This window comes from Aquarana catesbeiana, linkage group LG05, assembly GCF_042186555.1.
Source record: "Aquarana catesbeiana isolate 2022-GZ linkage group LG05, ASM4218655v1, whole genome shotgun sequence".
Taxonomy (NCBI): domain Eukaryota; kingdom Metazoa; phylum Chordata; class Amphibia; order Anura; family Ranidae; genus Aquarana; species Aquarana catesbeiana.
In genome coordinates, this window is record NC_133328.1 from 66,707,213 (window position 1) to 66,779,301 (window position 72,089).

Sequence of the window (72,089 nt, forward strand, 5' to 3'; positions counted from 1 at the left end):
GGATTCTACTGCCATGAGCATAGAATCAATGGAGCCTAATGCCACCCAGGGCGAAGTGGTGAAGTGTTGGTGGCAAGGATAGAGCCTCTACCAGGCCGGGACGTCCCCTCTCTACCCACCGAAGCAGAGCCGAAACCCATTTTCTGGAACCCATTTTCGGCTCTGCTTCGGTGGGTAGAGAGGGGACGTCCCGGCCTGGTAGAGGCTCTACCCTTGCCTCCAACACTTCACCACTTCGCCCTGGGTGGCATTAAGCTCCATTGATTCTATGCTCATGGCAGTAGAATCCAACTTCTCTGGTAAGCGTATTCCATCTATTCGCTTAAATTGATGATATACAAGCTGAAGGTTGAGAAGCAGACAGGATTGATATACGGATCATTTATTTTCACTGTGGACTCTTTGTTCCTTTGGATCACACACTTGCTTTTCCTGGGACATTACGTTTATATGCACTTTGAACTTCATATTTATTATTATTTTTTTGTGTGTTTTTAGCGCTACAATGCATAGCCGCTCCATTCCTCCGGCTATCAGATTTGCGGCTGGAAAAGTCCGCTGAAAGTCCGGGGAAGCCCACACGCGATCGGATTGTCCGCCGGTTTTGGTCCGTCGGACTTTTGTAGACGAAAAGTCCGACCGTGTGTACGCGGCATTAGAGTTCTCTAACCATCCGACCGTGTGGTAGCAGAGACATCACTAATGACCGTGTAAAAGCAATGTTCTTAGTTCTCTTTCACCTCCTGTACACTTAGTTCCTCCTGCACAAACTTGTAGTTACTGTATTAAAATATGACATATCCTCTTCTATTGAATAGTAGGGGCCTACTCTGAATAAGCCTCCCTCCTATGCCTCTGGTTGCTCGCTGCCACTAGGCCAGAGGCCTGCAGAACCTCTCCCCGGAGGCCCAGAGGGTTAAAAGCATATCTTCTAGGAAATATGGACTACTGTTCCTAGCCAGCCCAACTTACAAATCATGTGCCCGCAGGCAGCATCGACTTGACACAGATCCCCACAGTCTCTTTCCTGATTCAGGACTCTCCATCATCCACTGTGTGTTTGATGCAGACTCCACTAGTGACCGTGTACTAGCAGAGTTCCCTTCACAGACTCCTTGGCACTTCCAGCCCCATTGTGGTAACACTCAATGAACTTCCAACAGCCCTGAGTCATTGATGAGGAACTTTGACTGGACCATGCGTACCGCCAGTTTCACCTGCCCCTCTGCTCCAGGAGTTCCCTGCCATCCGACCGTGTGGTGTCAGAGACATTGCCAATGACCATGTAGAGGCAATGTACCCTCACAGCTCTCCCTGCGATTGGCACCCCCCCCCCCCCATGGGGAATGGCCTCCTGCGACTGACTAACATGCCAACCTCACTTCACCCAGCCGACTCTGTCCCCTGTGGAGAATCACCTCAGCTTATATATGAGACTCGCCCCCTGCCAATCTCGATGGGGATTGGTCAGGGCTCACACGCAAGCTGCCTGCCACTCCAGTTCTAGGCCCATCCCCCTCTCCAGAACATTCTCCCTGGAACAGGGGGCGGCGCCCCAGAGCACAGGTGGTAACGCCCACAGCTACTCTGACCACTCCCAGCCCCCCAGATCAAAACAGACAGGCCTAGCGCGCAGCATAAGCCTGCCTAAATTTACTTGTGCTGGATAACCTAGTAAAAAAACCTTACTAGCACCTACCTATTGGTAGAGGGTGCTACACTTCTATTTCTGAAGTCATTCTTCATCTACAGCATTTTTTTACATCTGCCTAAAACTTTTGCACAGTACTGTATATCAAGGATATTATTCAACTTTAGTCAGAGCTTTTTAACCACCTCAAGACCGCTTTGAAGTGGATTACCGAGGTTATGGCCGAAGCTATCAGCCATAACCCTGGTATTTTTTTTTTTTTTTCAGCCGGCAATTTTTTCTCATAAACGTGATCCGAGCGGCTGATTGGTCTCTGAATCACTTTTAGAAGCAGCGGCAGGGGGGGGGGGGGTGTCGCCGCCATCACCACCCCGTCCCCCCGCCGCTCGCCAGTTTTTCTCGGGCTTGCCATTCTCACCAACGAGCCCAGGAAATGATCCGGCGGTTTGCGTGGCTGGAAACAGAGGTGAGGGGAGAGCAGAGCAATGTCCTCCGATCTAGGAGCAATGTCGTGATGTCACTTCCGGTCTAGGGCGGATGTAAACAATTTTTTAATATTTTTGTTTTTAAAGCATGAAATAAAGGATTTTTTAAATTTATGCTTTCGAGGGTAGAGATGGAGAGATGTCTCCATAAAGTGTACCGGTCATGCCTTATTTCTATCACAAGGGATTTTTACTTTTCTTGTGAATAAAAGTGATCAAAATAAAAATCAAAAATCAAAAATAAGAAAATAAAAGTGATCAAAAAAAAAAATATGGGACAGTGTAAAAATAAAACTAATAAAAGAAATAATAATATATATTTTTTTAAAGCGCCCCCTGTCCCCCCAGTACTCGCGAGCAGAAGGTCACGCACGCATATGTAAACGGTGTTCGCACCACGTGAGGTATTGCCACAAACGTTAAAGCGAGAGCAATGATTCTAGCACTAGACCTCCTCTGGAACTATCAACTGGTAACCTGTAAAAAATGTTAAAGCGTCGCCTATGGAGATTTTTCAGTATCGTTTAACGCCATTCCACGAGCGTGCGCAATTTTAAAGTGTTTCATGTTAAAGTATCTATTTACTCGTTGTAACATCATCTTTTATAATTCAACAAAACATTGGGTTATATATTGTGTTTTTTGTGCAATAAAATTCATTTTTTCCCCAAAAATTTCATTTGAAAAAACGCTGTGCAAATACTGTGTGACATAAAAAATTGCAACAACCACTATTTTATTCTCTAGGGTTTCAGCTAAAAAAAAAAAATACAATGTTTGGGGGTTCTAAGTAATTCTCTAGCATAAAATACTGATTTTAACCTGTAAACAAAAAGTGTCTGAAGAAAGCCTGGTATTAAAGCAGTTAACGGCACCGTAAGCGCGACGTGTTTTCCGCGTGTTTCCTGAACAGAGCCTACAGGAGGTCTTTGGGTGAAAGTACACAAAAGATTTCCCTGCACACTGTCAGCCTCTCACAGTGTGCAGTAAAATGTGGGCTCTATATACACTGAAAAGAAAATATACTGAGTTGAAATGCATGCTTTGAGAAGCTGTGCCCCCCTGTATTGAACACCTCCAACCCACCAGCAGACAGGAGTGTCACAGTCCAGCTGCAGGAGGAGCGCGGATCTCACGCTGTGGTGTTTTGGTCCGCCGGGTGTGCCGTAGCCGGGGTTCTCACGCATGCGCAGTGCAATGTGCCCGGCCAGTGTCATGGTGCGCTGTATGAGGCTGGGCCTGGTGGTGAGGGCCTCTGGCCGGGCCCTGAGTACGGCGGCAGGAACACAACAGAAGAGGGCGCTGGCGGCAGACACGGCGGGTGAGCAGGGCTCCGGGGCTGTGAGCTCTGGCCTGATGGAGGTCACTGGGGCCAGAGGCTGGACACTGCAGGCAGACATGCTGGCTGGACTCCTTCCACCGGCCCTGTGCTGCTGAGCCGGGAGAGGGACGGTCCCTGGAGTTCCTTACAGAACTTTATGTCCTGTTATGTGGCGTTTATAGCAGAGTCCTATCATTTCTAGGATGGGGGGGATGATGAATGACAGTCAGGGACCTCCAGGTGGCGCTGTGTATAGAGTGGGAGGTTCTGTGTCCTGTTACAGGACTCTAGGGGCCCATCACACCCAGCTATAGAAGTAACATGTGTTGGTGCACTGTGTTGTCATTCATTGTGAATGACCCCCAATGCACCTTCAAAATGCTGCACCGTGCAGTACCCCGTTGTACTGTGAAAAGATGTGGACAGCGCCCATTGTTACACGTATTGCAGTGCATATCCATACCGAGCAACGTACCTCTTTCCTCCTCGTTTGTCCCTCATTTTGGTCTGATCTATATAGTTGTATATAAAATGCACTTTTTATCTATCTTAAAGTGTTTCCCAGTGCTAAACCTTTCATCTGATTTCTAAATTGTAAGGATGAGCTCCAGCGTGTTCGCACACTCCACACCTGCCAGGAAGCTGCACTAAACACATTCAGTGAGACATTTTCCGATCTCAGCAGCCGTACATCGGGAAAATGTCTCACTGCCTGTGATTAGCGCAGCGCCGTGCCGACTTCCTGGCAGGCTCGGCACATGGAGTGTGCGAACACGCCGGAGCTCACCCTTACTAAATTGCTGCATTTGTAAATTCCAAAAGCCAATATGACGGAATAGTAGTGGTAAAAAAAAGCACTGTGGGTTTAACTAATCTTGTTTTTTTAAATTCTTCTTTAAGGGGGCGTGGCAAGGGGTGTGTCCTATGCCTGCATACTTTTGCTGAAAGGTCTCCCTCATTTCCATCTCAAAAAGTTGGGAGGTATGCATATCCGTGCACAAAAACACAACCACTGCAGCATGAATGGGCCATTCACCCCCTGTTATACAACTTTGTTAAAATTTTTCAGCTCTTCTTAAAGCACTTTTCAGGGGAGGGGGAAACGGGTACTCCTGGGCGACGGCGCCGTCCCTCAGAAGTTCGGCCTTCCATTGCTGGTGGGCCAGTTAGCGCAGCGCAGTAGGGAACTGTTTCCCTTACCACAAAAAAGGGCGGCAGCACCCGAGAGCTGATCTGAAAATAGGCTGGGGGTACCACCATCATGGGCTCTAAGGACAGGTAAGGTTGAGCTCAGGCGTGTTCGCAACCCACACGTGCAGAGCCCGCCAGGAAGTCGGCACTGCACATCGCTAATCGCAGGCAGTGCAACATTTTCCCAATCTGTGGCTGCAGAGATTGAGAAATGTCTCACTGCCTGTGATTAGCGCTGTGCAGTGCAGACTTCCTGGCGGGTTGTGAACACGCCTGAGCTCATCCTTAGTTCTTATATTAAATGTCAGCAGCTACAGTATTTGTAGCTGCTGACTTTTAATTATTTTTCCTCATGCTGGTACACCGCTTTAAGACGGATTGAACTTTCTTTTGGTGGTATTTAATAACCTCTGGGGATTTTTTATTTTCTTACTATCCGCAGGTGGATCAGCGGGAGACCTATGAGGGGAATTCTCCTTAAATTGGGAGATTTCTTCCAGCTTTCTGTTGTGTCTATGGAGCCAGGAAGTGCAAGAAAATGTCCCCAATGGTACACAGACAGCAAAACAAATACACTGCGGGGGGTGTTGACCCTTCACTTTAAAGGCTAACTTCACCTTTTACAAAAAAAAAAAAAAAAAAGTACATATATTTGTAGCAAAAAAAAAGTGCATTTTCTCACCTCGTCTTTCAGGACAGCACCTGGAGAGAGAGCGCAGCTCCACCCACTTTCCCAGGAAACACTGCAGTCAGTTTCTTTATAGACCGGACACTTCCACCATGGCCTCAGTTGTAGTGTTTCCTCCGACCATGGTGGAAGCGCTGCAGGGAACAAAGGGTGTGCTACGCTCTCTCCAGGTGGAGACAGTATGGGGCATACCTGTGCACTTTGTTTTGTTATTCAGGCCAGCCCAGCGTCTCCCCTTACGTGTGGGGGATTCGTCGGTGTCTGCTCCCTTTCATACTCGGCGATAGTCAGGCTGCAGGGGGTCCCGCTCTCATCAGACCGGAGCTGTGGGCTGTAAAAGAGGAGAATGTGCTCTACAGTGGTGAGCAGCATCTCCTCTGTATTTTGTCAGCCTCCATGCTCTTCCGGGTCGTGGGTGACGATCGCGGCACTCCGGCCGGGGGGGCGGGACCTCCGACGGCGCGACGCGGCTTCCGGTTCTGGCCACTGGAATGCAGGGGGAGGAGGCGGCCTCGTCTGGTGATGATTTCCGGTCCTCGCAGCGGCGAAGGGACTGGGAAAATTCAAATAAAAGCATCCGGACGCCGCTACAACAGGCATGGAAAGGAACAGACGGCGGTGGCAGGAGCGGGAGCCACTATCACCAATCAGACTCAGGTAAGCAGAGACAGCGGTCTCTGTACTTTATCTTGAAGGTCTTGTTGTCCCTCCCTTGCTCCCCTGGGCTTTTTTAAACAGTACCAAGGAAAGTGTGTTTATTTGTTTATGGTGACTCAGTGGGGGAGAGTTGCTGAGAAAGCTGCGGTAACAAACAGAGGAGCTAAGGTGTTAGCTCTTCTCTTTGGCAGCTCGTTAATGTCTCTGAGGGGGTTAAGACTGTTAAATCATTGTCATGTTATGTATTTATATGATTTAATAGAGGATTGGTATTGGTGTATTTCAGGCTAAAGCCAAAGAGAGAATCAAACATTCCTCCCCTCCTCCTAAGAGGAAATGTCCGTCTTGCAGAATTACACTTAGGAAAACATGGGCAAAAGCGTTATGCAAGACCTGTATAGCAGAGTTAGTCAGGGAGGAAACTTCCCCAGCTACACCTGCTGCCCAGCCAGGAGAACTATTAAGCTCCTTCAGGAAAGACCTGGCAGAGACGTTTGAGTCATTCTGTTCTTTTTTAGATAAACACCCGGCAACGCAGACAAACGGTGGCAATTCGCCATCCTGTTCTTGTCCACGTATTTCTGCTCCCAGAGGGGACAGTGATTCAGAGGACGAAGAGAGAAGTGTTTCCCCAGGTTCTGAGGAGGATGAAGAAAAAGAGGTTTCTTCTTCTCAGTATAGATTGTCTTTAGACGAAGTGGATGATCTCTTAAAAACGATTCATACAACGCTAAACATCAAAGAGGACAAGGCTCAGCTGTCCTTGCACAATAAAATGTTCCAAGGCATGGGGGAAGTTAAACATCGGATTTTCCCAGTGCATACATTTATTTCCGAAACGGTGAAAAGAGAATGGAAGGACCCAGAGAGGGCACCTTTTTTCTCTAAATCTCTCACACGAAGAGTCCCTTTCGAGGACGATAGTGATCAGGTCTGGAATAAGAAGCCAAAGCTTGATGCGGCCTTTTCACAGGTGTCAAAGAACACTGACTTGGCCCTCGAGTACACGGGGGTCATGAAAGACCTCATGGACAAGAGAGCAGACTCCCTATTAAAGAAGGCATGGGATTCGACTCTTGCCAATTTAAAGCCAGCTATGGCATCAGCTGTGGTGGCCTGGAACATTGGCTCGAGCAATTAAGAACGCACAGGAACTTCTCGCAAGGACCTGTTAGACACTCTGCCTGTACTACAGAAAGCTGTAGGGTACATAGCAGATGCCTCTGCCGAATCTATTAAGATGTCGGCAAGATCTGCGGCCTTAGTGAACTCAGCTCGCAGAGCCTTATGGGTGAAGACATGGTCAGGGGATACTGCCTCAAAGGCAAAATTATGTGGGTTACCTTTTGAGGGGAATTTAGTTTTTGGTCCTGAGTTGGAAGCCGTACTTGATAGAACGGCTGACAAAAAGAAGGTAGTCCCACAGGCCAAAAAGAATTTTCGTTCTTTTCGACCAACCGAAGAAAAGAAGGAAACGGGGTATAAAAGACCCGGAGGTCCCAGGGAGGAAGGGGGAAGTCAGGGGTACTTTTCCGACCTCCTGGCCAAACCACAAAGAACCAATGACAGTCCTCCGACGGTGGGAGGAAGGTTGCAAGCCTTTTTTCCAAAGTGGAAGACAGCGACCTCCAGTCCATTTGTCCTCAAAATAATAGCAGAGGGCTACAGACTGGCGTTCTCTCAATCCCCTCCAAATCGCTTTTATGTAACTCAGGCTCCCCGGGACTTAGAAAAATCTCTAGGGGTGTCGGCTCTACTTCAGGAACTCGTCCAACAGAGGGTGATTATAACTGTTCCCCCCCGAAGAGGAAGGGAAACGATGCTATTCGCACATATTCCTGGTAAGGAAACCATCAGGGAAATTCCGTTTAATCTTAAACCTGAAGGTATTATAAACAAGTCAATCAGATACAAGAGGTTCAGAATGGACACGATTTTTTCAGTAAAAAATCTTCTGATGCCAGGATGCTTTTTGGCATCAATAGATCTGAGAGATGCATACCTACACGTGCCTATAGCTCCAACATCGCAGAAGTACCTAAGATTAGCAGTCAAGATGGGAGAATCAATATCACATTTACAGTTCAGAGCCCTCCTTTTTGGCCTGTCGTCCTCGCCAAGGATATTTACAAAAATTATAGCAGAGGCCCTAGCACCCCTTAGACTAAAGGGGATATCAATAGTGCCATACCTGGACGATCTCTTGCTATTTTCCAGAACTAGGGATCTATTGGAGAAAGATCTAGAAGAGACAAGAACACACTTGGAGAGTCTCGGATGGATCATCAACAAAGAAAAATCAAATATGATCCCATCCCAGACAAAATTTCTGGGTTATACTATCAGTTCCATTCAGGAAAGGATTTTTCTCCCACAGGACAAGATAGAGAAAGTCCAGAAGGCAGTAAAAGGGACTCAGACAAATCTGCCATTTTCAATTAGGGCAGCCATGTCGGTTCTAGGCCTCCTAACGTCCTCAATACCAGCAGTACAATGGGCACGTCTCCATGCAAGAGATCTCCAGCAGACAATTTTCAGGAATTGGTCCTATGGAGAACCGTTGGAAAAATTAATCAAGATTCCCCCTCGGGTTCAGAGAAAACTATGGTGGTGGAGGAATCCGTTAAATTTGGACAGGGGTCTACTTTGGACTTTTCCCATAGAGTAAAGACTGACAACAGACGCAAGCTTCTGAGGTTGGGGTGCCCATCTGCAAGGTCAGATGGCCCAGGGGGCATGGACAACCAGAGAGGCCAGGAGATCCTCCAATTGGAGGGAGTTGAGGGCCATTCTCCTGGGACTATGGGCTTTCAGGGACCAAGTTCTGAGTCACCATATTCAAGTGTTGTCGGACAATGCCACAGCTGTAGCCTATATAACAAGGCAAGGAGGCACGAGGAGCAGAGTGTTGCTTTCCTCAGCCCTCCAAATTATGTCCTGGGCGGAAGCCAATCTAGCATCTTTGACGGCGGTACACCTAAAGGGGGATCTGAATCAGATCGCAGATTTCCTAAGCAGGGAAAGGGTACTGGAATCGGAGTGGAGTCTGAATACAGATGTATTCCAGAGGATAACAGGAACTGTGGGGGATTCCCCAAATAGACCTATTTGTAGCCCACTCCAATGCAAAGGTAGAGACTTACTTCTCCCTGAACAGACGAGATCAAACGGAAGGACTAGACGCGCTAGCGCGACCATGGACCTTCCACTTGTGCTACGCCTTTCCCCCTTCCAAATGATTCCATTAGTACTAAAAAAAGCTACAGAGGGAATCTACAGCCATGATCTTAGTAGCCCCATTCTGGCCCAAAAGGACATGGTTTTCAACCATACAGAAAATGGCGGCGGAACCCCATTGGGTTCTTCCTTTACAGAGAGATCCCCTTTCAGCACCCCAATATCAAACACCTAAGACTAGCTGCTTGGTTACTGCGTAGCAGATCTTAAAAAGTAAGGGCTTGTCTAATAAATTAGTTTCAACAGTACTAGACAGCTGAAAGAAGGTCACTAGAAAGATTTACTTTAAGACATGGAAATGTTTTAATTCCTGGTGCGCAAGCAAACAGTTTTCACCAAGGGAAGTAGTTTCCGTGTTAGAATTCCTACAGGAAGGTATGGAAAAAGAGTTGGCGACTAGCACCCTGAAGGTGCAAGTGGCCGCTCTTTCGGTGTTCCTGGAGAGACAATTATCACAGGACCCACTTATTAGATTTTTTTTAAGGCACTGGCCAGAGCTAGGCCAGTAACTTTTAAGTTTTTCCCAAGATGGGACTTATCTCTGGTGTTACAGGGTCTGACTAAAAGACCCTTCGAACCTATGGAAGAGGCGAATTTTGGTCGCTTAAATTAGCACTTTTAGTTGCAATCACTTCAGCCAGGAGGGTGAGCGAATTGCAAGCCCTGTCCATTATTGAACCTTTCTGTTCTATATTTCCGGACCGGGTAGTGTTGAGAACTGACCCGGGTTTTTTATCTAAGGTTTCAACGGTATTCCACAGGTCGCAGGAGATAGTTCTCCCGACTTTCTGTCCTTCACCATCCGGCACGAGGGAAAGACTTTCACAGCCTAGATGTAAGGAGATGTATACTACATTATCTGAAGATCACAAGTGAATTCAGAAAATCAAATTCACTGTTTATACTATTCTCTGGCCCACGTAAGGTATACGGTGCTTCCAAAAGCACCATAGGTAGGTGACTACGAATGGCCATCAATGAAGCCTATAAAGCTTCAGGAGTAGATCCTCCCACAGGAGTGGCGGCCCATTCAACCAGGGCAGTAGCAGCATCCTGGGCGGAACGGGCAGGGGCTTCTCCAGGACGGATCTGCAAGGCGGCTACGTGGACAAGCTTCTCCACTTTTACCCGCCATTACAGGTTGGATTTGCTCTCTGCATCAGAGCAGTCCTTTGGCAGAAAGGTCCTACAGGCAGTGGTCCCACCCTAGAGTAAGTACTCTTTTATCATCTCCAGGTGCTGTCCTGAAAGACGAGGTGAGAAAACCTTAGACTTACCGGTAACGGTATTTCTACGAGTCTTTCAGGACAGCACCGATGACCCGCCCTAAAGCATTATAAAATGTTACAAAATGTGGTGTTATTGCTAAGTACTGCTTATCTAATTTCAGCATGGCTGGAGGTACTCTTAAATAACTGAGGCCATGGTGGAAGTGTCCGATCTATAAAGAAACTGACTACAGTGTTTCCTGGGAAAGTGGGTGGAGCTGTGCTCTCTCTCCATGTGCTGCCCTGAAAAACTCGTAGAAATACCGTTACCGGTAAGTCTACCTAAGGTTTTTATTTTTTTTACATATAATCCTGCAAAGCATGGCAGTTGCGATCAGTAGACCATGGGTGCAATGCCAGGCTCCTGCAGACTCTTCCTCCAGGTCAGGTCTGTACGAAGTGCAGTTCTTTGAGAATTACAAGTCCGTCTGCAGGCTTGACCTGTAGTTCATTCACTCGCAGGTCTCAGTGAATGACACGTTTCTGTGGTCATTTTTTTGTGGGCACTGTTGCGCTGATTTTAAAGAGGGACGGGGAGGGATTTGTGCAATAGTACACCATAAATACAAGTATAACATGGTCCAAAAAGGTGAAGTCAGCCTTTAACCACTTGCCCTCCTGCCCACATTAATTCTACTGCAGGTGGGCGGCACAGCTAGGCACAATCACATACATGTACGTTGCTGGCTAGGACACAGCAGGTTGTGGCGGCTGGGGTATCATGTAATTGCTATGCAATCACATGATCGCAATGTGAACACAACTGTTACCAATGGGTTTGCTTTTCAAATCATTAGTAAGGTCAAAACATGCCTGTTTTTTGACCCCAGTGCCGAGAAATTTCGAAGGAATAGGATGAAAAATGTTTCTCGAATGTATGAATTTCTAACCATATATGTGGTCAGTAAAGTCCTTTCATTACAAGATTGAATGTTAAAAGCAAAGTCTTTAACTACTTTTAATCAACATTTAAATGTTCTGGGAATTTTTTTCTGGAATTTTCGTAAGAATTTTTATACAAATTTTTGTTGAAATTTCTACAAGTGTATACCCAGCTTATCTCTCCAGACTTATGAACCTCCTCTCCCTTCCTCTGCAGACAAGAGATTTCCTGAGATAGACTGACTTACCGCAGGGTTCTTAGCAAACATTGGTTTTTCAAAAGCATTATGGTTTAAAAAGTGAGTGACGCCAGTCAGGGATGCCCCATATAGGTAACTTCTAAGAAAACAGAATTCTAGTAAGGCAAACCATGGTTTAACAAACATGAGAACATCAGAAATGCAACATTTTTGGGGACTTAAAGAAGAGCTTCAGTCATTTGTGTTTGTTAAAACTAGTATGCATTGCGTACTAGCTCATTATGAAATATTCACCTTAGGGTGATGCCCTGGATTGGCACCGGCACACCGCTGACAGGGCCGACATGTTTCCCGGAGTTACTTCCTGGGTTCGCCGGCTCTGGCGATATGATTGGCCGGAGCCGCGATTACATCACTCACATGCCTCACAGGAGCCGCCAGTCATGGCACTGAAGAAAGGGCACAAGCAGGACGTTCCTTCAGTGCGCATGTGCTGATGACGTCGGCAGAGTATACAGTAAATATCTCCTAAATGGTGCAAGTTTAGGAGATATTTACAGTACCTACAGGTAAGCCTTATGGGCTTACCTGTAGGTACAATTAAAGAGGAAGACCTTACTTCCTCTTTAATCCCTTCAGATCTGCGCTATAGCCAAATGACGGCTACAGCGCAGTTCTGCTTTGGTGGGAAGCCGTCAATAGATGTCCTCCCCTTTGCACGCTCCCCACGTGGCACACGATTTGATCACCGAGTCAATGAGACTCAGGTAATCACAAATCGGAGTAAGGGGTCGATCCCGGCCCCTTACCACGTGATCGGCTGTCAGCCAATGACCTCTGATCACGCGATGTAAACAGAAGATCGGTAATTGTTTTGGTTTTTTTTCTTCTCACGCTGACAGCGTGAGGAGAAAAAAAATCCGATCACCGCCTTCTGTTAAAAAGACTTTGGTCCCGAAGGGCCGACGTCACCCCATATGTGCCCAGCAGTACCGCCTGCCAGTGCCACCTGCCAGTGCTACGAATCAGTGCCCACCTGTACATAAGTGCCAGCAATCAGTGCCTCATCAGTGCTGCCAATCAGTGTCACCTACCAGTGCCGATCAGTGCCAGCTAGTGCCACCTCATCAGTGCTGCCTTATCAGTGCCCATCAATGATAACCTGTTCCTGAAAGTAAACTTATCCTTTAACCCTTTCGCTGACAGAGTCGTTTTTGCACAGGTTTAAGAAATAATTTTAGGCCTGAAGATTACATAAAACCCCTAAAACATATATTTTCTGAAAGCAGACATTCTAGAGAATGAAATAGTGGTAGTTCCAGTTTTTTATGTCACACAATATTACCGCAAAGGTCTAGTAAAAACAAAGTTTCAGTAAAAAACACAATTTTATGGGGCACAAAAACGCAATAAATTACCCAATTGTTTGGTAAAATATAAAAGCCGAGGTTGCACCAAGAAAATAGATACCCAACATGTCAAACCTTACCTTTTGCGTGCACTTGTAAAAATATTTTTTACTTAACTTTTTTTTTGGTGACAGGTTTTCTTTAATGAGACATGCAGGGACCCTGCATGTGCCCCACTGAATGTAATGCAGTACAGATCCCACTGCATTACATTCTTTCCCTGCCTTGATGGCCGGGAAAACTGTCAGCGGGGACCCAGAAGTGAGGTCATACACGTCACTTCTGGGTCAGCAACAAGAAGTGGAGGAGAGCGGTTGTGTGTAGATGCACATTCTTGTCTCCATAACGACTTGGCGCCTGGGATTTGTCGAGCCCTGCTTTAGGGTAACATTAAAGTGTAAGAAAAGCCTAAATTGAATTATTCTTAAAAATGTTCTCTCCCCTCCTCCTACTTATGTTGCCTAACCTGTAAATAAATCTGTGTACTTACCTATTTTTAATCTGCTTCAGTCAGGTGATCTTTTGCGTTAAGGCGCACTTGACAATGGCACCCATTGCCCAGCTGTTGTCAGTGCTCCCTCCTCTCCCCTGCAGCTGCTGCTCACTGACACAAGGGAGCCAGAGCTGTGGGATCACGTGATCAGACCGGAGTGGACTAAAAATAGGTAACTACACAGATTAGGCGGAATAGGTAGGAGGAGGGGACATTTTTAAGAATAGTGATAGGATTTTCTTACACTTCACATAATTGGGGTGCTGGCTTCTTCTTGAAATGGTCACCTTTGACATTTGTCTTGATTATTATTATTATTACGATTATATTTCTATTTATAAACCCAAATGGATGGATCTGGGGTGGCTTCTGCAGAAAGGCAAAAACAGGACTCATTGGACATAGGAAGCTGGTCCAGGCAGTCCGCATAAAGAAAAGACTTCTACTGCCCTAAATGGCGTGGAGGGAAATTGGCACAGTAACAGTAATTAAGAGACTTCTGTTCTTAAAGTGATTGTAAAGGCATATTTTTTTTTATTTGAATGCATTCTATGCATTACGATAAAAAGCCTTCTGTGTGCAGCAGCCCCCTAATACTTACCTGAGGTCCATCTAGATCCAGCGATGTTGTAGAAGTTTCTCGGCTCCCAGGACTCCCCTCCTCATTGGCTGAGACAGTGGTTCGGCGCAAGCTGCTGTCAATCAGGAGAGAAAGGGGGCTGTGGCTTGCCTCGGGTACCCCCATAGCAAGCTGCTTACTGTGGGGGCACTCAACAGAAGGGGGGGGAGGGGCAGGAGTGCTGAAAAGGGACCCAGGAAGAGGAGGATCCGGGATGCTCAGTGCAAATCCACTGCACAGAGGAGGTAAGTATAACATGTTTGTTTTTAAATTAAAAATGTGACTTTACAATCACTTTACACTCTAAATCTAATCTTTTGTGTCACATGGTGCTAATTATTTATTAACTCTATAATATTCACAGATCAAGATCACGTCACAAGAAAGAACTTTGCAGATGTCCAAAGGGAAAGAGAAGAACAAGCCAAACAATCAATATTAATAAGCTGTCCCCCTAAAATTAATGAGAAGAAATTTTTGAAGCATTTATCACGACATGGAGAAGTTGCCAATCACTTCTTTTTTGACAGCTATGTAAGTATTTTCACAGTAATCTTTTTCATGTTTAAAATGTAAACTTCTATGCTAGGAAGAGGTTGGATCTTCAGTGAAAATGTTTTTTCTGTTTTGGATAGAGAAGGGCAAAGTTACAGTCTCTATTGGTTTCTTATTACAGTCTGGGTCCTCATTTTATGTCCCAGTGATGGTTGTCGCTGAGACAGGGAATATGTCTAATGGCGATTAATAGACTTTTTTTTTTTTTTAATAGATTGGGGAAAGATTAGAACTACTACTATTTGTTGTTCTTCCTCTCTATGTAATCAAGGAGGTGGGGGAACTTCTCTTCACTGTGTGTCACTAGCAGGACAGAATTTGACAATTCATTTGAAACACTTAGCATCTGGCAAGCCTTTCCCCTGCTCCCTCCTCCTAGCTCCTGACAGACAGCTTTAGGAGCTGTTCACTCCTTTACCCTCACCTTTCCTCTTCAGGCCAGAAGTTCAGGGAATGCAGATCATCATGGGGCCAGCGGCAGTGACAAGGGACAGTAAGGAAGTATTTGGGTAGGGGGCTGTGATTGTACCGGGGCATTTTTTACCTTAAAGTGGTTGTAAAGTCAGTGAGTACCATTACTGCCAGACCCTCTGTTATATAATATACAAGGTATATTACACAGTGTTAATATTTTTTATAAAAGAGATGCTGCTAAATACCTTATTTTAGAGTGTCACGTGACCTCCCACCGTTCTCCTCCCCCAATCTAAGGACTACAGCAGGAGGGGCTGAGATTCCCCTCTGACATCAGCTGGGAAGCCACGTGACCGATGTGCCGTCCACTCAGCCCCTCCCGCTGTAGTCCTCAGATGGGGGAAGGGGAGGGGGGAGCAACAGGAGGTCATGCGACCACACAGCATCGCACTAAAATAAGGTAGTTAGCAGCATCATTTTAAAAAAACATTGACACTGTGTATTATACCTTGTTATAACAAAAGGGGTGGGAGTAATGCTATTCACTGGCTTTACTGCCACACAAAATAGTGGCAGGAGGGGAGGGGCAGGTTTGGCAATCGCTCACATGCTAGGAACTAACAGGCAGGCAGGGAGGGGGAGAGAGGAGAGACTGTAACACAGTGGGACGATGGAGCCACAGTATCATGGATCAGCAACCATGATTATTGTGGTCAGTTCACATAAGGGAAACTGGAACAGGCAGGGTTACAACCTGTTGTTGTGAATGTATCTGGGTTAAAACGCTTAGCTTAGTACTATTTTATTTTATATTGCCTAGAATGCATTAGGAGGTTGAGGCACCATGCTTAGTTGGGAAGCATGAGATCCCCTGTCAGGTTTTTACTGCTATCCATGGCTCTGTGTAAGTGATTTCCCCTCACTTCCTATCTGCTGATAACAGAAAAAATACTTTCTTTTTAGTAGAGTACGGGAAGGCTAGAACTCCTGTCAGATTTTTATTTCCATCATTGTACCTGTTGCAGATGTTCCCTCACTTCTTGTCTAGTAAAACTGATGTCAGCAGGACATGAAGAAAAGGTACATCTTTCTGTAATGGAACGTTTGATAGCAGTACAAAACTCAGGGGTTCTAATCCTTACCCACTCTCTCCAAACCTAGAGAAAAAAAAATGCTTTTGACTCAACACTTTTAGATCGAGGTACTATCAGGAATCCTTGTTTCCTTTCATGTAGTCTTTACAGAAGGCTGACACTTGCTCTCCTTATGCCTATTTATTTTTCATTTAAATTATATTTTGTTTTCATTGTGTTCCTTTTTAGGGCACTTATGCACTTGTGGAGTTTGTGAATAGAGAAAGTATTAATTCACTTCTTGCTACTACCAAAATTCCAGACGATGAAGATACCTGTGTTGTGCCATTTAAATCCAGATTTATTAAAATCAAGTCACATGAATTGGATCAGAATTTTGTCAGTTGCTCCCCACAGGCTTCTGTTTCTCCACCCCAGTTATTAAAGAAACTATGTGCAGCTAAAAATGTAAGTTCATAATGTGTTGCATCTAATATGGGCTCTAAAATGATTGTACTACTTTTTTTTTTAAATCTGGCTCCCATGGAAGCCAGTGATCAGTTGTGCAGATAGTGATTTAAAAAGTCAGGCTCTGGTTGGCCCCTCCCACACCACACCATTGGCTATTTTTTTGTAATGGTTGCTTTCACTGACTTGTAGTGAGGGGGGGGGGGGGGGGGTCAGTGTTCAGGTTAGATATATTTTGAGGTGGTGCAGACATGTGCTGGTATCTAGTGGTGACTGCTTTTAACTGCTGGCAGTTTTTAAAGCGGATCTTCACTGCATCTGAGCATCAAAAACACTATTGAATTCATTTTTAATATTCAAAGCAAACGCCCCCATCCATTCATGTCTCCATGCTTTATGTTGTTAAGAAATCACTTTGAAAAATGCCACCCCCCCCCCTGGTTGTGGTTGTGGTCGTGGCCATGTAGAGTAAGGTCAAATGATTGATGTAACATTTACTTCCTGGAATACATCTGCCCTTGGTTCAAACATTAATCAAGGAGGGTGTGCTTGGCTGAGAAAACCTCTGCTCCTCTCATCCCCTCCTGAAGACACCTAGGCAAGAAACCAGGAAGTAACTGAAGAAATGTAAACAAAAAACAAAAGTTTAAAATAAGTAAATATGATATACTTTCCTATTTATTTACTAATACTAGCAGCATAAGGATTTAAAAAATGCAATTTTGATTGGGAGAGTGAAGTTCCAATTAAAGAACTTTTTTGTTGTTGTTTAGGATAGACTGCTTTTCTCGTTGACCTCTTTATTTTAAGCACCATGGAGAAATTCAACCTTGAAGTAAAAATAAATCCTTTGTTATTTTAAGTACTTTCAGCGGCTGATTTAGTCGCTTACCGAGTATACGTCTTTTTCATCCTTTAATGCTTTCCTGTGTTCCTGTTTAAGTTGGTGCCATGACCGGTACCCCAGTTTTCCTGTTTCAGGGTGGCTCTTTTTTCTTACAGCATCCTAGGCAGCTACCCTTGAATGCACAGTCTCTACACTGCAGCACACAGTCCCATAGCCTAGCGTGACAAGGCGCTCCCCTACTCCTTCTTTCTCATTAGACTGACTTGAGACTGCAATGTCCATTGTTAACCCCTTCCTGTAAAGATCAGAAATTCAAGGAAGCATCACTTGCAACAGCAAGCAGGAGCACTGAAAATTATAAACTTCAAGTGCTGGCATAAGAATTTTAACAAATAGTTTACTCAATGTCTTAAGCTAAGCTAAAGAACGCTAATTCTACACCAGGCTGGCTCAGGCTCTCCAGTCAAGCACCTGTGTGGAGCCCAACATTATTGTCAAGATCCCTGCTGAGTGATGACAGCCGATAGCAGGCATTAGTTTGCTAAATTTGGGACACAGAGGTGCAGAAATAAGTGTACTCCTGTGACCCAGAAGAGAGGTATGGCCGAAAAAAAGCTTTGCCCATACTTCTCTAATGGATTTTGTAACACTGCTTTCAGTGAAAGTCTGTTGACAGAACTGTCCTTTTATCTTCATGTCACAGTTAAATCACTAACTTTTTTTTTATTATTGCTGCCTGCTTACACTAATTACATGTTTGTTTTGCTGTCAATCAGATTGTGGATCAAGCACATATCATCTTAGATGAACTTCAGTTAACGGAGGAAAGTATAAGAATTCGTTACCTGGTCAGCTCTTTAGTCAGTGACGTTGCCACCGCCTACTTCCCCGAAGCCACTGTTCATCTATATGGCTCCAGTGTCAATTCTTTTGGAAAAATGGGGTGTGACTTGGACTTGTTCTTAAATTTGGACAGTATAAAAGATGTGACTGGAAAGGTAAGTCTGGTATTGGTTTGATATTGACATTCTTGTCATTCAGACAGTTCTGTTTGCTTGAAGGGTAAGTCCACCCTAACACTAAAATCCCTGCATCTACAGACATCCATGATCTAACACTAACGTATCTAGCCCTGTAAAGAAGAAATCAATATACATGCAGTGAGGGGAAAAAAAGTATTTTATTCCCTTTTTTTTTTTGTATGTTTGCCCACTGACCAAAAAAATGATCAGTCTATAATTTTAAAAGGTTATCAATTGAGTTGCATTTTTATGAGTGAAATAAGTATTTGATCCCCTATCAATCAGCAAGATTTCTGGCTCCCAGGTGTCTTCTATGCAGGCAACGAGCTGAGATTAGGAGCATTCTCTTAAAGGGAGTTACCAGTATAAAAAACACCTGTCCACAGAAGCAACCAATCTCTCCACCATGGCCAAGACCAAAGAGCTGTCCAAGGATGTCAGGGACAAGATTGTAGACCTACACAAGGCTGGAATGGGCTACAAGATCATCGCCAAGCAGCTTGATGAGAGGGTGACAACAGTTGGTGCGATTATTTGCAAATTGAAGAAACACAAAAAAACTGTCAATCTCCCTCCGTCTGGTGCTCTATGCAAGATCTCACATCGTGGAGTTTCAATGATCCATGAGAACGGTGAGGAATCGGTCCAGAACTACACGGGAGAATCGATTAGTAACACACTATGCCAAGAAGAACTGAAATCCTGCAGTGCCCGCAAGGTCCCTCTGCTCAAGAAAGCACTTGTACAGCCAATCTGAAGTTTCCTAATGAACATCTGAATGATTCAAAGGAGTATTGCGTGAAAGTGTTGTGGTCAGATAAGACCAAAATCAAGCTCTTTAGCATCACCTCAACTCGCCGTGTTTGGAGGAGGAGGAATGCTGCCTATGTCCCCAAGAACACCATCCCCACCGTTAAACATGAGGTGGAAACATTATGCTTTGGGGGTTTTTCTGCTAAGGGGACAGGACAACTTCAACACATCAAAGGGATGATGGACAGGGCCACGTACCATCAAATCTTGGGTGAGAACCTCCTTACCTCAGCCAGGGCATTGAAAATTGGTTGTGGATGGGGTATTCCAGCATGACAATGACCTTAAACACACTGCCTAGGCAACAAAGGAGTGGCTTAAGAAGAAGCACATTAAGGTCCTGGAGTGGCCTAGCCAGTCTCCAGACCTTAATCCCATAAAAAGTATGTGGAGGGAGCTGAAAGTTTGAGTTGCCAAACGTCAGCCTCAAAACCTTAATGACTTGGAGAGGATCTGGAAAGAGGAGTGGGACAAAATCCCTCCTGAGATGTGTGCAAACTTAGTGGCAAACTACAAGAAACATCTGACTTCTGTGATCACCAACAAGGGTTTTGCCACCAAGTACTAAGTCATGTTTTGCGAAGGGGTCAAATACTTATTTCACTCATTAAAATGCAAATCAATTTATAGCTTTTTTTGAAATGCGTTATTCTGGATTTTTTTTGTTGTTCTTCTGTCTCTCACTGTTAAAATAAACTTACCCTTAAATTATCGACTGATCATTTCTTTGTCAGTGGGCACATGTACAAAATCAGCAGGGGATCAAATACTTTTTTCCCTCACTGTACCTTTTTTTGAAGCTGATCTGACCCGATCGCGCACTGAGCTGTCAGCGGCGGTTTCTCTGTGGAGGCAGGTGCAGAGGACACATCCGACATCGAAAGCCCCATAGTAAGTCTATGGATGACGTCACTCCACATTCATTTCACAGCCGTTGTCGGCTGTGTCCTCTGCAGAACTTCCGCCGATGGAGACCGGATCGGCTTCAAAAAAGGTATTTATACTAATTTCTTCTTTACAGGGCTATATAGGTTAGTGTTAGATCGTGGATGTCTGTAGATGCAGGAATTTTAGTGTTAGGGTGGACTTACACTTTAACCACTTGCCGACCGCCACACTCCGATGTACGTCCAAAGTTTGGCGGCGGATATCGTTGTTATGGCAGCAGCTAGCTGCCATAACCCCGGTATCCCCGTTTTCGTGCGGCGGTCGGCTTTCAGATAAAAGTGGTCTCTGGGGCGGATTCGCCGCGAGATCACTTTTATTGGTGGCGGGAGAGGGGCCCCCCTCCCGCAGCGATCCGGTCCCCTCCGCCGCTTACCGGAGCCGTCTGTAGCGGCGGAGGCAGTCGCGTCTGTCTCCCTGCTGTGCCTGGAGATGAGTGAGGCTAAGATGGCGCCCACTCATCTCCATGACACTGCTGGGCGGAAGCGACGTCAAAATGTCAGTTCCGCCCATACGTCTTAAAGGCACATTTTTTTTCAATGTCATTTTTTTTAAATTACTTTTTTTTTTTTTTTTTTTTTTTTTTTATTGCATTTTAGTGTAAATATGAGATTTGAGGTCTTTTTGACCCCAGATCTCATATTTAAGAGGTCCTGTCATGCTTTTTTCTATTACAAGGGATGTTTACATTCCTTGTAATAGGAGTAAAAGTGACACAATTTTTTTTTTTTTTTTAAACCGTGTAAAAATAAGTAAAATCATGTAAAATAAATAATAAAAATAAAAAAAAATGTTTTAAAAACCCACCGTCCCGACGAGCTCTCGTGCAGAAGCAAACGCATAAGTGAAAACGGTGGTCAAACCCCACATGTGAGGTGTTGCCGCAATCGTTAGAGGGAGAGCAATAATTCTAGCCCTAGACCTCCTCTGTAACGCAAAACATGCAACCTGTAGAATTTTTTATATATATAGTGTACAGTGAATATAAAAAGTCAGGTTTCTGTGAAGAAAATTTTCCACCTTTTTTAATGTGACCTATAAACTGTACAACTCAATTGAAAAACAAACTGAAATCTTTTAGGAGGGGGAAGTAAAAATAAAAAACTAAAATAATGTGGTTGCATAAGTGTGCGTACCCTCTTTTTATAACTGGGGATGTAGCTGTGTTCAGAATTAAGCAATCGCATTCAAACTCATGTTAACCACTTACAGACTGGACTTAATGACCAGGCCATTTTTTGCGATATGGCGCTGCGTCGCTTTAACTGACAGTTGCGCGGTCGTGCGACGCTGTAGCCAAACAAAATTGACGTTCTTTTTTTCCCCAACAAATAGAGCTTTCTTTTGGTGGTATTTGATTACCTCTGCGGTCTTTTTTTTTTTTGCGCTATAAACAAAAAAAGACCGACAATTTTGAAAAAAAACCACTTTTTTACTTTTTGCTATAATAAATATCCCAAATTAATTCAAGTGTGTGCCACAAGGTTAAAGAAATAAGATATAGTATCGTAAATAGGTACCATCATCCTAAACATGAATAAAGCAAAATGGGGTTGAAAGAGAAAAGAAAGCATAGACCTCTCAATTGGGTCCTATCTCTTTCAGAGAAATTGGGACTATTGCGGTACCAAAGGGATGTAGACAAACTTTTAAAATATTTTTGGTTTATTTAAAGATAACATTAAAAAGTCCTACATAGGACACATAATATACACCATCACAAGTTAACATAAACAAAAGATGATTGTTACAGCAATGTTGACACTCAATTAGTAAATATAATGCCCACACAGATGCATGGACGCAGGTTATGTAACCTGCGTCCATGCATCTGTGTGGGCATTATTTTTACTAATTGAGTGTCAACATTGCTGTAACAATCATCTTTTGTTTATGTTAACTTGTGATGGTGTATATTATGTGTCCTATGTAGGACTTTTTAATGTTATCTTTAAATAAACCAAAAATATTTTAAAAGTTTGTCTACATCCCTTTGGTACCGCAATAGTCCCAATTTCTCTGAAAGAGATAGGACCCAATTGGAGAGGTCTATGCTTTCTTTTCTCTTTCAACCCCATTTTGCTATAATAAATATCCCCAAAATGTTTTTAACACATTATTCCTCAGTTTAGGCCAATATATATTCTACATACTTTTGGTAAAAAAAAATCGCAATAAGCGTATATTGATTGGTTTGCGTAACAGTTATAGCATAACTATGGGAAAGATTCATGGCATTTTTATCATTTATTTTTATTTTTTTTTTACTAGTAATGGCGGTAATCTGCAATGTTTGTATTTTGTGGGTTTTTTTTTTTTTTGCGGTACTGCGACATTGCAGCAGACAGATCGGACACTTTTGACACATTTTTGGGACAGGGAATGGGTTAACACTAGGGGGCGATCAAGGGGTTAAATGTGTTCCCTAGTTAGTGTTTCTAACTGTATGGAGATAGGACTGACTGGGGGAGGAGACATATCGTCGTTTCTACTTAGTAGGAATAAACGATATGTCTACTCTCCCCTGACGGAACAGGGACACAAATCCCTGTTCCTGCTCTCATGCACGTGATTGCGGCCCACCTGCCATGCGCATTAGGTTCCCCGCCATGCAGCGGGAGCCCCTGCTATTGCCCTTAAAGATACAGACGTACCCATATGGCAATTTGTGACAACGAACCACTTTCCCGACGTAAATTGGCGTAGGGCTGCAAGTAACGATTATTTTCATAATCGATTAGTTGGCAGATTATTGTTTCGATTAATCAATTTAATCGGTTAATAACCTTAAAAAAAAGTGTTGTGTATAATTTAGTTAATATGTAAAGTTTAAAAAAAATAAGGCAATTTATTCCTAGATATCTCTATATGCAGTGGTAAATATAAATAACCAACTATATGGATACAAAATATCTAATCCACTCTGAGAATAACAGACAGAAGAGATATACTGTATATACTATTAGAGGATATGTACTGTATATACTATTAAAGGGTGAATCTGGTAAATATCATCAGACTCAGAGTTCACATTTTTTTATTTAAAAAACAATGAATGTCTTCCTTCAAAAAAAGTCATTTTAAGAACGTTTGTTCGATTTTCTAATCGTTAGTGGGGGTCAAATCGACCATTTTCAACCACAGCGATGGGTAAATTTGGAAATAAAACTTCATGGTCAAAGGAATTTTCAGACAGCGTATGTGGTTTTCGTTCAGAAATTACATTCGTTTTAAAAACAGAATGTTAAAAACAACATTTCTTTCATTCAGCGAATGTACAAAGTTTTTTCGTCTGAATATTCCCGTCTGAAAATTGATCTGTGTGGCCTGCATAAGGCTCAGTGCACACCTATATATAAAAAAGGCAGTACAGCGCATACGAAATCCTAAATACAACAATCAATAATTGTCCATATAAAGATAAGATCCAATTAAAATCCAGCAATTCCTCCAGTGATAATCATGACATGCAATAGCTTGTTGGGTGACTGTAGTGAAATGGACCTCCACCTTCGATAACACCAGCCGCTCACCTCTACAGATGGACCCCTGAGTATATCAGTCAGGTCAAATCAGCAGTTCCCTCACAGGGATAAAGGCAGGGGATGGTGTATGCAGATCCCGGTCAAGCTTCAGCAACAGATACTCTTGCAGTCATGACATGTGAAAATATATAAAGGAGATCTAGTGCTCTCTGTAAATCGCTAAAAATCGTTTATTCTAGATAAGTAAAATCACTTACAAACATCACACTGTACCCCAGTGCAAAGGACAACAGCATGTGTGAAAGGATGATCCACATCGGATGGACGAGCGGAGCGCGGGTGACGTCACGATCCAGACACGTGGGCGGTGGCGTACGCGTTACGTCCCTAAGGGGGGCGGGACTTCCTCAGCGGCGACGGCTGGCTGTGACTACACCCGCTTATATGCATATCAGGAAGAGGAAATAGCCAATCCACATCAAAGCGTGCCTCTCTCCATGGTAACGCAGGGAGAGATACTAGACAGCGCAATATAAGTAAACAGGTAACACTGCGGAAAATATCCACTGCAGCTGCCCGTTTTACATTGCTTGTTTTGAGAAATGGCCATTTTAGGGAGCTATAGCACGAAAATGGTAAAAAATAAAATCTATAAAGAAATATATATAAAAAATTGATTGACATCCCGCGCTCTGGACGGCCATCCTGGAGTCATCCATATGTTCATAATACATAAAATATGTAAATTACATAAGGAAATATAAACATTAAATCAATCCCTAAAAATCAGACCCTAAAATGAAATAAAGAATTCAAGTGCCATAAACAAGGGGGGAGCAGGGGGGCCAGTAAGAGTGATAGATGATTATGACAGTTAACTGCTAACGATCCGAAATAAAGCAATTAACGTCAAACTCAACGTTCAAGCCCCCAGGGATGAGAACCTTGGTCTCATGAATCCAATAGGATTCCCTGCGACTTAGTTGACGTAAGAAATTGCCCCCTCTCCAATGTTTTTTTACTCTCTCAATACCCCAGAAACTCAATCCTCTGGGGTTTTATCCCTGTGAGGGAACTGCTGATTTGACCTGACTGATATACTCAGGGGTCCATCTGTAGAGGTGAGCGGCTGGTGTTATCGAAGGTGGAGGTCCTTTTCACTACAGTCACCCAACAAGCTATTGCATGTCACGATTATCACTGGAGGAATTGCTGGATTTTAATTGTATCTTATCTTTATATGGACAATTATTGATTGTTGTATTTAGGATTTCGTATGCGCTGTACTGCCTTTTTTATTTGTTTTTGGGATTTGATCAATTTTTTCCCCCAGTACTACAGCTGCTCATAGTTAGGTTGTACGGTTTGTGCTGGTCGACTCTGTTTATATTTGTCAGTACACACCTATGCAGTTTGCTTTTGATCTGTTTCTGCAGTGCTTCTTGCTGTGCGTTTTTATTTTTGCGCATGTGATTTTGCTTCGATTTGCGTTTTTTTGCATTTTTTTGGCCATTTTTTTGGGCCAGTTTGTTGTTGGGCAGATTAAAAAACACAAATTGCTGCAAAAACGCATTACGTGCTTTTCTGCAGCTTCTCCATTGAAGTATATTGAACCAAAAAAAGCACAGTTTTGCGTTCCAAATACGCTGCAGCGGCTGAAAAAAGCATAGATGTGAACGTGTGCCCATAGGAAACCATGTAAATGAACTGTAGTGCGTTTCTGCAAAAAAGCACCAAAAAACACATAGATGTGAACCAGGTCTAAGACGTTTAGTAACATAATGGGGTTAAAAAAAACTAAAATTAGCCCTTTATAGTACAAAAAAACAGATAATCACTACTGTAAGGGGTTAATCTTTTCACTGTAGAACTGTGAAAGTAATATTTACAGTAACGATTATTTGTTCTTTTTGTAATAGAAAGGGCTCATTTTATTTTATTTTTAACCCCATTATGTTACTGGCCGATTAATCGATTAATTTCATAATCGATTAGTTGTTTCAACCCTATATCGGCGTGCCAGCAAGTGGTTAAATAGGAGTCACACTTACCATCATTTTAAAGTGCCTCTGATTACCCCAAATAAAGTTCACCTGTTCTAGTAGGTCTTTCCTGACCTTTTTCTTAGTGGGATCCTACAGCAAAAGCCATAGTCCGCAGAGAACTTCCAAAGCATCAGAGGGATCTCATTGCTATAAGGCAGGGGTCTCAAACAGGCGGCCCTCCAGCCTTTCCCTGAGGGAGTCATGCTTGTAACTGTCAGCCTTGCAATGCCTCAGGGGACTTGTATTTTCGCAACAGCTGGAGGGCCACCAGTTTGAGACCCCTGCTATAAGGTATCAGTCAGGAGAAGGGTACAAAAACTTCCAAGGCATTAGATATACCATGGAACACAGTGAAAACAGTCGTCATCAGGTGGAGAAAATTTGGCATAACAGTGACATTACCAAGAACTGGTGGTGTCCCTCCAAAATTGATGAAAAGACAAGGAGAAAACTGGTCAGGGAGGTTCCCAAGAAGCCTACAGCAACATTAAAGGAGCTGCAGGAATATCTAGCAAGTACTGACTGTGTGGTAAATGTGACAACAATCTCCCGTATTCTTCATCTGTCTGGGCTACGGGGTAGAGTGACAGGCCTTTTCTTATGAAGAAAAACATCCAAGCCTGGCTAAATTTTGCAAAAACACACATCTGAAGTCTCCCAAAAGCATTTGGTTTCGAAAATGTGTTATGGTCTGATAAAACCAAGGTTGAACTTATTGGCCATAATTCCAAAAGATATGTTTGGCACAAAAACAACACTGCACATCACCAAAAGAACAACCATGCCCACCGCGAAGCATGGTGGTGGCAGCATCATGCTTTATGGCTGTTTTTCTTCACCTGGAACAGGGGCCTTAGTCAAGGTAGAGAGAGGGAATTATGAACAGTTCCAAATACCGGTCAATATTGGCACAAAACCTTCAGACTTCTGCTGAAGAGGAACTTCATCTTTTATCATGACAACGACCCAAAACAGATTGTGAGGGCGTTTTTGCAAAGAAGATTGTGCAAATATTGCCAAGTCAGGTTGTGCCATGCTACAGTTCATAGATCACATTAAGCTTAGGTTCACATTGGAGCGATTTGACATGTCAAATCGGCAGCTACTACCGGCAATGGCACTGTCCGAATCGGTGCGATGCTGACTTTTCGGCGCCGCACCGATTCACAAAAGTAGTTTCTGTACTACTTTTGGTGACTTCAGGTGTGATTTTTCAATAGACATCTGTGCAGGAACCCGCACACACAGATGTCTCTGAAATAGCCCCCGAAGTCGGACTAACATGGGAGTATGAAATTCAGCTGAACTCGCACAATTTCAATCCTGCAGCAGTGTGAATCTAGGCTTAAAGGGGTTGTAAACCCTCGTGTTTTTTCACCTTAACCAGTTCCTGGATGCCCGCTGTGGTTTTACGTCGCTACTTTGAAGAGGACTACCGTTGTTATGGTAGCAGCTAGCTACCATAACCCTGGTATCCTCTTCTTCAACGAGATCACTTTTATCGGCAGCGGGAGAGGGCCCTTCTCGCCGCTCTCCAGTGCCCTTGTATTAGGAATAAAAGTGACCCAATTTTATTTATTTATTTATTTTTTAAATAAAGAACAGTGTAAAAATTAAAAATATAAAAGGTAAAATAAATAAGAAAAAAAATGTTGACCCGTCCCGCTGAGCTCATATGCAGAAGTGAACGCATATGTGAGCAACGCCTGCATAAGAAAACGATATTTAAACCACATATGTGAGGTATCACCGCGATCGGTAGAGCGAGAGCAATAATTATAGCCCTAGAACTCTTCTGTAACTCAAAACATGCAACCTGTAGAATTTTTTTTAAACGTCGCCTATGGAGCGACAAAAAGTATTGCAACGACCACCATTTTATTCTCTAGGGTGTTAGAAAAAAAAAATATACATATAATATATAGTTTTTAACTCCAAATCTCAGAAAGAGGCTCGGTCCTTAAGTGGTTAATGCATCTTATGCATTCAGGTGAAAAAACTTCTGGCAGTGACCAGCCACCGCCCACCCCCCCTGTTTTACTTACCTGAGCCCGTAATCCCTCTCTGCACGGGGTCCCGGCTCTTGATTGGATAGTTTGACAGCAGCGCAGCCATTGGCTCCCGCTGCTGTCAATCAAATCCAATGAGTGGGGGGCGGGGCTGAGTCCGGCATTCGTGTCTATGGACGCAAATGCTGGACTCGGGAGCGCGCCCGCGCGGTAACCCCTCCGGGAGAGCACTTCTCCTAGAGGATTATCTGATCCGAGGAGGAGGGAGCCGCGAGAGCCACCGAGGGACCCCAGTAGAGGATGTTTGGGGCCACTCTGCAAAACGAGCTGCACAGTGGAGGTAAGTATGACATATTTGTAAACTTTCCTATTTTATTTTTTTTTTCAAATAACAATCACTTTAAGGTGGAAAAAGTTCTGAAATGATTTATCTTTGTCTCATTTTTTATACATCACAGAAAGCTGACATTTTAACAGGGGTGTGTAGACCTTCCTTTTATATCCAGTGTGTGTATGTATATGTATATGTGTATATATATATATATATATATATATATATATATATATTATATGAGAGAGATTGAAAATTAATTAATCCTGATGTACTGACGGCCTATCTCTTGTCTTGAGGCCCTTAAAATGGCCATGGCGAGTTTTTTTCAGTTGTAAATTTTTTGTAAAATAAAGAGTGTTTTTTTTTTTTTTCACAATTTTTTTGATTTATTTTTTTTTCCACATGATCTTCAGGGGACAGGTCCCAGTTCGGTGGACACATCGGTTGCGGGGGGAGGAGGAATGCACAGTGCACTCTTAAACCTGAGCAGGCACATGTACAGGCTGACCTACACGATTGTGCCTGCACGTGCCGCCCTGTCACAGTATATGTACTGTGGCGGGTCGGCAAGTGGTTAAGCAAATATTTTGGCCTCATGCACATAGGCCTAAAATATGTGTTCAGCTGTGTAAAAAAAAAAAAAAAGTTTACTGACATCCAGCTTTACGTATAAATGTATGCTGCTGGCCCTGATTACCAAGGACACAATCTAGGACACTAATCAGCAGGAGCCGTCTGCTTACTAACAACCTAGTGTTCTATGCTGCAGGAGCTGGCTGCATTCTAGCAACCTAGGGATTCTAGGTGGCAGGAGCTCTCTGTGTTGTCAATTGCATTTGTACACATGTAATTATTAGGACAGAATTTGCATGTGCATGGAAAAAATATTATATAGGATCTTGCTGCCAGCATTGTGGTGTTATGCATGAGCCCTAATGGTATGGAAACTTGTGCTGCCTGAAATACTTGGCCGTTACTGACTTTCTTTTTTGAAAATGCTAGTCATCTTGCAAATTGGAAAGCTTTAATGCCTCCTTCATCAGTGGTTCACAAAAAATGACTGTTGAGGCCACTGATCTCTAGACAACACCTTCAGCAATGGCAACAACTGTATTTCTCTCACAACAGGGTTTCTCTTCAGCACGTGTGAGCTTCACAACTTGTTTTTCTCCTCATGGATTATCTTCTTGTTTCTGTCAGGCTGCGGGTCCGTTAGTCACAGAGTATTGGATGAGACGGGTCTCCTCTGGACGAGTAGCCCAGCAGAAAGTTCTTTCTGTCGTTGGTGAATGTATTGAAAGTTTTGGCCCTGGGTGCACAGAAGTGCAGAAAATCCTGAGTGCGCGCTGTCCTCTGGTACGCTTTTACCACCAGTCCACGGGTCTTCACTGTGACCTCACGGCAGACAACAGGTAAGCATGTCCTATTTTTCATTTCAATGTTTGATTGTTCTTTTGAATTACAGTCTTGCATATGGTAAGACAAAGCCCTGGAGCTGAGTAGACACTTGACCAAGAGAAGCCCATTGCAGACACCATGACGAACTGCTGTGATTAGACACATTGCGATGATGTGCCCATGACTGACCCAGCTTCTTCTATAATTTACAGAGTATGGGTGGATGAGTGTAGCTTAGGTGATCGGATTGCAGTGTCTTTTATTGTGAACTGGTGGAAGTTGGGCAATGTAAGTGAAAAACTGGCATCTCCATCTGAAATGACTAATATTCTGGCTGTCATACTGATGCTTATTCTGAGTTTGTTGTCTTAGAAATTATTAAAGTCCAGGACAACTGGGTAGCAAAAGCATTTTTTTTAAGATGGTCAGCAATTGCAGTCTCCCAGCCCTATGCCAAGCACATGAAAAGTGGGGAAGCAATAGGTTGCAGCTCATACAAATGAGTGCAGAACTGCCTGCCAGAGGGGGCCAGCTGATCTGAGGTCTGTAGAATTGGTTGTATAGAAACGATTAGCACAGTATGAGGGAAAGAGTTAAAAGCTTTTTTGGCTGTACTTCTATGAATCACAGGAGTGCACTTCGTTCTGCACTCCTGTGACCTGTTTTCAGCCTGCTAAAGCCTGCTGTTGGGTGACGTCACTTAGCCTGTCCAGGCTCTGGAAAGATACTCCCAGATACCTGGAGCCAAAGCTGGCTCAACCTCTCAGTGAGCCGCTGGGAGACTGAGGCAGCCACTCCCACTTACTCCACAGCCAGGTGCTGGAGGGGCAGAGCAGAGAGCCAGTGACTGACAGCCACCGGGTCTCTACTCACTGAAAACAGAGCTGAGCGATCAGTGGTCTTTTGATCGCTAAGTTCTCTGTCTTAGAAGCAGCAGGGGACAGATGCAGCATCCATCTAGGTGAGTATATACAGGTGCATCTCCTAAAATTGGAATATCATCAGAGTTAACTTATTTAGTAATTCAATTCAAAAAATTAAAGTCATATATTTTATATAGATGCGTTACACACAGAGTGATATATTTCAAGCATTTCTTTCTGTTAATTTTGATGATTATGACTTACAGCTAGTGAAAACCCCACATTCTCAGAAAATTTGAATATTACTAAAGACAAATAAAATAAAGGATTTTTAATACAGAAATGTTTACTGAAAAGTATGTCCATGTACAGTATGGTATGCACTCAATACTTGGTCTGGGCTCCTTTTGTATGAATTACTGCATCAATGCGGTGTGGCATGGAGGCGTTCAGCCTGTGGCACTGCTGAGGTGTTATGGAAGCCCAGGTTTCTTTGTTAGCGGCTTTCAGCTCATCTGCATTGTTGGGTCTGGTGTCTCTCATCTTCCTCTTGCCAATACCCCACAGATTCTCTATGAGGTTTAGGTCAGGCGAGTTTGCTGGCCAATCAAGCACAGTGATACCATGATCATTAAACCAGGTACTGGTACTTTTGGCAGTGTGGGCAGGTGCCAAGTCCTACTGAAAAATGCTCATTAATGCAAAAGGAGTCCCGACCAAGTATTGAGTGCAAGGGGGAGAACCTCTGGGGGAATCTAGGATGTAAAAGGACCTGGGGGTCCTAGTAGATGATAGGCTCAGCAATAGCATGCAATGCCAAGCTGCTGCTAACAAAGCAAACAGAATATTGGCATGCATTAAAAAGGGGATTAACTCCAGAGATAAAGCGATAAATCTCCCGCTCTACAGGACTCTGGTCCAGCCGCACCTGCAGTATGCTGTCCAGTTTTGAACACCAATCTTCAGGAAGGATGTACTGGAAATGGAGAGGGCATATGATTTAGTTACATAGTTGGTGAGGTTGAAAAAAGACACAAGTCCATCAAGTCCAACCTATGTGTGTGATTATATGTCAGGATTACATTGTATATCCCTGTGTGTTGTGGTCGTTTAGGTGCTTATCTAATAGTTTCTTGAAACTTTTGATGCCCCCCTCTGAGACCACCGCCTGTGGAAGGGAATTCCACATCCTTGCCGCTCTTACAGTAAAGAACCCTCTACATAGTTTAAGGTTAAACCTCTTTTCTTCTAATTTTAATGAGTGGCCACAAGTCTTGTTAAACTCCCTTCTGCAAAAAAGTTATCTACTAGTACCCCCAGGTCCTTTTCCATCCTAGATTCCCCCAGAGGTTCTCCCCCCAGTCTATAGATTGCATTCATATTTTTGCCACCGAAATGCATTATTTTACATTTTTCTGCATTGAACCTCATTTGCCATGTAGTCGCCCACCCCATTAATTTGTTCAGATCTTTTTACAAGGTTTCCACATCCTGTGGAGAAGTTATTGCCCTGCTTAGCTTAGTATCATCCGCAATTTCAATTTATAAATACCATACTGGTGACCCCACAATAGGGATAAAACTTTTTTGCGAAAGGGAGTTTAATAAGACACATGGCCACTCATTAAAATTAGAAGAAGAGAGGTTTAACCTTAAACTACGTAGAGGGTTCTTTACTGTAAGAGCAGCAAGGATGAGGAATTCACTTCCACAGGCGGTGGTCACGGCAGGGGGCATCGATAGTTTAAAAAAACTATTAGAACTATTAGATAAGCACCTGAATGCCCTCAACATACAGGGATATCCAATGAAATACTGACATATAATCACACACAGGTTGGACTTGATAGACTTATGTCTTTTTTCAACCTCTCCTACTATGTGTGGAAGTGACTATGTTAATATACTGTACATACTTTTCAGTAAGCCAACATTTCTGTATTAAAAATTATTTATTTTATTTGTCTTATGTAATATTCAAATTTTCTGAGAATTTGGGGTTTTCACTAGCTGTGAGTCATAAAAGTTTTTTTGATGATAAAATTTCTTGAGATGCACCTCTTTTAACAAATTGGATTGTGTAGTGTGTGTGATATACATTGATTGAGATATAGATTTTATATATATATATATATATATATATATATATATATATATATATATAAAAAAAAATGTGAGGGGGGTACTCACTTTTGTGAGATACTGTATTTCTATTTTAGTCCTTTTGAAAGAAACCATAGCATTGAGAGGAAGAGTGTCAGTCTAAAAATGTTCACACACAGGGGAAAAATAACTGGACTGTTACTGCTGGACGGATAACCAAAAATTTTATGTTAGGTAAAATTATATTCATATACACACACACTATATATATATATATATATATATATATATATATATATATATATATATATATATATATATAGTGTGTGTGTATATGAATATAATTTTACCTAACATAAAATTTTTGGTTATCCGTCCAGCAGTAACAGTCCAGTTATTTTTCCCCTGTGTGTGAACATTTTTAGACTGACACTCTTCCTCTCAATGCTATGGTTTCTTTCAAAAGGACTAAAATAGAAATACAGTATCTCACAAAAGTGAGTACCCCCCTCACATTTTTGTAAATATTTTCTTATATCTTGTCATGTGACAACACTGAAGAAATGACACTTTGCTACAATGTAAAGTAGTGAGTGTACAGCTTGTATAACAGTGTAAATTTGCTGTTCCCTCAAAATAACTCAACACACAGCCATTAATGTCTAAACCACTGGCAACAAAAGTGAGTACACCCCTAAGTGAAAATGTCCAAATTGGGCCCAAAGTGTCAATATTTTGTGTGGCCACCATTATTTTCCAGCACTGCCTTAACCCTCTTGGGCATGGAGTTCACCAGAGCTTCACAGGTTGCCACTGGAGTCCTCTTCCACTCCTCCATGACGACATCACAGAGCTGGTGGAAGTTAGAGACCTTGCGCTCCTCCACCTTCCGTGTGAGGACGCCCCACAGATGCTCAATAGGGTTTAGGTCTGGAGACATGCTTGGCCAGTCCATCACCTTTACCCTCAGCTTCTTTAGCAAGGCAGTGGTCGTCTTGGAGGTGTTTGGGGTCGTTATCATGTTGGAATACTGCCCTGCGGCCAAGTCTCCGAAGGGAGGGGATCATGCTCTGCTTCAGTATGTCACAGTACATGTTGGCATTCATGGTTCCCTCAATGAACTGTAGCTCCCCAGTGCCGGCAGCACTCATGCAGCCCCAGACCATGACACTCCCACCACCATGCTTGACTGTAGGCAAGACACACTTGTCTTTGTACTCCTCACCTGGTTGCTGCCACACACGCTTGACACCATCTAAACCAAATAAGTTTACCTTGGTCTTATTAGACGACAGGACATGGTTCCAGTAATCCATGTCCTTAGTCTGCTTGTCTTCAGCAAACTGTTTGCGGGCTTTCTTGTGCATCATCTTTAGAAGAGGCATCCTTCTGGGATGACAGCCATGCAGACCAATTTGATGCAGTGTGCGGTGTATGGTCTGAGCACTGACAGGCTGACCCCCCACCCCTTCAACCTCTGCAGCAATGCTGGCAGCACTCATATGTCTATTTCCCAAAGACAACCTCTGGATATGATGCTGAGCATGTGCACTCAACTTCTTTGGTCGACCATGACGAGGCCTGTTCTGAGTGGAGCTTGTCCTGTTAAACCTCTGTATGGTCTTGGCCACCATGCTGCAGCTCAGTTTCAGTGTCTTGGCGATTTTCTTATAGCCTAGGCCATCTTTATATAGAGCAACAATTCTTTCGTTTCAGATCCTCAGAGAGTTCTTTGCCATGAGGTGCCATGTTGAACTTCTAGTGACCAGTATGAGAAAGTGAGAGCGATAACACCAAATTTAACACACCTGCTCCCCATTCACACCTGAGACCTTGTAACACTAACGAGTCACATGACACCGGGGAGGGAAAATGGCTAAATGGGCCCAATTTGGACATTTTCACTTAGGGGTGTACTCACTTTTGTTGCCAGCTTTTTAGACATTAATGGCTATGTGTTGAGTTATTTTGAGGGGACAGAAAATTTACACTGTTATACAAGCTATACACTCACTACTTTACATTGTAGCAAAGCGTCATTCCTTCAGTGTTGTCACATGAAAAGATATAATAAAATATTTACAAAAATGTGAGGGGTGTATTCACTTTTGTGAGATACTGTGTGTGTGTGTGTGTGTGTGTGTGTATGTGTATATGTATATATATATATATATATATATATGTGTATGTATATATATATATATATAATTTTGATGTCATCTGATTTATGATTGGACTGTATTTTTGGAAATGTTCTGCATCCTGCAGTTTTGACAGTTTCCAAAATTTGAAAACGCATGGCAACACATGTCAAATGACACACAATATGTCATGCATTTTCATTTGCTTATGGTGTTAACAAATCCTAAATGTAGGTAGGTGATAATATCTTGTATAGAGTAACTGTCATCTTTAATGCTGATTTTTCTTCTGTGATGTAGAATTGCGCTGAGAAGCTCAGAGCTTTTGTACATATTTGGGAACATTGATAGTCGAGTGCGACCTCTTGTCTTCACTTTGCGATGTTGGGCTCGTGTGCATGGGATCACTAGCTCTGTGTCTGGACACTGGATCACAAACTTCTCCCTCACCACGATGATCTTATTCTTCTTACAGAAGAGAAATCCACCTGTTATCCCAACTCTAGATCAGCTGAAGAATCTTGCAGGTAAAAAAAAAAAATTTTTTTTGCAGTATGATTTTCCCACCAAGTTCTAGAACCTCAGTACTACTCTCAGAAATTTGACCAGCATGATAGATCTTTAAAGGCTAAGTTCACCTTTCTGAACATGTTACATTTTACACCCGTATTTAGGTTGCAACATTTTTAGTATGCACACCTCTCTACCCATTCCCCCACTCCCTGTGGCAGCAGGCAGGGGATCCTCTCCTTGCATCTACTGTCACAATTTGAAAACGGTGTGGCCGTGCAGGGCTCCACAAACACAGCCGTGTCATTCATTCACAGTTTCCTGTGAATGAATAGAGTACAAATACCATCAAATACCATCAACCAATTGCGGCTAGCGGCTTGTAGTTCTCAGTAGTTCATTGATCTTCCTGCTATCAAGTATCTGCCTGCCCGTATCATTTTACCTGCAAAAAAAAAAGCTGAAGCGCCCCAGTCTGCACCCATTCCCATTGGCAGATGAAGCAACTGACCATAGTGATTGGCCATTTAGACTGGGAGAAGTAGGAGGGAGTGGAAAGGCCTCAGCACTATCAGGAGGTGTCTGAGCTTTGCAGATAAGAACTGTCCAGGATTTATCCATAGCAGCAGAAATGTTTTTGGCCTAGTACATGTTGTGCGTTCTTCACTTATTATGGCCAGGGATAAAAAGGATACTGTTTACATTTCTTTTCCCAGAAGATATAAATTATTGCTTATCCAATTCCTTCCCGGTCTATATCATATTGACGGCCGGGCGGGACGCTCCTCCTTCCAGGTGGACGTCATATGACGTCCTCCCTGTCACACCGCTCGTGCACACTGATCTGTGTTCCTTGAACGCAGCACATCACCGATCAGGGTAAAGGGCTAATGACATTGGCTCTTTACCATGTGATCAGCTGTGTCCAATCACAGATGATCCCATGTAAACAAATGCTGGTTATCGGCATTTCCTTTCCTCCGCGCTGTTAGTGTCTGAGGAAAGGAAACCAGATAACTGGCTTTCCTGTGACAGGGAACATTTACGCTATCAGGGCACTGATCATCACTGCCACTTCATCAGTACAGCCTTATCAGCGCACATCAGTAAAGGCATTCAATTACTTATTTGCTAAATATTATAACAAACTCAAAAATGTCAGTCTTTTTTTTTTCATTTGTTTATCAAAAATAAAAAACCCAGTGGCGATTAAATACCACCAAAAGAAAGCTCTATCTGTCTCGAAAAATTATGAAAATGTAATATAGGTACAGTGTTGCATGACCGTGCAATTGTCATTCAAATCAAAGTGTGACGGTGCTAAAAAATGAAAATTGGCCTGGTCAGGAAAGGGGTAAAAGTGCCCGGTACGCAAGTGGGTATACATATTTTGTATGTTTTGGTCAGTAAGGGGAGCGCTCAGCTCCTTTACACATTTTTCTCTATCACTTTATAGGCTGAGGAAAAAGCTTGTTTTTTTTTTTTTTTTTACTGATACCAACAGCTCAGGGTGACATTTACACACACAGCTAAATCACAGTGATGCATCTCTTATGAAATGGCTCAGCCCAAAATTCCATAGAAATAAAGCATCCAAACAGGCAGTGTCTGCTGTGCCATTGCTTTAGCTAACCCATGGTGCTCTGGAATCCTTTGTCATGATTTGAATTTGTAAAACAAAGAATGAATTGAACTTAAAAAATAATAATAAAACCGTTCCTAATAAAAAGGAAATAGTACAACTAAAATAACATCAAGCCCAAACCATTACAGTTTCCCTTTAGGGATAAGGGAGTATTTGCCATTCTGTCTATAGCCTTGAAGAAGAGTAAGGATCGGTCTTAAAAATGACTAGTGCTCTTTAGAATTTGAAGTGATATATAAATTGAATCTGGACACGGCTGCTTTTTATAGATTTCTTTGACCCCATTTCCCTAAGAAATGGGCACTGAGAATCAGACAGACATATCTCAAGCCAGTTCTGTTTAGAATGTGTACATTCAGTGAGTCATTTGTCAGTGTATGTTTCCAAAGAAAGTGACAGTTTGCCAAGCACTGTATGCAAGGGCCATTCATGTGGAACCCCCCAGAGATATGAGTCACTTGCCCTTCTCACATGGTGTAATAATACAGCCAGTGCACAGGCACAACGTGCTCTACCATCTGGGTCTAAGGGGGTTTTATGTCGCTAATATGTTTTTAAATTTGTGTCTGTGAATATTTAGAAGGTGAACTTTACAAATATAACAACAGTAGTTTGAGATGTATTTAAAGAATAATATATTTTAACATAGAACTAGTATAAACTGCTCAGTGGTCTTGATCATAAACTAAAAATATGCGGTAAAGCAGCAATCAGGGAGAGGAAGGGGCAGCATCCTAACCAGTTGCTCTTCCTGCATTGCACAACTCACCAAGTGTACCCTATAGTTTGTCTTTAAAGTGTTACTAAACCCAGGACCATGCATTCACTATATCTGGTCCCCTACAGTACACAGAACATGGAAACGCAATCGTTTTATTAATAATGTAGTATATAGCAGTCCTGTGACTTCTATCAGTGACTGGTTAAAGCTTGTAGGAGGAATTTTCATTCTCCCCTGATTGTCCTCTGAGGCTGTAGAACCCCTGACTCTGTCTGGACGATGCTGATTGGTCCTGTGCTGATCACATGCACTCTCCTAAGAAAAAACTAGCAACATACAGCAAACTGAGCATGTGCAGCTTGTCTCCAAGTCTCTGTTCTATCAGGAGATGGTTTGGGGACAGTGGCAGAAGGGGAGGATCAGAGAAGACAGGATCAAACAGCCTTTTTACACAATGTGAAGGATTAACCCCTTAGGTTCCCCAGTAAGTATAACAAGCATCCTTTACTGCATATGCCGACTGATTTTACTGTTGTGGATTTAGTAACAGTTTAAATGGATTATTTAAATATGTATTTTCAAACGTTTATTTTTAGATTATTTATATTGGTATAAAATCCTTACTGTATGGGGTGCTCCCATATATTGGTAAGTCAAATAAGAGAGCCCAGCACTAACTCTTCACTTGTTGACTTTTTATGCAGACTGAGAATTGAGATGGCATTGTATCTGCTAGAAAAGCAGGAGGAAGGTGTCCTCTACTAGACTCAAATTTGTCATCTGCCATTTACAAATAAGAAAGATATGAAGTATTTATATGCAATATTTCATATCCTTTAGATTGTAAGCTCCACAAGCAGGGCCCTCCCATTCCCTTTGTATTGAACTGTATTGTAATTGTACTGCCCCCCCCTCTACATTGTAAAGCGCGGCGCAAACAGTTGCTGCTATATAAATCCTGTATAATATAATTTACCTTTAAAAAAAATATTACAATTAGTACATTTATTTATTTTTCTCCTGAACATACTACATAAAATATGTGTTGAAATACTTATAGACTGCCTTCAAAGGTGATTCCCAAAAAACGTTTAAGAAGTTAGCCTTCTGTCACTCGGCACCCATGCTTTTTTGGACCAAGTTATCTATATATCTCTAGTGATCTAGAAGTTTTGCACACAGGACATTTGACTGGCTACACTCCAGTCATCCAGGTAATGTGGGAAACAGTGGTACAAGGGCCATGCTGTTGTTTAAAGTATGTAGCAGGTGACACAAGTTGGAGCACAATTGCAGGGTTTGCTGGACAGTATTCGTAGTTCACTGATTGATTTTGTTGTGGCCTGGGGTCTCGCTTTTACTTAACCACTTCAGCCCCGGAAGATTTAGCTGCTCAATGACCAGAGCACTTTTTACATTTTGGCACTGCGTCCCTTTAACTGGTAATTGCGCGGTCATGCAATGCTGTACCCAAATAAAATTTGCGTCCTTTTTTCTAACAAATAGAGCTTTCTTTTGATGGTATTTGATTGCCTCTGCGATTTTTATTTTTTGCGATATAAACGGAAAAAGACCAAACCTTTTGAAAAAAAATTTATTTTCTACCTTTTGTTATAAAAAAAAATCCAATAAACTCAATTTTAGTCATACATTTAGGCCAAAATGTATTCAGCCACATGTCTTTGGTAAAAAAAAAATGTCAATAAGCGTATATTTATTGGTTTGTGTAAAGGTTGTAGCGTCTGAAAACTAGGGTACATTTTCTGGAATTTACACAGCTTTTAGTTTGACTACCTATCTCATTTCTTGAGGTGCTAAAATGGCAGGGCAGTACAAACCCCCTCGCCCAAGGACACCCTTAAGGAAATTGCTGAAAGGCATGTTGAGCACATTGAATATTTTATTTTTTTGTCACAAATGATTGAAAAATGACAAAAAAAAAAATTACGCAAAGTTGTCATTAAATGATATATTGCTCACACATGCCATGGTTATATATGGAATTACACCACAAAATACATTCTGCTGCTTCTCCTGAGTATGTGAGACTTTTTGGGAGCCTAGCCGTGTACAGGACCCTGAAAACCAAGCACCGCCTTCAGGATTTCTAAGGGCGTAAATTTTTTAATTCACTCCTCACTACCTATCACAGTTTCGAAGGCCATAAAATGCCAAGATAGCACAACCCCCCTCCAAATTACCCCATTTTGGAAAGAAGACACTTCAAGCTATTTGCTGAGAGGCATGTTGAGTATTTTGCAGATCTCGTTTTTTGTCACAAAGTTTTTAAAATTGAAAAAAGAAAAAAAATAATTTTTCTTTTCTTTATTTTCAAAAACAAATGAGAGCTGCAAAATACTCACCATGCCTCTTAGCAAATAGCTTGAGATGTCTACTTTCCAAAATGGGGTCATTTTTGGGGGTTTTGTGCTTTCTTTTCATGGCCTCCGAAACTGTGATAGGTAGTGAGGAAGTGAAATCACCATTTTACGTCCTTAGCCTGAAGGCGGTGATTGGCTTTCGGGGTCATGTACATGGCTAGGCTCACAAAAAGTCTCACACGTGGTATAGAGCTGCACGATTCCGGCTAAAATGAGAATCGCGATTTTTTTTTTTTTGCTTAGAGGATAGATCACGATTCTCTCACGAGTCTCGTGGCGTAACATCATCTTTCACATTAAAACAAAAAAATTGTGCTAACTTTACTGTTTCATTTTTTTTTATTTATTGAAGTGTATTTTTTCCCAAAAAATTGCATTTGAAAGACCGCTGGGCAAATACAGTGTGACATAAAATATTGCAGCAATTGCCATTTTATTCCTTAGGGTCTCTGCTAAAAAAAAAAAAAAATATTTATATAATCTCTAATGTTTGGGGGTTCCAAGTAATTTTTTTTTAGCAAAAAATATTGATTTTAACTTAAGAAAGAAGTGTCAGAAAAAGATTTAGACTTTTAAGTGGTTAAACTTCCTGCATTAACATGTTGTTTAAAGCTTGGCAGATTGCCCAGGTTATTTGTTTACACAGAGAAGTTTATCCCTTTGATCTAAGAAGGAAGTTAGATACAAAGTTTCAAGTTCTAAACTTGGCAGACTGCCTGGATGTTTTCTTTTGACAGCTGAGTGAACAGATAATCTCTCCACTTGTTTATATGAAAGAATTGCCAAACTCAGCAGGAGAGATCGTCAGGGGAGGTGAATTGAGATCACGATTTTTTAACGATTAATTGTGCAGCTCTAACGTGGTATCCCCATACTCAAGAGAAGCAGCAGAATGTATTTTTTAGTGACAATTTTGCAAAATAAAAAAAGTTTGTCATTTTTCTGAAACTTGTGGCAAAATCAGCAAATAGGGATGAGCCGAACATGGATATTAAGGGGAACCAAATTTTTTTTTAAAATGACGCTACGGGGAAGTCATAGGGATGTCCCTGTGCGTCAGAGGGGGACGGGGTTACCCGGGGACGTCAGCATGTGGCCCCGCCCTCAGTTATAAAAGAACTGTCACCTGAGTGGACGGTCATTTCGGCGGGTGTCTCCCATGGAGGCGGATCGGTGGCGGCGTGCGGGCTTTTTTTCTTTTTTTTTTTTTTTTTTCGGTCTGTCGGCGGAGCAAGAGAAGAAGACTTCGTGGGACATTTTTATTTTTTAATAAAGGACTTGTCCCAAGCTATGTCATGTCATTTTTACCATTCCACACTTTTTTTGTGAAATGGTAGGGGTACATTTGTACCCCGTTACCATTTCACACAGGGGGAGGCCGGGATCTGGGGGTCCCATTGTTAAAGGGGGTATCCAGATTCCGATAAGCCCCCCGTCCACAGACCCCCACAACCACCGGGCAAGGGTTGTGGGGATGAGGCCCTTGTCTCCATCAACATGGGGATAAGGTGCTTTGGGTGGCTACCCCAAAGCACCCTCCCCATGTTGAGGGCATGTGGCCTGGTACAGTTCGGGGGGGTGGCTCTCTCGTCCCCCCCCCCCTCTTTTCCTGCGGCCTGCCAGGTTGCGTGCAAGTCGCTCATTTACGTATCGTGAGAGCAAACACTGTTGCTGTCGAGATAAACAAATCAGTGCTGCAGCTGAATGGCGTACCTGCTAAGCAAATGATGGTTTACAATAAAACAAAGTAACATTACAGTATAACAGTAAGACATACCATACCTGCAAAGAAAATGTAATAAAACATGGTAAAAATAAAATAAATTTTAACACAATCTGTGCCTAAAAAGTATATGCCGAAGCATGGGGGCAATCTGTCCCTAATGTTATGAGCAAAACGCTGCTCCACACCTGCCCCCATTTTTTTTTTTTTTTTTTTTTTAACTGTGGTGGGGAAATCACCTCCTACAGTGCTGGAGTCACGGCTTTACGTATCGTGGGAGCAAACACTGTTGCTGTCAGAATAAATAAACCTGTGCTGCAGCTGAATGGCGTACCTGCTAAGCAAATGATGGTTAACAATAAAACAAAGTAACATTACAGTATAACAGTAAGGCATACCATACCTGCAAATACAATAAAACAGTAAAAATAAAACATTACAGGTCTAAAATACAGGAACAAACGAGAGAACAATAGATATAGAACAATAGAGATTGAACAATAGAGCAGACAATAGAGAGAAGAAAAATAAAACCACAACTATTTTTTTTTTTTTTTTTGTTTTTTTTGCACTTTTATATAAACTGTAAACGTTCCAGATTAGGGTCTCTCAAAACATAATGACCATCTCATCTTTTGAGACCCTGTGTAAGTGTTCCCTAGGACTGTGTAGTTCTGTACCCTACGCTAATACTCCACTAGTGTGTGGTAGCGTTTGAAACAGTCACCGATGCAGAGACCAGGTTGGTCAGGACAGGAGGGACAATAAAAGCGTGTGTCACGCCTAAATCTGCGTTTTCTGCAGACACGACATCTTCTTTGGGGTGTTCTGTGGGTAGGGGTACCAGGGAGGACATACGGAAAATGCCTCTCTTGCGGCCGGCTCACTGCATTTGTGTTGGGAAGGTGGGCCATAGCACCGTCTGGAAACAGAAGGGCTGTGACAATCTCTTCCTGGAATTTTAGGATCCAGTTCATCCTGAAGCTTTGTATAGCACAAAAGCATTCAGCAGAGCCAATTGGAAGAAATATACAGGCACACTTTTTTATACCCGCGTCTGACCTTACAGGCAATTGGGTACAGTGCCAACAACTGGTCATTGAGGTCCACTCCTCCAATGTTAAGATTGTATTCTTGGATACAGAGGGATTTCTCCACAACACCAGTCGCCATAGGAATTTGGACTGTCGTATCTGCGTGAAGGGAGGACAGAACAAAAACATTCCGTGAATCCCTCCACTTCACTGCTAACAAATTATTACATTTCAAGCAGACTCTCTGCCCCCGTCTAAGTCGGGACTCTACAAGCCGTTGGGGGAAACCCCGACGATTAGATCCCTCTGTGCCACATGCGCCAATTCCACAATCAAAAAACTGACTAAAAAGTGGCACGCTTGTGTAATAATTGTTCAAGTGGTACCCCTTTCCGAATAAGGCTGACACCATGTCCCACACAATCTTACCAGCGCTCCCTATGTAGTCTGGGCAGTTCTCTGGCTCCACGTCACTATCTCTTCCCTCGTAAACCATAAAACTATATATATAGCCTGTAGTCCTGTCATAGAGCTTATACATCTTGACCCCATATCTGGCGCGCTTGCTGGGAAGATACTGTTTGATAGACAAGTGGCCAGAAAACGTAATTAGGGACTCGTCAACGCAGACAACCTGATCGGGAGTAAACAAGGCTGCAAACTGCTGGTTGAAGTGGTTTACGAGGGGCCAAATTTTGTGGAGCCAATCATATCCAGGGTCACCCCAAGGACCACAGAGTTCATTGTCATTGAAATGCATGTACCACAAGATCTACTCGTATCCTGTCCTGGTATGGAGGCAGAGAACACGGGCATATGGTGAATTGAGTCAGTGGACCAATATGACCCCAACTCACTTTTTTTAACTATTCCCATGAGGAGGGATAGGCCCAGGAAGGTCTTACATACGGAAACCGTAATAGGTTTCCAATCTCTGGCAAGGGTCAACTGGGGATTAGCAACGATGAATTGGCCAACATACAAATTGCTTTGGTCCACAATAGATCTAAAGAGATCTTCCATGAAAAACAGCGAATAAAAACCAAGTGACGTAAAATCAACTGTTTCCACCTGAATTCCGGTTTGGCCAGTGAATGGGGGAAGTACAGGTGCTGCAGAAGTGGTGGGTTCCCTATTCGGATGGCAAATGCAACACGAAGGGCACTATGGTCTCGATGGGCTGTGTTTGTCTTCTTCTTGGTGGCTGTGGGAACACTAGTTGTGCTAGCCACCTCACCAGCTTGAACTGCACTTAAGGGACTCGCCCCGTCACCAAGTGTTACTGCAGTGCTGGATGTACAATCAGGATGTACTAGGCCGCTAGTGCTTGCCAGCTCACCAGAAGGATGAGTGGCACTAGTACTGGCTCTCTGCTCCATACGAGAGCCCTGCGGTTCTTGCACCTCAACAACGGCAGAACGGGGTCGGTACGCCTGACCTTGGCAGGGACCACTACTCCGTCATCAGAGCTATCTGTCAGGGTGCTGCTGCTGTCTACTACTCTATTCTGAGCCAGAATCGGACAGATGGGTGACTTCCTCTTCACTCTCATTTGTCAGGCTCAGAAACTTGTGGGCCTCTTCACTAGTGTACCTTCGATTGGATATTTTGGCCTCTAAAATTTACTGGTACACTAGTGAGACTCAAAGGGAAAAAAAGCACCTGACTGTCAGCGACTCCTTCAAACGCTACAAAAAAAACTGTTGGTGTTCGCAGGAATCAGGCCTGACTCTGCGAATGCTGCAGTTATGTGTTTTGTAAGTGACAGTGATCGATTTGATACTGCACTTGGGTTGGCTGGGCTGGGCTGGGGGGCTAAATGCAGGTATCTGGGCTGACGCTGCGTTTTTGGGAACCCTAAACTACTGGGGTCGCTAGTATAGATCTGATCAGATATTGCTCCGTTCAGACACTATACTACTAAGGGAGGTGTATGGTGCGTGCATGGGTGTTAGCGCTACTGGCACTAATCTGAAGCTGCCTGGGGCGACGCGGACCCTAACTGACACTAAAACCTAACTGATATCACCCGCTGGGGGATCAGGGGGGTTAAACCTTTATTTAGGTAATATACGGCGGGTGCCCTGACTCTATAAGAAAATATCTAGCTAACCAGCGTCACCCGCGACGTTAATACGGTGATCACTGGTGACGGGGTGATCAAGAGGACCCTAGACCTATCTGGACCTACCACTAAGTACCCTAACACTAATTATTGTCACAAATTACACCAGTACAGTGATCTAAAAAAAAAAAAAAAAAGAACACTGCAATGGGTGACACAGAGAGTGAAGGGGTTAACTGGGGGGGGGGATCGGGGGGTGAAAAGTGTGCCTATGTGTACTGTGTCAGTGTAGTGTTGGTGCAACTTACTCTGAAATGTCTTCTCTCCTCTCTCTAGAACGGGAAAGAGTTCCACGAGGGAAGATGACATGACTTCCCCTGCCTGTGTTTATACTTACACAGGCAGGGGAGGATTTCATTCGCCAGAACCGATCGGGTCCAGGCCAGAAATCATTGGCCTGGAGACTGATAGGTCCTGAAGTGACTCCGATCGCCGGGACCGCGCGCCTGGCGTACAGCTACGACTCTTCACCAAGCCAACCTGCCGCAGTATAACTGCGGCAGCTGCTCCTTAACTGGTTAAAGTAGAAGGCCACCCCAAAACTAAAATCCCTGCATCTACAGACATCGACGATCTCACACTAGCCTATCTAGCCCTGTAAATTAAAAAACAGTATACATACCTTTTCTGCAGCCGATCCAACCCGATTCCATGCTGAGCTGTCAGCCGTGGGTTCGCTGTGGAGGTGGGTGCAGAGGACATGTCTGGCAACGGAAGCCCCATAGTAACTCTATGGGTGACGTCACTCCCTATTAATTTCATAGCTGTTGTCGGCTGTCTCCTCTGCAGAGCTTCCACCGGATCAGATCGGCTTCAGAAAAGGTATGTATACTATTTTTTTCTTTACAGTGCTAGATAAATTAGTGTTAGAATGTGTATGTCTGTAGAAGCATGGATTTTAGTTTTAGGGTGGACATACACTTTCAAGTGGCTGTGAACTCTCAAATATACCCAGTGAAATGACTGGCCTCAGGTAATGCACAGAGATGGAACAAATCCTCCGGCATAAGTTGGACCTGTTTATTTGCAGTCTTCTCTTCACTACATGCGTTCAAAGTCCAGAATTTATACAGCTTGTCTGAGCTTTCAGAATAAAGGGGGCAGAGAGCTGATGTCACAGCAGCACTCAGTGAGGAGAGGTCTGAGAGCTGGTAGGATTAAAGGAAGACACCCCCTTCACGCAGGAACAGAGCTGAGGCCGTCAATCAGCTAGAGATCCCACCCCTGTCACAATTTTTATCTTGGTGTCTGGAGAACTTGTCAGAAAATTTGTGCTGATAGCAGTGGAACTCTCGTTCAGCAGTTAATGCTCTTAATTGAGACAAGGTTTACAATCACTTTAAAGTGACTCTGAACAATATCCTCATTCTCCAAATATAATCCATACACATGCACCATTTATTGGCCCTATAATCTATTAAACTCCCAAACCTCTCCTTTTCTCGCTTGCTTACATTTGTTTGAGACGAGCAGCGCACTTTACTGGAAGTAATGGGCACTACATTATGAACACTAAAATGCCATTGCATCTCGGGAATGACCATAAGATGTTGGTAGCATTCCTACATACCATGGAGAGTGAACATAGTTGCCGTTTAACTCAAAGTGTTATCAGAGCAGCAAAAATAAAAAGGCTGGGAGCAATAGGATGTGCTATTGAGTTAGGAATACATACTTAAATATATATATATTTTTTAAAACTAGAGTTTACTAGAGTAAAAGTATACATCCATAAACCCTAAGACTGCCACTGGGTGCCGCCATCTTGAATGTGATGTCAGCAACCCCAGCAGACTTAGAGCTGTCACTCAAGTGTCTTTTCTCTTCTATAGTACTCTTCTCTCTTCCCCCGACAGCTAATAAAAGGTTATGTAGATAAGTGAGTGGAGGGGCAGAGGAGCTGGGCCAGTACAGACTGTAATTAGACAATCCCAGAAGAGAAGGGGGAACTGTAGCTTTGTTAAGTAATTGACCCTTCCTGGAGTAGTAGCACATTGCAAGTGAATAAAAAATAATTTATGCAAAGGGAAAACACTGCAAATAAGCATTTAAAATACTGTGCTTCTTGTGACGGGGTCTCTGAAACTCTTCCGATTTCTAGGTATTGTTTCAACCATCAAAAAAGGCTTCATTTGTTTTGTATTAACACTGTGTATGTGGCTGGATTGCTTTTTAACAATACATATTTTTAATTTTCACTAATTATCAGTTTAGTTAAATACTGTATGTTCACCATTTTTTTTATTTCTTTTTTTTTTTTAGGTAAAAAGGACAAATGCATTATTGAAGACAATGACTGCACATTTGTCAGTGACCTGAGCAAAATTAAGCCATCGGCAAACACTGAACCACTAGGTGAGTCATTATCAATGGGCACGCAGATCTGAACTAAAAGTGAGGTCAGAAAGAAGAGTTTAAAAACATTAACATTCCTATTTACTAAGACAAAAAGTAGAAAAACATAGAAACCAGTGTAAGTTCAATTTATTTTCCTGTTGCCCGACTTCAGACTGCTTACTTTTGGTAGCTTGTACTTTGCTGGTTAATGAGTCTGCCAGATCTATTGTTTGTAAAGTAGTAAATATAAAACTGGCTATAGAGACGAAGAATCAATGCCAGTTCCATCTGATTATACCTGCATTAGGCTGGATTCCCAAGATGGTGAACACCAATGAAGCCCCATATCTAGTTGATTGATGGACAGGAATGATGGAGAAAACAAGTCAGAAAAGTTAGGTTAGTGAACGTAGTATGCAGTATGAGACTGCTGCGAGTAGACAGACCTGTGGGTTGTTAGACTCTGCCTACAATTCTCTTTTGGATCTATGGCAAAATGTATATGTGCATTTAGTGGCTACTTGCTGTGTTTTCAATTAGATAAAATTATATAACGAAGGACATAGAGGGGATGTTTAGAAGCTTAAGACAGGCATAGGTCAAGTGGCATTGACTCATAACAACCAGTATTTGAAGTGATCATCCATTTTCACTGTCTTGTTGCCCAAGTCAATGAATTTTAATCTGGTGAGTTAACTTTTTTTTTATAAGCCATAATGTTAGATTTACACCCATAATGTCTCTTTTTTTTTTTTTTTTTTTTTTTTTTAATATAGATAAGCTCCTTGTTGAGTTTTTGGAGTTTTATGGAAATTTTGACTTCAGCAAGAATTGTATAGATATTCGCAAGGTAAATGTCTTTTGTGTTCTGTTTATGTGTACCGTGCTAAATTTACATACTTTACTCAATGAACAGTGCAGAGCAGCACCCTCAAGTTTGCAGTATTCAGCATTTATCTGCAGTATGAGTATATTTACAGTTTGAGTTATGAAAAGTAGCACAAAGGAATGTGAATGTACCTATTATAGTAATCACATCTAAACACTAATTTTGTCAACTTAAAGCCTAGGCAAAATACAACCTCCCTTCTAACCTTTCAGAAGATGTTTTTCTTTTACCTTTGGAGTCTTTTTATACTCGCTAAAGTCTGTCGTCCGGTTTCCTTGTTGGAGCCATTTTTGGGTGTGGGGAACCTGTAATCAAGATGTCCATGAATTAAAAGAAAAAATGGGTTGATTGGCGCTACCTGGAAAACCTAAATGCTAGTGCATATTAAGGAAAAAACCATAAAGGTGTTTTTATATTAGTACAGTATTACACACCAATGTTCATATCATCCCAGTCAGTAGGTAAAAAGGAATACCCCAGTGGCTGGTAGAAATGGGTGAGAGGGGTCCTAGGATCCTTAAACAATAAGTTATGGTAGAATATTTTATTGTTTATATAGGAATAAATTGTATAGAAAAGTAGGCAGAGTGATATATAGGTAGATTGCCTAAGTTGGTACAGTGTATTGACAGAGGTGTTCCACTCTGTATATATTACTATGCACTGTGACAACTATATAGAGCAAAAACAAGCAATTAACCAGTTGGGTACACTCTAAATTATACCAACCACACAGATGCAACTTGAGTGATACAATAAGGCTGGAACATAGTATATACTACAGTAGATATATCAAAGTGATGTATAGGCTTATATCTGCATCAACCGCATCCATATGTGTACATAAATCAAGCATAGAGTGTGAGTACATTACAGTTCATATAGTGAAACTTGGACCCAGAATATGCTGCAGTAATTAAATCAAAGTGGTGTACAGTAGTCCCATAAACTTATGTCTGCATCAGGTCAGGAACTCCCAGGGGTGACTTTAGTGCCTAGAATGTTGCCAGGTGATTTTTGTGCTCCCCCTTCTGATTTCCTACTCACCGACTCCTGGTTCCCCTGCAGGGGTGATGGGCATGTACTCCTTTAAATGGAAATCACTGCTCCGTGTTGCTTGCGGTGGATGCCTCGGGTATATCCTGGCTGATGGAGGTGCTACAATGCCCTCATGCATCAAAGACCTAAAAAAAGGGCTTCCATAGTGTAGTAACATAAAAAATCCCTTTATTTATAAAAACATATAAACAATAAAACAAAGGTCCCAAAAATGTATATTCCTACCCAGTTGTGCACTGGGGCAGGATAACAACAATTCCTGACAGAGAAACAAAATAGAAACCACTAAAACCGGAACGTGTATCGAGATGGGGGATGTCGGCAGCTCTGCGTTCCACCCACTCGTAAACACGGAAGTGACGTAGTGTGCGTGGTTTCTACGCGGTACTGACTGTAATCAAGATGTGCCCCTGCCCTGTTGTCTGCACACTCTTTTCTGCATCCTGAGTCGACCCCAGTCATAGATAGCAAACAGGAAGTGTCCAGGTCACACAGCTCACATCACCATCCGAAGAAGTACTCTATCTCCTGTGAACAGAAGAAGAGAAACTCAGGATTGGATGATCCCAGGTTTTCGTTGCAGAGGGTAATTGGTGGTGGAGGTGAAGCCTGGATTTTAGCTTTAAGGGGTTAAAAAATTAAGCAAATTCTTTTCTTCAGCTTTGGTAAAGCAGAACCACTTAAAGTGGACGTCAGGTCAAAACCTAACTAAACTTAAACCTGCTCCCATCCCCATTCTAAGCCCTATACCAACTATCATGTAAAGGAAAGATATGCATACTACTATGGAGCATCTGTTGTCCTTCATCCCGCCGTGGATCATGTGACCAGACTGGAGCACCCTTAGATTAGACAATTATCCACATTGCGGCTTTGAAGGGGTTTACCAGGGTTATGGCTGATGCTAGCAGTCATAACCTTGGTTTTTTTTTTTTTTTTCAAGCCAGCGCTTAACCGCTGGATCACTTTTAGAAGCAGTGGGAGGGGTCGTCGCCCCCCTCTTCCTCCCACCGCTCGCCGGTGTTTCTTAGGCTTACTGTTCTCACAGTTGAGCCTGGGAACCAATCCAATGGTTCGTGCGGCTGGCCATAGAGGTGAAGAAAGACCAGGTCATCTCTGATCATCTCTATGATCTAGGAGGACCGGGGCGATGACCTCACTTCTGGTCTAGGGCAGAAGTAAACAATTTTTTTTTAAAGCATCAGATCAATGGTTTTTGATCTGATGCTTTCAAAGGTAGAAACAGATTTGGGGTCTTAAAGATCTCTCCTTAAAGAGAACCTGTTTTTCCTTATTTCTATTACAAGGGGGAAAAAAATGTAAAGCGCCCCCATCCCTCCGTGCTCACACGCAGAAGTGACCGCATACGTAAGTCGCGCACACGTAAGTAAAAGGTGTTCGCACAGATGTGAAGTATCACCACAAACTTTATAGCAAGAGCAATAATTCTAGCGCTTGACCTCTACCTGTAAAACATTTTTAATGTGTTGCCTATGGAGATTTTTAAGTATCGTAGTTTGTCTCCATTCCACCAGCATGCTCGGTTTAAAAGTTTGACATGTTGGGTATCTATTTACTCGGCGTAACATCATCTTTTATATTTTACCAAAAAATTGGGTTATATAATGGGTGTTTTTTTTTTTTAATTCTTTAAAGTGTAATTTTTTCCCAAAAAAATGCTTTTAAAAAACCACTGCGCAAATATCGTGTGGCATAAAAAAATGCAACAATTACCATTTTATTCTCTAGGGTTTCTGATTTTATATACATATATATATATATATATATAATGTTTGGGGTTTCTGAGTAATTTTCTAGCAAAAAATACAGATTTTTACTTGTAAACAAAAAGTAGGCTTATAATAGGGGTGCGAGCAGGTTTATTGGCCAACAGGAGGGAGGAGACTGCTTAGATCACTTATAGGAAGTGTCTACATGTACTAGAGCACCCTGTAAATCGGAGCACTCTAGACCCTGGTGAAGACATGAAAAAGTGCATATATCCTAAGGTGTATTCTTTTCATTTCTGGTGCATGGTAACTAGTCGTACACCGTGACAAGCTGTTATTTAATAAGGTCTATATAACGTAAAAGATTACGTTAAAACTTTGGGTAGCTTTGTTTGAGTGGAAACATATGTGTTCGCTTTACTATAGAGACCATCCCAAATGTTACTTTATGATAGAACCTTTTTAAATATCAGTTGCTCCAAACATGAGAAGATCTGCTGAATACACTCAATGCTGAATACAATCAATCTCGCCATGCCCGCCTTGTCTTGCCATCGTTGTGATTAACTACTTATTATACATGGGCAGTTTGGCCCATATAGTGTAATATCTCAACAGATTTGGGTGCAAGGGAAGCACAGGTGCATCAAACAGGCCACTGCCAGAAGCCTGTTAACATCAATGACCGGCTGAAATATGTGCACCTGTATGTGACCCTAAAAGCGTGTACCCCTCAGAATAGTGTCCAGCTGCATACAGCCGCAATGTAATTCAGCCTGTGTTGATTTTGACCGGCTGCTAGCATTGGGCCCTTGCGTGCAAAAACACAGATTTTGCTCTTTATGGACCAAACCATTCATTTACATTAGCCCTAAATGTTCATTGTTTGAATAACGGTTTTCCTTTGTTCTGAGATGCATAGGAATGCCATTCTGTCACCGTTCTGCTTACAAAACAAGCACTCAGATGTAAAGGAAAACATGCAAGATATACCACAGTGTGACCATAAAATGCAGTACTAGTATATGCACTGCTTCTGAAATTCGCACTGTTAGTTATATGGATAAAACTTTAGTGAAAAAACAAAAATATGTGCATTCATGTGTCAGTTTGGGCACTTTTGTATTGTGTTAAGAATGTGGTATGATCTGTAATCTTCCTTTTAATGTAACCCATTTCTGAAAAATGAAAACTGTTTAGCTATATTTATTATTATATCTGCTATATAGTATTATCTAAGAATTTTCTTTTTACTTTTCTGTAGGGTGTAGTGAAAAACAAGGTAGATTCCTCTCCACTGTGCATCCAGAATCCTTTTGAACAGTCACTGAACATAAGTAAAAATGTCAACAAGTCTCAGCTGGAGCGATTTGTCCATTTGGTTCAGGAAAGCTCATGGACTCTGCAAGAGCAGGCTGGTCAGTCATCGGAAAGTGGCAAAGAGACCTGGGGACTTGCCTCAATACTGCTCACTGCTGGCTCTGAGGGAGCATCCGGCTCAAAGAAAAGACTGGCCAGTGATAGAATCAGCAGCCTACTAGATTCCCTGAGATCCAATAATAACAGGGGTACGACAACCGAGAAGCCTAAGGCAAAACACTGACCTCTGGTATTGCCGTGTTTGTGCATATTGCACTCCGATTTTAACCATCTTCTGAATCCTGAAGAATGTCAGTGTTTCGCGTACAAGTGATTGATAAAGTACAGTTTATTGACATTAACCCACTACACACTGTTTTGAATTTGTAAACTTTAAATATCTTTTTTATATTTGAATCAGATTGGATTATAGGAGCCCATTAAAATGTGTTGGGAACAGATTAGTATGTTTAATTATATAGCATCTTCTGTGCTGTTGTGGAGAGGACATATTGTGTGTCTATAATGGCTGCTTAATCTGTTCTCTGCACAGTAGCTAACCAAGCTTATGTACCTACAGCATATAATTTGGATGCTGATTCCAAACGGCAAAGAACTGAAAATTGCAGGGTTAACCTGGAATGTCACCTTCGGGAACAGGGCTCTGTATTGTAGAGCTTTCCAGACCGCTGTGCTCTGCGATAGCTACAGAGAGCTCTCCAGATCCCGAGCTGTGCTATGACCCTGTCTCTGAAGACTTGTATAGTGAGTAAGGCCAGTTGGGCTGAAGGACTGTGAGTTACCTCTGAGCTGGATCCCTTGGGTGTAATTTTAAATTTCCTGCCACTACAATCTTACAGCAGTAATCATTAAGGCTGGGGGAGCTGAGCCCTGATGTTATCTGCTAGGTGTAGTGTGCTCACACATTCTCTCCATTGTTCTTCCCACCTTACCTGCCTAAAGCAAGAGACTTCCCACTGCTGCTTCTGCCTTTGAGTGCTTAATAGATTCCATTCTTCATTCGCACTCCACTGCCTGCCTTCCCTGACTTGGTCACCTCTGTCCATCAACAACTACCCAGGTTTGCGAGTATCCAAGGCCTTGCTTCTCCTTAAAGTGTTACTAAACCCACAACAGCAAATCAGCAGTAAAGCATGCTTGTTATACTCACTGTGGAACCTAAGGGGTTAATCCTTCTCATTGTGTAAAAAGGCTGTTTGATCCTGGTTCTTCTGATCTTACCCTCTTCCCACTGTCCCCTGATAATTTCCTGATAACACAGATTCTATGGAGTCAGGCTGCACATGCTCAGTTTGGTGTGTATTGCTAGAGAGGTTGTTTTTATTTTTTTATTTTTTTTCTTGGCAGAGGGCATGTGATCAGCACAGGGCCAATCAGCACTATCCATACAGAGGGCAGGTGTCTTACAGCCTGATAGGACAGTCAGAAAACTCCTATAAGCTTTAACCAGTTCTTGGCTGGACACTGATAGAAGTCACAAGACTGCTCTAACTGCTGATAAGAAAAGATTATTAGCAGTTTATATTTACTAAAATATTTTCAGCTCCATGTTTTGTGTGATGTGGGAGACCAGATGTAGTGAATGCAGGGTCCTGGGTTTAGGAACACTTTAAGACTACGTGCTCTTCCTAGCACAGTGCAACATGTCTCCTAATAGACATATTGTACAAAGGATAGTCCTGCTGCAACAGATGACCTCAGTCCATACCCCATTGTGGAAAGAGGCAATTTCTAGATGTCCCAATATACCTATTGTAGGGGTATTCTTTTTCTCTTATACTCTCCCTTCTCGTGTTGTCTCCCAGTACTTTTCACTTCTCCCCAAGAATTTGGACATTGTACAAAACATATACTTTGGATTATGTAGCTAATTTTAGCCAGAATCTGGTCAGAGTGGGTTTTCTCATATTCCTTATTCTCTTCCTGGCAGGATTCTCCTTACGGATGTATCAACTTGTTTAAACATATTTAAACTTACTTGTTTATGTCCACACTGTTTCCTTTTGTAAACTCAAATGTTGCTATTGGATCCCTGCATCTGTCCCCTACCTAGAACAGTGGGTGTATTGCACATAAATGTGTCTCTTTGTCCTTTATTTATTAGTCCTGTACCTTCCTGTAAGGTCAGCAGACAGGACACTGTTACCTGGCTACAGACTCCCCTTTGGTGGCATAATTTTGCTTCAGAAACCTTTTAAAGACCTAATCACTTGAAGATTATTTTCCTACCCTCTAAATAAAAATTGTCCCAGCTGCTAGCATATTGGATCCTCCTCTTGGTTTCTGTTGGGAAAATTATTAATTGCCCATTACAGGTCTCCATTTTATGATTCCTAGAATCCCATATTTGATTAAAGGCTAGACCGTTTAAACTGTGGTCACCACTTTCCTGACACACCCTTGGAAGTGAGTCGAAAAGTCTCCTCACCTTTCTGGTCCCGATGTCCCTTTAAACCAGCCATTCTCAACCAGGGTTCCTCCAGCAGTTGCTAGGGGTTCCTTGAATTGTGGTTTATTAACTTGCCATTCGACAGTGTCTGCGTAGTTCCAGAACAAGCCATCAGCCATCAGTCATCTATTCGACTGTTCAGTGCCTTGAAAAAGTATTCATACCCCTTGCAATTTTCCACATTTTGTCATGTTACTACCAAAAACTTAATTGTATTCAATTGGGATTTTATGTGATAGACTAACACAAAGTGAAAGGAAAATGATAAATAGTTTTCAAAATTTTTTACAAATATCTGAAAAGTGTGGCGTGCATTTATATTCAGCCCTCCTGAGTCAATACTTTGTACAACCACCTTTCGCTACAATTACAGCTGCAAGTCTTTTTGGGGATGTCTCTACCAGTTTTGCACATCTAGAGTGTGAAACTGTTGCCCATTCTTCTTTGCAAAATAGCTCAAGCTCTGTCAGATTGGATGGAGAGCGTCTGTGAACAGCAATTTTCAGATCTTGCCACAGATTCTCAATCAGATTTAGGTCTGAACTTTGACTGGGCCATTCTAACACATGAATATGCTTTGATCGAAACCATTCCATTGTAGCTCTGGCTGTATGTTTAGGGTTGTTTTCCTGCTGGATGGTGAACCACTGCCCCAGTCTTAAGTCTTTTGTAGACTCTTAACAGGTTTTCTTCTAAGATTTAAACAGGGCCAAGGATAAATCCAAGGAAATAACCAAGCTTACTTACCGACCAGCATGCAGACAACTGAATCAACCTGTCTAACAGTATGTGTTAAAAACAGGGGTTTAGTCTGCACGCATTTGCAAATGCATGTGTAAGCTACAGAGCCTCGCCAAGGCACCCTAGTAACAGTAGTTCCTATCACTAACTCATGAGTGACTCCACAGTGGAAGCACATGCGTTCTGATGGATAGGTGAAGGGCAGATGGACTGAAGTGGAGTCCACCCCTTCTTAAAGGTGCAGGAGCACACTGAACACCCAGCATGTAGCTCAATGGCTGAAAAGGTGTCAGTGCATTGCCTGACAAATATACAGTGATATAAAAAGAGAGCAGCTGGCCACTGCAGTAAGCAGCATTGGAGGGAAACATAAGATATAAACAGGGCCAAGCCTTCCAATGCTGCTTACTGCAATGGCCAGTTATAGGTGGGGCAGTGGCTCTCTTTTTGTATCACTGTATATTGGTCAGGCAGCGCACTGACACCTTTGCAGCCATTGAGCTACATGCTGGGTGTTCAGTGTGCTCCTGCACCTTTAAGAAGGGGTGGGGGGTGTGACCGAGCAAGGCACCTAGAAGGACGTGCAGCCTATAGCTCCGCCGAACATCCTGAGGAATCCGTGTCACTGCACCGCCATCCTGTACCCTGCAGCCTCGGGACTGACACTGCTGGGTGCGCTGATCCTGCTCCTCATCTGGCTGGTAATATTTCTGTGCCCCATCATGGCTAAGCGTGGACAAGGCCCTCGTGTCCTGCTGGAAGCTTCTGTCCAAAATGGCGCCCTCCCACCCCTATCAGCTAAAGAGGCTGCCCAACGCCTCTTCTCTAAGTGGTGAAAAGACCACCCCCAGTGCCTAGCGGACATAATCCGGAGGAGGATCTGGGGGACCTGGATGACACCCCTCTGATCCTAATGCAAACACAAAAGATGCAGCGCTAAATTAAAAAATGTGAAAATAATTATGGTGAAAAAAGAGTGACTAAAGCAGAGTCTCATGAAAATACCAATATGTGATCAATTGTATACATATAAACCATAAACTTGTGAATAATAATGAAAAAATACACTTTACGTATTTAAGTAGAATATAAAGAGGGATAAGATAATCCCACAAAGTAACAGTCCATAAATAAACAAGGAAAAGCACCCATCCGTGAAAGTGCCGGAAAACTAAGGGTTATCTTCTGTATCACTTCACACCCAAGGTGAGTAATAAAATCCGCTTACCAGATGGTGATGACTGCTATTACGGCAGTCTCGCCCAGCACAGGGAAATTGGTCTCCCCACAACCCAAAGCGCAGTGCAGCAACTAGCAGCGGATGATTCTCGGGAATATGAAACAAAAAATATGCATAGTGTAACATGTACACAAAGGTGGTTTATAAAGAATAAAAAAAACGCACTTACAATGTTGCAGTCAGTAAAGAGTGGTGGGATATATCATAAAATAAGGTCCCAGTGTCTCCGTCTGTAAACCTTCACTTCCTACGTTCGTATGTTAGCCCATCCAAAAAAACAGAATGATGTCACCGTCGCAGGCTTCTCCCTACGCGTTTTGTCACGACAGGATGTCTTCTGGGGATTGGCCCATCTGATCATGGCTGATCCGTCTGCTCTGTCCCCTGTGCTACTAGGCCTCACACAGCCACAGGCCTCTGCCATGGCGGACTCTAGCCAGCATGTCAGCACTGATCCTTAGCCAACCCTTACAGATATACTAGCTACTGTCACTGTCTGTAACTCCTCATTTGCAGATCTTACAGGGGAGGTGAAAGGTATGAAGATGGAAATGTCTTTTGTGAGACAGGATATGTAGAGGCTACATGAGCGTACGTCTGCTGTGGAGGGGCGTATTAGCATGCTTGAGGATGACTGGCAGCCATTGCAGAGAGATGTTAAATTTGCTCACTCTGTGGCCCCTCTGCTAACGCATCTAGGTTGGAGGACATGGAAAACCGCCTTCGCATAAACAATGCGCATGCGGTGGGCATCCCTGAGAAAGCGGAAGGCAAGAAACCTGTGGTGGTTATTGAAGCATGGCTAGCTGATACTTTTGGGCGAGACAATTTTTCACCTATGTTTGCAGTTGAGAGAGCCCATAGAGTCCCAATGCGTCCCCCACCGCAGGGAGCGCCACCAAGATCCTTCCTGTTCTGTCTCCTCAACTACAGACAGGGATACCGTACTGTCTAAGGCCAGAACAGCTGCCTCTCTCAAAGTGGATAAGGCAAAAAAATCTCTGTTTCCTGACTTCTCGGCAGAGGGGCAAAGGGCGAAATGTCTGGATATCAGGAAACTGCTCCGGGCCCTGAATGTTCAAAATTTTATGCTGTACCCGGCAAAGTTAAAGGTCTTTGCTAATGGATCCTCTCACTTCTTTGATAATCCTACATCCGCCATGCACTGGCTGGACAGGGAGGAACGAAATCTAGCGCAGTGTCAGCCTGAAGGTTGATAAAAGAAATCTGCATTTTTTTCATCGGTGCATTATGTTTGATATGGGCGATACAGTGGGCTAGGTTATAAATGGTTGTTTCTCCTTCCCGTGGCCTGTTGTTCCCTTCCTGCATTGCTCTGGTGAGACACCACGTTATGGGGCATTCTTCAAGTGGTCACGCTTGACACCAGCTATATGGATTGTATGCCCCCTGGGCTGCTTTACTGCCCCCTCACAAAACGGTCCTGAGTGGACTCTTTTCCCCTCACGTTGAGGGGTATGCTATGACTCCACGGGTCCTGTTGACCTGGAACCTATGTACACAGTTTTTTTCCTGGTTGTCTTCTCCTTTTTTCTTTAAAGGTTTTTTTTTTTCTGCTAATGGGTCTGGACTGGATTATTCAACAACTAACTGCTTTGCAATGTGACACTAGAGGGCGCTCTAACCATGTTATAAATACTGCATATGAACCTTGCCTCCTTTCAGGACACTTCATTCTGGGTACATATGACCACTGCAGCCTCAACTGTCAGACCATTGTGGAGAGTTAATCCATTCTGGTTAACCCTGTTCCCTGCTTCCAACCCCATCCCTGGAGCACTGAGGGAATTCCTCCATTTTAATGAACAGTCTGCTAGTGAGGTGTTAGTATGGGACTCCACTAAGGCATTCCTGCGGGGTCTCCTCATAAGGAAGACCTCTGGTATAAAACGTACGTCTAGAGAATGGGAGGATACGGTTCATCTTGAACTGCAATGCAGGGAGGAAGTGCTAGTGGCTGATCCTACCCCAGCCAATCACAGTAGCTGGACTGAGGCCCAATCCATATATAACAAAGTAGTACTGTCGGCAGCTGAGAAAAAATGGTGCTTTCTACAACAAAACTATTTTGAGGAGGGAGAGAATACGGCCATTTGTTGGCTATGGTTGCTAGGGCACAACAAGAAATCAACTCCATTACTGAGATTAGGAAGTTGAATGGTGATGTTTGTACCTCTAACACTGACATTTTGGATACATTTCAGTGATTCTGTGCAGATTTATACACCCCTAAGACCTGCCCTACCCCTTCTGACTGTACCTTTCCCCAGGTCTCAGCGGATGAAAAAGCCGCCTTAGACTCCCCGATAACCATGGAAGAACTGGCTGCGGCAGATGCACCCAATCACAAATCCCTGTGTTCAGATGGACTACCTGCTGAGGTATACTCCAGGTATGGGTCGATCCCTCTACCTCCGCTGCTTCGGGCCTTACGTGAGGCAGCTAAAACAGGTAATTTACCTGATTCGAAGGAGGCCATTATTGTGGTCCTCCAAAGCCAGGCAAGGATAGACAGGTTCCTGGATTCATATCGCCCTATATCTTTGCTTAACACAGATGTCAAGCTGCTTTCTAGGGTCCTTGCTAATAGGCTTTCGGGGGTTGTTGGTATACTGTATATACTATTAGAGGGGAGATACTGTATATGCTATTAAAGGGTGAATCTGGTAAATATCATCAGACTCAGAGATCACATTTTTTTATTAAAAAACAAAACAATGTCTTCGTTCAAAAAAAATGTAATTTTAGGAACGTTTGTACAATTTTCTAATCGTTAGTGGGGTCAAATCGACGTTCGTTTGCAACCACAGTGACAGGAAAATTTGGAAATAATAGAAAACTTCTTGGTCAAAGGAATTTTCAGACAGTGTATGTCGTTTTCGTTCAGAAATTACATTCATTTTAAAAACAGAATGTTAAAAACAAATGAAAATTTCAAACAACATTCTTTCATTCAGCGAATGTACAAAGATTTTTCATCTGAATAACTTGTCTAAAAATTGATCCGTGTGACCAGCATTAAGCTCGGTACACACCTATGCAGTTTGCTTTTGATCTGTTTCTGAAGTGCTTTTTGCTGTGCGTTTTGAATTTTGCGCATGTGATTTTGCTGTGATTCGCGGTTTTCCTTTTTTTTTGGCCATTTTGTTGTTGGGCTGTAAAGGGATCATTTTTTTACTGTAGAACTGTGAAAGTAATATTTACAGTAGCGATTATTTGCTCTTTTTGTACTATAAAGGGCTCATTTCAGTTTTTTTTTTAAACCCATTATGTTACTGGCCGATTAATCGATTATGAAAATAGTGGCCGATTAATCGATTATGAAAATAGTAATCGATTCATTTCATAATCGATTAGTTGTCGATTAATCGATTAGTTGTTTCAGCCCTAATATATTTTCCATCATTCGCCGATGTGGATCTCCAACAAATGGTTGAGACGGATTGACTCTCAATTCCGTGATCTTATCTGGAATAAAGGCCGAGCCCGTATCAGCTTGACTACTCTACAATATAGCAAGGATGGGGGGGCCCTGGCATTTCCACACTCCAAGATGTACTTTTTAGCATCACAGCTGCAACAACTTACAGGATGGGATCTTCATGACTCTGATGATCCTATAGTACAATTGGTGTCCTGCACTAACCCTATGTTAACAGCTGGCTTTCATCTGGAGATGGGTCTACCAGGTGTCCTTTCGTCCTCTCCAACAGCATTATTGCTCCAGAGGGTCTGGAAGGCAGTTAGAAGGGCACTAGCTATTGTTGGCCCGTTGGAGTTTACCCCCCTTTGGAATAATCCCAATTATCCATAACTAGACTGCGTTGTTTCCCCCTTTGGAGACAAGGGATCTGTTTTTTTTTAAACAACTGTATGACGGTAGTGTACTCAAGTCATTTGATCATCTATGCGGGGAATTCTCTTTAACACGGAAACAATTTTATCAATACCTCCAACTCGGGCACGTGCTACACACCCAGGCACAGACTATTTATCTGTCGCTAAATCTTTACTTCTTCAGGTGTGCTGCAGGCAACCAACCGTAGGGGTGTAATATCACAAGCTTACTCAACACTAGCATCTTCAATTCAGAACCCTGCTTTTCTCAAATGTAGAACTCATTGGTCCCCTGAAGTGGGAGGTATAGATGGAGACCAGTGGGATATGACCTTAGGATCAATTCCGGTGGTGTCGGTGTCGGCATCTCATAAACTATCGCAATTATTCATACTACATAGGTCCTACCGCACACCTGTTCAATTGTATGATTGGGGAAGAAGAGACTCTCCCTTATGCCCAAAGTGTACCATCCATGGGGGAGACTTCATACATATGATCTGGCGCTGTCCAAAGCTTACCAGATATTGGACAGAGGTCACGCAGACTATCTCCACTTTGGCCAAAATACCCATACCATCTACCCCATTGGTGTGCCTCCTAGGGACGATTGACGCTCCCCTCCAATGCTACTTACTGCAATGGCCAGTTATAGGTGGGGGCAGTGGCTCTATATTTGTTTGTTCTAAGATCACCCTGTATTTGGCTCCATCCATCAACTCTGACCAGCTGCCCTGTCCCTGCTGCCACCACCAGGGGATGGTGTGTTCAGGGTGATGTGCAGTGTTAGTTTTCCCCCAGACATAGCGTTTTGCTTTTAGGCCAAAAAGTTAAATTTTGGTCTCATCTGACCAGAGCAAACTGCAAACGGGACTTATGGCTTTCTTTCAACAATGGCTTTCTTCTGGCCACTCTTCCGTAAAGACCAGATTTGTAGAGTGCACAAATAATAGTTGTCCTGTAGACAGATTCTCCCACCTGCCCTGTGGATCTCTGCAGCTCCTCCAGAGTTACCATGGGCCTCTTGGCTGCTTCTCTGATTAATGTTCTCCTTTCCTGGCCTGTCAGTTTAGGTGAACGGCCATGTTTTGGTAGGTTTGCAGTTGTGCCATACACTCCATTTTCGGATGATGGATTAAACAGTGCTCTGTGAGATGTTCAAAGTTAGGGATATTTTTTCTTTTTATAACCTAACCCTGCTTTACACGTCTCCTAAGCATTATCCCTGACCTGTCTGGTGTGTTCCTTGGCCTTCATGATGCTGTTTGTTAACTAAGGTTCTCTAACCAGCATCTGAGGGCTTCGCAGAACAGCTGTATTTATACTGAGATTAAATTGCACACAGGTGGACTCTATTTACAAATTAGTTGACTTCTGAAGGCAGTTGGTTTCGCTAGATTTTAGTTAGGGGTATCAAAATAAAGGGGGATGAATACAAATGCATGCCTCACTTTTTCAGATCGATATTTGTAAAAAAAAAATTGAAGACCATTTATCATTTTCCTTCTACTTCACAAATATTTGCCACTTTGTTGGTCTATCACATAAAATTCATTTACGTTTTTGGTTGTAACATGATAAAATGTGGAAAATTTCAAGGGATATAAATACTTTTTCAAGGCACTGTAAAAGTGGCATCTTGACCACCATTGTAAGGGCATTTCTCCTACTGGCCACCAATGTAAGGCATGGCTGTATCTAGGGGGGTGCTGAGTGGGCACCCCCACCTCCAGGTTTTAGTTGTGCCGCACCAACAGCCAACCGCCCCCCTCCTGCCTCCACCCCGGCTACTGTGGCCAGCAGCTGAAATTCTTCTCCCAGGGCCTGGCCACAGCTCAGGTATTTGGGGGGCAGTAGCATCGCTAGCGTTGGGCATCCAGGTACTGCCTGCGATAGCCAGCACCCACATCATCTCTTCTAGCCTGTCGAACTCATCAAACCGAGCATTTATGCTGGAAGCCCCTCCCATTGTTAGGAAAAATCTGTTCTCTGTGTCACTTACAGCTGACCCCTAAACTCTGCCACATCTACTACTGACCTCTGAACTCTGCCACATTTACTACTGACCCCTAAACACTACGTCACTACTGACCCCTTGAACTGTGCCACATCTACTTCTGACCCCCTGAACTCTGGCACATCTACTACTGACCCCTGAACTCTGCCACATTTACTACTGACCCCTAAACACTACGTCACTACTGACCCCCTGAACTCTGCCACATCTACTTCTGACCCCCTGAACTCTGCCACATCTACTACTGACTCCTGAACTCTGCCACATCTACGTGGTATCACCCCCCTCAATAATCTCCCCAACACCCCCCCCCCCGCCCAGCCTCCTGCTACAGTGCTCTGACCTGCCGCTGCAGATTGACAGCAGGACAGAGCACTAGACACTGGGCAGGCTAACGCATCAGGCTCTCACCTGTCTAGCCTGCCACAGTGCCCTGATGGGCAGGCTTGCTTCGGGCCAGCAGCGCATGGTCACAGTGTGAACCCCAACTCCGTGGGCTGTCACAGATGGGGGTGACACCATTGTGGTTGGATATCAGGGGAGATTTGGGTCCCTGTCCCCAGGGAATATGGGGTTGTTTTACTCACGGAGACCGTGGTGCAGGTTAGGTTGATGTAGTGCTGATACTAGATCCCGGCCAGCATGGACTGGCTGTGCCTGCTGCGGCTGGCTGCCCTCCAAGCACTTGTCCATGGCTGCTTCAGCTCTGCCAACGATCAGCATGGTAGGCCATATCTCAACTCCATGGGCTCTCTGAGGGAGATTTCTGCTTGAAGGGATGGGGGGACTGGAAGACTGTAGTGCCCTCCAGGAAGCCTGTTCTCATAGGGCTGCAAAAGTGTGCTAAAAGTTTGTCCGGCACTGGAGGGCTCTGTGCCCGGAAGGAATGGAGGTGACTCTACTACTGACCCCTGAATTCTGCCACATCTAATACTGACCCCTGAATTCTGCCACATCTAATACTGACCCCTGAATTCTGCCACATCTAATACTGACCCCTGAATTCTGCCACATCTAATACTGACCCCTGAATTCTGCCACATCTAATACTGACCCCTGAATTCTGCCACATCTACTGCTGACTCCTGAACTCTGCCACATCTACTGCTGACTCCTGAGCTCTGCATTAATACTGATCCCGGATCTTTGCCTCACTTGCTACTGACCCCCTGAACACTGCCTCATCTACTACGGATCTTTGAACTCTGCCTCACTTACTACTGAACCTTTGCATCCCTTACTGATGAACCTCTGCACTCTGTGCCACTTTAAGCCACGGCTATATTCATCGTAATGTAAGTCACACCCCACATTTGCCACAGTACTTTCTTTTTCACAGGAGGCCGTGGCATCACTAGGGATGGTGTTACCTGGTGCGGTAAAACATGGTGTCACCCCCCAATAATTAATCTCCCCAACACCCACACCCCCTTCCCCCCCAGCCTGCTACAGTTCTCTGACCTGGCGCTGCACAGTGACAGCAGGACAGAGCAGTCTAGCCTGCAACAGTGCCTCGCTGGGCAGGCTAGTTTCGGGCTGGCAGTGCATGGTCTTGGTGTGCACCCCAAATCCATGTGCTGTCACGGATGGGGGGTGACACTATGGGGGTTCTTGTCCCCAGGGGAGATGGGGGTCCCTGTTTCCAGGGATTACGGGGCTCCTGTCCCTAGGGGGGTGGGGTATGGGGGAGATGGGGTTGTCTCGCTCACTGTGACCGTGGTGCAGGGTTAGGTTGATGTAGTGCTGATACTAGATCCTGGCCAGCATGGACTGGCTGTGCCCACTGCGGCTGGCTGCCCTTCAAGCACTTGTCCATGGTTGCTTCAGCTCTGCCAACGATCAGCATGGTGGGCCGCATCTCAACTCCATGGGCTCTCTGAGGGAGATTTCTGCGTGAAGAGGTCAGGGGGACTGGGAGACTGTGGTGCCTTCTGGGAAGCCTGCTCTTATAAGGCTGCAAAAGGGTCCAAGAAAGGACACTGGACTGCGGCATTCTATGAGGCAGGAGAGAGGGGCCGGATGAGGACGCCGATGAGAAATGTAAGGCTGAACAGTGGCGGCTGCCGAAAGCTGCCCTGAGTGGTTCCTGTCAGTACGCTTTGCTTGTTAGGACATGCGGGCCTGGTTGTCACCCCCCCCCCCCCCCCCCCCCGCACTACCATATCGGCGCTACTGACAGGAGAGTCCAACTTATGATCTTACACACAGGCCCGCTGTGTCCCCAAAACAGCCTAATATCCAGCCTTACTAAGCAAGTTTAAAGGGCACCTTTTTGTGTCACTCTTGCAATTTGAGAGTCCTGAACCTCCCATCCACCAGGAAAAAAAAACTATTTATGGCCCTGAGTGTGTAGGTGGCTGCTATGTTGCAGCTCTGACCTGTGAAAGTTCCCTGATCAGAATGGCAGCACAGCTGCAGTAACCATCTACATGCTCTGCTGTAGTTTTATGTAAGGGAATCTGATTTCAGCTATGTGCTCTTTGAGGAGGAGGAGATCTGCTAACTGGGCCCAGGCTGTGTGCACTACAGGGATGGGAGAAGGAGCTGTGCTAAGTTGCCTGGCAGCAGTGACCCATGTCCTCTGTCCTGCTGACCCCATACACTGCCCTTCTGACCCTTGTCCTTCACCTTGCTGACCCCTGTACAAATGACAAGGCCTCTGTATACTGCTCTACAAAATGCTGACCCTATTCTCTGCATTGCGGACCTCCCATCCTCTGCCCCTTCACATGTTTTTACAGGTGTGTCTGCTGTAGAGGGCATTTTTTCACTGACCTCCAATGAATTGGTTTTAGGAGTTCCCTGAGACCTGAAGATTATTCCAAGGATTCCTCTGAGGGAAATCCTTTTATATGGATGCTTCAGATCTCATCCATTTAGATTTCTCATTGAAAGGGTTGTCTTAGATAAGTATTGGTATCCGGTACACCCTACATAATACGGACCTCCCTCTCCTTGAACTTAAGGGCTTGTAAAAAAACAAACTTCCATACTCGCGCCTGTGCTGCAGTATCGGTGTGATGCTGCAGCCATCCCATGTCGGCTCTAAATCCAAGAACTGACTGTCAGTCACCACTCACTGGAGCTCTGGAAGATTCCCGACAATATTGTTGGTATCCACCCAGCTGCCATCACCTGACTGAGGTGGTGGCAGCTGGCCCCCTAATCTCAGCTACGTACTGAAAGGTGGAACCAGCTGTCAATCAGACAGCTGGGTGGATACCAACAATATTGTCAGGAACCTTCCAGAGCCTGGGGCCACTCTGCCAGGTCAGCTGATAGGTGGACTCTGTGTCACAGGTGAGCAATTGTAAGTGTACTCCTGTTGCCCATAAGAGATGTATGGCCCAAAACACTTTGGTCATACTTCTCTTTTAAGGCATACTTTGCCTATCCACCCACCTCCTCTTTTTCACGTATGCTTTTGGATGTTTACAAGTTAATCTTTTTATTTGAGCTAGGCAAAGATAAAGTGACACTAAACTCTGGTCCAAAAAAAAATTATATTCAAGTATGTATTTTAAAGTGGTTCTAAAGGCTAAAGGTTTTTTACCTTCATGCATTCGCAGCTTTGTGTGTGAATAGACATACGGAGCAGCAGCTTGAGAGTGAGCCTGCTCAGGTGCCTTCATAGCAAGCTGTTTGCTCTGGGGCACTTGGCGGGAGGGAGGGGCCAGGAGCATCAGTGGGGGGCCCGAGAAGAGGAGGATCAGGGCTGCTCTGTGCAACACCATTGCACAGAGCGGGTAAGTATGACATATTTGTTGTTGTGTTTTTTTTTTTTTAAACTTGCCTTTGATATCAAAATAAAAGTGTAAGTGTGAAACTAAAATTCTCTTGTAGTGCTCCTCCAATAACATTCTCATTGCATAAAAATGGTCCGGTCTATTCTGGTGAGCGTTTCCACTGCAAGTGGGACCACAAGGGGCCATACAGGGTTTAGAAAAAATGCCTCAGCATAGCACAGCAGAGGGTTTTCTGTCAGCCAATCAGTGGAATGTATCGTAGCTCCGCTCTAACCGAACCGTTCCATTTTCTATGGCCCCACATGTGAAGCAGGACCCTGAATGGAACGGTTCGGTTGTATGGGCCGCTTTTATAATGGAAACACCCAAAATAGCATACCGTACCGTATCGAACCGAACCGATCCACTCAGTGGAAACGAGGCATAACACTTCCCTCCCCCAGACTGACAATGCTGCTGTCCAAAGGTGCCCTTTTTTGTTCCTTCATCCAGAGTTGTGTCTCACTTAATACAGGAGGTGTGTTACTTGCTAGATCACCAGGTGAAAGGGGGGGAAAGCCTAAAAAGAAAACTAATGCATCCACCACATTTAATGATTGGTAAGCTGCAATATATTACATATTTGGTTCTGGTTTTAATACTGCTTTAAGAAATGCTTTGGAAATTGTAACCATTGCTTAAACGGTATGGTCTACTCAATCAAATAGAAAATACTTTTTGGAGAAAAAAGTTCTTTAGTATACTGCCTGCTGGCAGGTTTGACAGATGTAAAGATTATGGAACGGAGAACAACGATGGCACGTTTGAAAGTGATTTTAACAGGAAAGTTACAGATAACAGATGGCCTATTTGAATTTTTACACACTTCTACATTGAACGATAAAAGGAACAGATTTATACGGAGTGCAGTTGTATTTAGTTCTTTTGAAAAGTCAGGTACATCTCCAGCAGGTTAATGGTTTGAAATGAAGTAAGGACAGAGTGGAGGTCCTATTTGCATCATGAAATGTTGCTGTTTTCAGCACTGCTTAGTTATGACAAGGCAAGCTAGAAAGACCATACTTGTTAGTTTTTCAATGGTGCGGGGCCCCCCAAAATAGTTTCCTGCATGGAAAGGATTGATGTTTTCTAACATTAAGGCCTCATGCACACTGGATGTTTTTACAGCTGCTGTTCTTGCCTTCAGGTGCTTTTTTTCTGCAGCCACTAAGCTGCAAAAACACTCTAGCTCTAAAAAACGCTGAAAAACACAGCTATTCTGCATTTATGAGTATTTTTGAGCCATAAGTTTTTGTGGGAGTATAGATTTGCTAAAAAACCCTAATTCAAAAATGCTGCAACATTCACGTTTTTAATGCGCCATTCCACAGCTAAAGCTATTAGCGCTTTTATAACCTCCAGTGTGTATGAAGCCTAAAGTGGAACTCCAGACAAATGGATTCACAGTTCAAATACATGCAGTATAATAATCAGGATTTATTTAAAGCCAGCAGTTTGCACAGCGCTTTACAATATAGAAGGGAGGCAGTATAGTTACAATACAATAAAATACAAGAGGGATGAGAAGGCCCGACCCATAAGCATTTACAATCTAATAGGGTGGGGCAAGTGGTACAAAAGGTTATAACTGTGGGGAATGAGCTGATGGAAGTGATAAATGTTCAGTTAGTTGGAGGCGTGATAGGCTTCCCTGAAGAGATGAGTTTTCAGGGATCGCCGTCAGAGTAGGAAATAGCCGGACAGATTGAGGTAGAGAGTTCCAAAGGATGGGAGAGGCTCTGGAGAAGTCCTGGAGACGAGCATGGGAGGGGGGACAAGGGAAATTTAGAGTAGGAGGTCTTGGGAAGAGCGGAGAGGACGATTTGGGTGATATTTGGAGACAAGATTGGTGATGTAGCTCGGGGCAGAGTTGTGAATGGCTTTGTATGTTGAAGTTAGTATTTTGAATTTAATTTGCTGTGCAATTAGAAGCCAGTGTAGGAATTTGGCAGAGAGGGGTGGCAGACACTGAGCAGTTGGTAGGGTAGACGAGTCTGGCAGCTGCATTCGGTATAGACTGAAGAGGGGATAGCCTATGCAGAGGTAGGTCTGAGGAGAGTTAAAAATAGTCAAGGTGGGAGATAACAGAGGAGTGAATGAGTAGCTTGGTGGTTTCATTAGGTAAAAAGGGGCGATTTTAGAGATGTTACGGAGTTGATCTAAAAGCTTTTGACAGTGAAAGGATGGGTCAGAGTCTAGGATTGTACCTAGTACCCTGGTGTGATGGGAGGGACTGATATTGGCATTATTGTTCTTGATGGAAAATGTGGGGGGGGGATGTTAGCTTGGTTTTAGAGAGGTTAGGTTTAAGGAAGTGGTGCAACATCCATGTTGAAATGTCAGTTAGAAATGCGACAGGAGACTGAAGGGGTCAGGTGAGGAGTAGAGAGATCGATTTGGGTGTCATCGGCATAGAGATGTATTGAAAGCCATGGGAGGTTATCAAGTGACCAAGGGAGGAGGTGTAGATAGATGAGAGAAGGGGTCCAAGAACAGTCTTGGGGGATCCCTTCAGAAAGAGGAAGTGGAGAGGAGGAGACAGAGTTATAGGTTACAATGAAGGAGCGCTGTGATAGGTAGGAGGAGAACCAGGATAGAGCAGAATCTTGGAGGCCTTTGTTTACTGTTTTATCTACCAAATGATTTGTAATCCTGTCTAGCCAATCTTGCAAATACAAACATTTGCTATATCATACAGGGAGGGAGATGATACTTCTTTGCTAGTTTTGGTTTTGCAGCTTCTTGCATTACTTCCTCTTCCATGGGAATGACCTAGGCCACAGGAAAGCTGAGGTGGAACATAGCATAGGGAATTAATTGGCATTGCTGTGTGACAGAAGCATGTGAAACAAAAGTGGCAGTACAAAATTCAACATCCTTTGACAAGTAGGTATATATGGGTATATGTGTGCTCTGACTCCAATATAGATACAGCCAGGGGTTACCTTGGTTTCCTGGAAATGTGAATCCCCACTTTAACCACTAGATGGTGCAGTGCTTTTAGGAAGCATGTGATGTGTAGCACCGATAGCACAAAAAAAAACCTTATGAAAAAGCTGGGATGCTGCATCTCACAGAACATATCTTCATAAAGAAACCGTGACTCAAATGTTGCGTGAAAACCGAAAAAAAAAAAGCACCTAAGATCCTGAAATCCTTTATTGGTAATTACACTTGACAAAGGCAGTCAATGTATTTTGGGGGGCCAAAAATGTAGCAAAAAATGTATCAATTGGACTGAAAGCAAAATCTTCTGGATATAATTCTCTGATGGGGGAAAGAATTGATTTTCATTTGCGCTTGCCTCTATGCCCAAGTGATCGGTCGGTCATAGTGGCAGGCGCAATTGCACATCAGTTCTTTCTCCTGTCAGAGATTTATATCCAGGAGCTTTTGCTTTAAGTCCAATGGCTATTTTTTTATTTTTTTTGCCTTCTTGTTATCACATATGATTACAAATAAAAGATTTTGGGCTCTTGAAATTACTGTTTGACCCCGTTCACATTTGTGTAACATCAACTGATTTTATACATGTTCATGAAAAGTATAAAAACGTGTGTTGTGCTTGCGGTGCCATCTATTGTTATGGCATCCCATACGAAGAAAGCAAGATGCGTGGTTTTGGGTGTGAAAATCCATATGACAAAACCTGTGCCTAAAAGACAAATAAGCTTAAAAATATATTATTATTATTATTATTATTATTATTAATAAACAGGATTTATATAGTACTTGAACTTCTTTGCCACGTTTGGGGCAGCCCATGAAAATGAATGGACTGCCCTATGCGTGAAGCTCAACAACCCATGAAAAACATGCATGCGCCCTACACACACAGTGTGAATGGGGGCTTCATTTTTTGGAATATGTCCACTCCATTTGTACTGCAGTCAGTAATGATTTTTGCTGTTGGCAGTATTGGCTTTGTATGCTACAAAACCAAAAGTGATTTTAGGTGCATCTGGCAGACACCTTGAAAACTGGTGTAATGTGTTGCTCACAGTATCTTGTCAGATGTAAACTTTTATTTTCTTAATTTGAAAGAGAAAATTAACAGCAAAATCCAGCTGCAAGGTTGAATTACGGTATATTTTTGCATATTTCCACCAGAGGGCACTCCTTTTACATTATTTACTACCTTTACTGTATTGCAAGACATAGTAGGGAGAGTCTTTTTGAAATATAAGCTGGTTAAATGGTTCTGTTATGAACCTTACATAGGTGAAATATAAGCTTTTTATAACAGTCACTAATATTTATGTAAAAGTTCCCATATTTGGACAAAACTTGATCTGTTTGGTTCTCTGGGCCTAATGTATTCTAGTGTGAAGTGAGTCTGCTTACACATCAAATATCCTATCAAAACGTTTTATACGCCAAGTCAAAGGATTTAAACTTAACGAGGTCCCAATGTTTTTATAGTTAATCGATGCTGCTGATCTCTGGAAGCCACTTTGCAGCCATTTGCTTTCCATATACACTCCAGCGATATATGCATGGCATCTCTCAGGTTGGGTTTCATGATGAAGACAGAAGTGGGCCATGCCTGCCTTATGTGTGACAGCATAGCCACCTGTAGTCTCTATTGGGAGAACATGTAGTAGGTGGGGGGGAGCAGAGACTACTGCTAAACTGAGATGTACTCTGAGTGCTGATAATATTTAGTGTCTGTATGTAGGCTCAGTGAGTATGCAGTTTGTGTGGTGTTAGTGCGGGTACTTATAGTGAAGATTCTTTAGAAGCAGTGTTGTGTGTGTTTGAGAAAGATACAGGGGAAAGACCAATGTCTGTAGAAGCTGCAATCTAACTGTGTAAAGGATATTGCGTGTGCTAGAGGTGGGGTTTCACTGCGGAAAGGGTATTGTGTGTGTGTGCGTTGGGTGTGGAATTTCACTGTGGAAATGATATTGTGTGTGCTTGAGGTGGGACTTCACTGTAGAAAAAAAAAATTGTGTACTGTAGGTGGGATTCACTACGGAAAGGATAATGCGTATGCTGGAGGTGGGATTTCACTGTGGAAAGGATAATGTGTATGCTGGAGGTGGTATTTCACTGCAAAATGAATATTGCGTGTGCGGTAGGAGGGATTTCACTACAGAAAGGATCATTTGTGTGCTGGAGGTGGGATTTCACTGCGGAAAGAATATTGCATGTACTGTAGGTGGAATTTCACTGCAGAAAGGATAATGCGTGTGCTGGAGGTGGGATTTTACTGCCGAAAGGATAATGCGTGTGCTGAAGTTGGAAAGTTACTGCTGGAGCACATGCTCTGTTTAATTATAGCTGAAGTTTGGGATAGTTTAAGTGATATTAAAGTTTTATTTTTTTAGTTAAAAATAACAAACATGTTATGCTCACCTGCCCTGTGCAGTGGAGTTGCACAGGGCAGCCTGGATCCTTTTAGTCTCTGGTGCCTTTTCGGTGCTCCTGGCCCCTCCCTTCTGTTGAGTGCCCCCACAGCAAGCAGCTTGCTATGGGGGCACCCGAGCCGAGCCACAGCTCCCTGTATCAATTCAGACACAGAGCTGTGACCCTGCCCCGCCCCCTTTCTTTCCTCATTTGCTGACTGACTTTGATTGCCATGCTGCTGTCTCACGCATTAAGGAGGGGAGTCTTGGGCAGCTGAGACACTCCTACAACATCACTGGATGTAGATGGACCTCAGGTAAGTATGAGGGGGGGCTGCTGCACATAGAATGCATTATGATAAAAAAAACCTGCTTTTATATCCACTTTTAGGATAAAATCTGTAGCTTAAAAAAAAATTGAAAATTACTTCAAAGCCCAACTCCATGCTTTCTGGCACTTTAAATAGTTTACGCCAACTTGCTCAAATTAAATATTTCCTT

The 72,089-nt window shown here is 43.2% G+C and overlaps 1 protein-coding gene across 2 annotated transcripts; it reads left to right on the top strand.

Moving 5' to 3' along the window:
• Window positions 1-3,280: 3,280 nt before the first annotated feature.
• On the top strand, window positions 3,281-52,590 carry MTPAP (mitochondrial poly(A) polymerase). 2 transcript variants are annotated; one of them, XM_073629846.1, is made up of 9 exons: window positions 3,281-3,457; window positions 14,466-14,635; window positions 16,393-16,611; window positions 18,235-18,456; window positions 29,312-29,523; window positions 34,917-35,143; window positions 47,018-47,110; window positions 47,869-47,942; window positions 52,035-52,590. In XM_073629846.1, exons 1-9 carry the CDS (start codon window positions 3,322-3,324, stop codon window positions 52,371-52,373), a joined length of 1,692 nt encoding a protein of 563 aa, XP_073485947.1. In that variant the 5' UTR covers window positions 3,281-3,321; the 3' UTR covers window positions 52,374-52,590. The 2 variants fall into 2 exon arrangements, 1 of the variants encoding a protein (XP_073485947.1); XR_012244390.1 differs by lacking the exons at window positions 3,281-3,457; window positions 16,393-16,611; window positions 18,235-18,456; ... (3 more) ...; window positions 47,869-47,942; window positions 52,035-52,590 and adding an exon at window positions 4,879-12,754 and having other exon boundaries at window positions 14,466-14,601.
• The last annotated feature ends 19,499 nt before the right edge of the window (window positions 52,591-72,089 follow it).

Bases quoted from the DNA above. Each gene is read 5' to 3' on its own strand.
- MTPAP (XM_073629846.1), top strand. From the start codon at position 3,322: ATGCGCAGTGCAATGTGCCCGGCCAGTGTCATGGTGCGCTGTATGAGG. The intron at 47,111-47,868 runs GTGAGTCATTAT...TTTTTAATATAG, and splicing joins GGCAAACACTGAACCACTAG to ATAAGCTCCTTGTTGAGTTT. The intron at 47,943-52,034 runs GTAAATGTCTTT...ACTTTTCTGTAG, and splicing joins ATTGTATAGATATTCGCAAG to GGTGTAGTGAAAAACAAGGT.